The following is a 72,089-nucleotide window of genomic DNA, read 5'->3' on the forward strand; positions in this document are numbered from 1 at the left end:
TTTTAATTTGTGGAAAAGGTTTCAAGCCGTAAAGGTCTACAAGCACAGATAAGGCTACTGATCCCGTTTGGCTAAGCCTAGCGCCCTCGCAAAATTGTTTCGAAATTTATATCTCCAAAGTTGCCAAAACTTATAAATTGCCTTAGCGACGTCACAGTTAGACACTGATTTTAAGTATATTAGACTATTCTTTTGATAATGATAGCAATTATCTCTGTAGTTTATCCAGATTCTCGATGGTTAATTCTGACTCGATTGCCGAATGACAAGGACGACGCCATGTTTGTTTATAGACACTGAAAGTAGTCCCTACTTGACCTTTGATATTTGCATCACTATCCGCATTTGACCCCAACGGATATCGTTTTTATGCGTTGGCGTTATTCTGCCTAGAAACCTACCCATTATATGATATATGTTGAAGGTCATGGAAGTAATGCGGTGCGCTAAAGACACCAAGTGATGGGCAGACGACGCTAGTGTCTGACCTCCTAGCTCTTTGTTCCGGAAAATTAAGACTCGAACACCACTGGCAACTGTTACTACTTATCTGGCGTCACTAGTAGCTGATAGTACTTCGCTGACACCACTGGCAACTGCTTATACTTATCTGGCGTCACTGGTAGCTGATAGTACTTCGCTGACGCCACCGGCAACTGTTACTGCTTGTCTGGCGTCACTAGTAGCTGATAGTACTTCGCTGACACCCCTGGCAACTGCTACTACTTATCTGGCGTCACTAGTAGCTTATGGTACCTTGCTGACACCACTGGCAAATGCTACTACTTATCTGGCGTCACTAGTACATGATGGTACTTCGCTGACACCACTCGCAACTGCTACTACTTGTCTAGCGTCACTAGTAGCTGATAGTACTTCGCTGACACCACTGGCAACTGCTACTACTTGTCTGGCGTCACTAGTAGCTGATAGTACTTCGCTGATACCACTGGCAACTGCTACTACTTATCTGGCGTCACTAGTAGCTGATAGTACTTCGCTGACACCACTGGCAACTGCTACTACTTATCTGGCGTCACTAGTAGCTGATGGTACCTTGCTGACACCACTGGCAACTGCTACTACTTATCTGGCGTCACTAGTAGCTGATGGTACTTCGCTGACACCACTGGCAACTGCTACTACTTGTCTAGCGTCACTAGTAGCTGATAGTACTTCGCTGACACCCCTGGCAACTGCTACTACTTGTCTGGCGTCACTAGTAGCTGATGGTACTTCGCTGACACCACTGGCAACTGCTACTACTTGTCTAGCGTCACTAGTAGCTGATAGTACTTCGCTGACACCACTGGCAACTGCTACTACTTGTCTGGCGTCACTAGTAGCTGATAGTACTTCGCTGACACCACTGGCAACTGCTACTACTTGTCCAGCGTCACTAGTAGCTGATAGTACTTCGCTGACACCACTGGCAACTGCTACTACTTGTCTAGCGGCCTTAGTAGCTGATAGTACCTTGCTGACGCCACTGGCAACTGCTACTACTTGTCTAGCGTCACTAGTAGCTGATGGTACTTCGCTGACACCACTGGCAACTGCTACTACTTATCTGGCGTCACTAGTAGCTGATGGTACCTTGCTGACACCACTGGCAACTGTTACTACTTATCTGGCGTCACTAGTAGCTGATGGTACTTCGCTGACACCACTGGCAACTGCTACTACTTGTCTGGCGTCACTAGTAGCTGATAGTACTTCGCTGACACCACTGGCAACTGCTACTACTTGTCTGGCGTCACTAGTAGCTGATAGTACTTCGCTGACACCACTGGCAACTGCTACTACTTATCTGGCGTCACTAGTAGCTGATAGTTCTTCGCTGACACCACTGGCAACTGCTACTACTTATCTGGTGTCACTAGTAGCTGATAGTACTTCGCTGACACCACTGGCAACTGCTACTACTTATCTGGCGTCACTGGTAGCTGATAGTACTTCGCTGACACCACTGGCAACTGCTACTACTTATCTGGTGTCACTAGTAGCGGTCACCACTGGCAACAGCTTGTACTTCGCTGACACATCTGCCAACTGCTGCTAGACATACTTCGCTCGCGGAACCTCTTCTATTGACAAGTGACAACTTGTACTACACCGCTGGGACAACTGGCAACTGCTACCGCTTCGCGGGTACCACTGGCAACTGCTGCTTCTTCGCGGGTACAACTGGCAACTTCTGCTAGACGTACTTGGCTTCGATGTGATACGATGATTTTACAAACAATTTTAAAGCCTCGTATCAGGGTTTACAATGACCTTTGTAAAAACCTTCAACCTTTAAATAAGAGAAGTCAACATAAATTCCCATGGCTGCATTTTGGAGAAAGGCACAAAATGGCTTCTTCCATTGTTAGTGACGTAATAATTTCTATGGGAACATCACAAACACAACAGGGTGACTTCCTCGAAGTTTCTTTAAAGGGGCGGTTACTCATTTACATTTACAACGTTTATATCCTAAAATAATCAATATTTAGTGTGACCCCGAGAGAAGCTCCAAATGTATACTTGTGTATTGTGTTAATGTTCTTGTGCCAATGGATATGTTTATTCCGATCTGTTGTAACTCAGATGCACCCATTTGTAAGTAAAACCGATAGCTGAATATAGTGAATGGCCCTCCGAAACTGTTTGTATGTGCACTGCAGCAAATATGTCGTGCTATTGGCTACATGTCAGATTTTCTCGGGATTAAAAGCACTTGATTGATATATCAATATTTATACCATATTGAATGTTGGTACCGCGGTTTGATTTCATCAAAAGTCACTGAGATGGATGTGATCCGATCATAAAAGAATATTGGATTTACTTTTTGTAGCGGTAGGTAAATGCATTCATTCCCACGAGCCATAGCTTCATGTCAAGTAAACGTGGATGACCAAACTATTTTCGAGCATACAGGAAAACATATAGGATTGTCCATTAGTGTTTTATGCCATTTAATATATTCGCTCTATAGACATACGAACAGTTTATTCTGTTGTATATGAGATAACTGATTTTATACGTGACTATAGTGAGTGAGTTGGGTTTAACGCCGCTTTTACCAGTATTCCAGTTATTTCACGGAGGGTCAGCTTAATGTGGGAGGAAAGCCCAAAGTGATGCTGGTCTTAGACGTTTACCACTTCGGTGAAACCCACGAGCACGGGTATGGTGCTGACAAACCTAGAAACATAATCGGATTCGAACCCACAATCATAGGTTTCTGGCGTACCCAAGGAACGCAACTCTGCACAGCGAATCGCGGCGCCTTAGACTATACCCATTGTCAGTTGTATTCTAATACCATCGATGTACAATGGGATGTTTATCATGAAATTAATTGATCCACACCACTTATTAACGGGACTACACGGTTAATACCTTTACTCCCCCGACCACGTACTCAATCAAAACAAAACATAAAAGTCTATTATCTTTGCTTTCAAAATGGGTATAAAAGTACAATAAATAGCAGGCATTGCAGGTAGATTAATAACAATGATAGTGTAATAGGAGTTGAACGGGTTTTATCTCTCTTAAAAGAAAACAAATACCACTACGTGGGATAAATGGGTTGATATTCTTGAAAAAATTGAATACTAAATTAGTAAAAATATTTCTGCCGAGTTGGAAGCTAAAAGGGTTTTCGTCTATAGCGGAAGAAAACAATGTTATTTTACATAAGACCCACACACGATATACTATATTGAACACATAGATGATACACTACATCGGAAACATCGATAATAAACTACAGTGGACACATGGGTATGCTACATTGAACTAATAAATGATATAAGATATGTGTCATATATGGATCCTATATAGAAATATAAACTAGGAAAAAAAGATGGTATACTTTATAGGTCACATGTTTTATATATCCCATACCACACTTAATGTTAATACTACACAGGACACATCAACCAGGTCAGCGCGCCTGACCACCCGATCCGGTTTGTGACTGACATACACACTTGACCTTCCCTAAGCTCTTGTCGGGTGTTCTTAATTTCAATAGTTAGTTTGCTTAAAGTCATATAGGTTTGAGACACCAGACAAGTAACAATGTTACAGTTTCATTTACAAGTTAATATTTTCTTAAATGCTCGACGAAAATCGGGACTGCTAAAATTGTAAAGGAAAGGGTTGATGGTTGAGTTGAGATACGTCAGCCAAAATGTTATGGTGTAGATGACCTCTGGAACAGCTTCCGGGTCAAAGGCGCTGATGTCAAATACGATGTGGAAGGGGACCCAACATATCATGTATCCAACTAAAATATAGGTCAATGTCACAAACACTTTCCGCTCTCGCTTGTCTGTTGAACTGTGGTCCGATTTATTAGAATGGGGATTGGGGGGTTTGAGAGAAGTGGAAGGTTGTGCAGGGAGCCCTGTTTCAACTGTTGAGGTTGGGTTGTCGCAGTCATGAACGACGCTAATGGTCGAGACGGAACTTGGGTTGTCATGGGCGTCGTTATTAGCTTGGGAAGCTTGCAGTTTTGCTGGATCGAGCAGAATTGGTGTTCTAGAGTTGGCGTCTTCGTGGACGGATGGTTTTGGTTTGGACGAGGTGATTGGCTTTGAAAGAGGACCAAGTTTCGCACGTTTCTTCATGAACAAAAACACTTTCAAGAAACAGAATATTTGTATCACACAGGCGCCGTGGTGACCCACTGTTGCAATTACGATGACAAACGCCTTGTTTTCGGACGGTTCCCACTTGCAGACTCCGGGTTCGCTGTGGGCGATGCGGTCGGTGATGCAGGGAGGCAGCCATAGGATCAGCATGAACAACCTTAAACGAGACAGACATTGGAAATATATAAGCAGGGCAAAAACATTACATCTGGAGATGTTAAGTGATTGAATATTGTTTTGAGCCACTGTCAGAATTATTCCAACAGGTTTGCTTTAAATGGACTTCCGGTATGGCACGCATGTGAGTGGCGTCCAGTGTCGAGATCCTTCCAAATAGACAGTAATGAAAATGGCCACAAGTACAAGAAATCGAACTAAAAATGATACAGACGGGAAAGCTGCCACCCTTACGGAAGAATTTAGAACGAACAAAAATAGAAATACGTCAGACATAGAAACGATGTGGAGGCACAGACAAGCATGGCGGCCGCCATTGAAATGGAGACGATTTTAGACATGAAAGGCTTCATAACCTCATCATTGCGAGAACACAAAACTTAAATTACTAATAAAACAGACTCTACTAAAGATGAGACAACGAACATATCCAATAAATTGGAAGAAACCTACGCTCAAACATTACATGCGATAACATGACAGACATCGGAAAACTACGAGAGGTATATCTAAGGAAAAATAATTTGCTTATCTACTGCATTCCCGAAAATGAAGACCCCGAAACGGCATGCAAGTAAATCTTCAGTGAATTCGGAATCGACGACGACCAGACCTTAATGAACATTCATCCCCTACCTCGTTTCAAAACCCCGGAACAGAAGCACAGCCTCATGCTATAATCATAAACTTTATCCACATGCAAGACCGACGGGCAGCTTTCAATGCGGCCTGGAAATCAAGCAGTCTCCGTTCACGCAAAATAACCATAAGAACAGACTTACCGACTCCTTTGAAGAAATTCAGAGGCAAACTCGCAGCAAAGGCCTTTGAAATGAGGAGAACACACCAAGTACAAACCAAAAGATTCGAGAAAGGAATAGAAAAAACAGTGAAGCCCCTGAAAGACTATAGAGTTGGACGACCCCATCACAACTCTTAAGTAGAGAGTTCTAAGAAAAAGTATAATAAACCAGGACGGTCAAATAATGTAACTGAAACCCAAGACGCTTGACTTTTCAGTTAAAAGGAAGAATTTCCTATTCAGCTTTTTTCAGATCTACTCATAAATGTGAACATCCATTGGATAAGTAAGAAATAGACTAAGTGATGTTGTAGGAACTACGTGTAATCCGCTCCCCGTTTATATGTGTGAAAAAAAATTCTCGGAGGAAATCATAACGGTTTTCAGACTATCATCGGGTGGGGTGGAGGGGGTATGAATACACCCTGGAACAGCATGTAAGTATGGCAACACGACTTGTCACCTTCCACTATTTTCATTAACTTCGGAGATTGTGCATGTCTTATTATTAATTCTCCGGGCCTGAATGGCGTTTTGAACTATCCTATTATTTTTTTTATTTGCCAACATTATTATATATCGTATGTGGAACGTATATGTTTACAATAATATTTTTTCGTAACCTTCCGGAAACAGTACCTTACGGAAACATGTCAGTAAATAAGTGTCACTTTATATGTTTGACATCAAGGACTTAACAGTAAAATGATTATCCTCGAGGAGGTAAAATAATACCCTTGGAAAGAAATAGTCGAGCAGGTGATCATAACGGTTTTCATACGTATCGTCCGGTTTTTACTGAACTTCCGGAAGCAGTATGGAGATACGACCAGTTGCCTTCCACTAATTTCATTTAACTCGTGAGATGTTGCATATCTTAGTATTTCCTCTCCAGGCCTGCAAATTGTTTACAATGAAGATATCGACAACACAAATAACCTTGAACAAATATATTTACAGAACTTTATCTATTATAATACAGTAAACTACGTTTATAACGAACACGCTTATAACGAACTGGCGGATATACCGAACTGTTCTTTTGGCCCCGGCCATTTGCTGTATATATGCTGTATATATGCTGATAACGAACTACGGTTATAACGAACTAATTTTTTTTATCCCTTTGAGTTCGTTATAACCGTAGTTTACTGTACACAGGAAATTGATCATGTGACGATAATGGGAACATCTGATAAGTCATTATCAGAAATATGGCAAACAGCCAGTATGGAAACAAGTATCAGGAACCAACATGGGACACATACAAAATTCGGTACAACCACCTGGAAAACTTCGTGTTTTTGTTTTCATATCTTATGTTTATCACCCATATTGTGATATATACACACACAAAAATACGACAATGAATACATCTCTTCACTTAATACATTACTCACTGTACGTTGTTACTTTAACAGGAACATATATTTGTACACCTTTAGAAAATGGCTAACAAAATCAAAATAACATCTGCTAACCGTAGGAGCTTGGGGAATAAGAATTAGATAAAAGAAACAATGAATACTTGGCGAAAAATACGGTCCGCTATATATGCAACATCCATATTATAAAAGAGAATACTATGCGCAACGAATGGTGACTACAAAGTATCATTGCACCCTATAAATCAAATGCTAGACGAGTAGCCATTTTAGCCATTTTTCTAATAACGAATCTACAGCAATTTGTGGTTGGTTGGTTTGTTGTTTTACGCCGCACTCAGCAATATTCCAGCTGTATGACGGCGGTCTGTAAATAATTGAGCCTGGACCAGACAATCCAGTGACTGATATCATTAGCATCGATCCACACATTTGGGATCGATGACATGCTTCAACCAAGTCAGCGAACCTGACCACCCGATCCCGTTAGTCGCCTCCTACGACAAGCATAGTCGCCTTTTACTTTGTGGTGCCTGGAATTGGTCAAAATCCTTCAAAAGACCTTTAAAGCTAACGAAGCATACACAATCCACGAGCAAGAAATAAAGTTGTGGAATACATGGTAGATTGTGAAGTCTAGAAAGAAAATAATAAATAATAATGTAAATGACAGCAAGCTAGATAAGACTTAAGTGAGTGAGTGAGTATGGTTTTACGCCGCTTTTAGCAATATTCCAGCAATATCACGGCGGGGACACCAGAAATGGGCTTCACACATTGTACCAATGTCGGGAATCGAACCCGGGTCTTCGGCGTGACGAGCGAACGCTTTAACTACTAGGCTACCCGACCGCCCCGATAAAACTTTATCTCTGGTCTCTTGAGAGATATTTAATCTCACTCAACAATCAGTCTCGCTAGGACATAAATCCGATCACTCAGTGACCACCCTCTAATGCACTAAACAAAAGTTTGATGCCTCTTTATAATTCAAATGAAGAGCTTAGAGCTAAAAGGGGCCAAATGGGCTTTGGCCCTTTTTGCATATTATTGCATAAATAACATCTATGAGTTCTTGTCTACCTGAAGAAAAATTATTGTATGTTTTCAATGATGCGTTTTTTTAAATATAGCTACTTAAAATTCTATAAAGGGCCAAAGTCAAGTTCCGAAAGGGCCAAAGTCACTTTGCTTGATTGTGGCTCTTTTAGCTCTCATTTCCGTGTGTGGTTAAGACTGGTTGCCTGAGAGAGATTTCGAAAGTCTGGACACCTTATTATTGTATTTCAACTATTTCAACAAAGTTGGCATTAGTTTAAATCATTTAAAAGTACTTCAATAGTATGTGTTTGTACTTTCAGTAGTAGTTTATCAATCTCACATGTTAAATCCAATGCAAATGCCTGAGGGTCAAACAGGGCCAAAATACAGACATTAAAAACGTAAGTTTATTTCCCTTTTTGAATGTTTTTATAACAAAATATATATCTCTGCTGTCAGAATGCGTTAATATCTAGGAATTTATCGGTAAGAAAAAAGATCATCAACATGCATGATATTATGTGTTTTCATCACTTTTCTCAAAACAGACTCCACATGACATTGGCCCTTATGGCTCTAACCTCTTCAAATATGATTTTGTACAAGTATAAGAAAATTTTAGGGAAACAAAATTAGAATAATTAAATAATTATACTAAATTCACTTTTACAAACAAAACTGTAGATGACTTAGACTTTGAATTGAAACTCGGATTCGCTTTTCTGAAAACCTTTTTAATGAAAGTGAAAGTGAAATCAATATAATTAGGATCATATCATTAAAAAATGAAAAAGACAACATAAACATCTTTTGGAAACTCCAATTACAGAATTTGAAAATGAGAGAAGATGTATCAATTTTTTAAGGAATCGATACGAGAAGAAATCAGAGAAGAGGAAAATAAAGGTATAAAAATTAGAAAAAGAAAACACTGGTATCACACACCTATCCACCTATAACTGAAGGGAGTGGTCTAAGATGCTGTGATTCGCTGTACAGTTGCGTTCCTTGGGCACTCAAGAACCCTATGATCGCGGGTCCGTATACCGTTTCGCCACGATTAAATCTGAGTGAGAGAGTGAGTTGAGTTTAACGCCGATTTTAATACTAGTCCAGTTATATCGCGGCGTGTCAGCTTAATTTGGGAGGAAAGCCCGAAGTGATGCAGGTCACAGACGTTTACCACTTCGGTGAAACCCAAGAGCACGGGTATGGTGCTGACAAACCTAGAAACATAATCGGGGCGAACCGGGATTCGAACCCAGAATCATAGGTTTCTGGCGTGCCCATCTCTGCACAGCAAATCCCGGCGCCTTAGACGACTGGGCCTACCGTGCCCCCGGATACATGTGTAGTTTATCATGGACATATCTCATAGGTATGTGTTTTATCACATTTTGTGGATACATCTTTACATGCGTGTATCGAATCAAAAGCAGTTGACTTCTCATGATGTGTTAATGCAGTTGTAATTTACTCGTAAAATGGACTCAGTTTTGGGGAGAGATTTCGTATAATTATGGAAAGGACATTTCTTTATTATCTTATCGATTTCTTCTCCCATATCTGAGAAATGACCATGTACTCATTGTGTGAAGAGCTCATGTCGCCACAAGATGGAACTATTTAATCCCTATCTGTTGACAGAGCCTCTGGGTGCGACTGATTAGATTGATAATGTATCAACGCTGAACATATCGATGTACATACAGCGAACGCCTCTTGTTGGGTGATATTTGGACAGTACTGTGTTCTGATCGATGGTATGGACAACTATTTAAGTTGATGTCATTCTTGAAATATGGATGTTTAGGACGTAGCTTTAGAAGCCGTCACGGTGCAAGAATACAATTTTTGAGTGAACTGCCCAATTTTTCATATATTGCGAAATGACTTTGAAAACCTCTATCTCATCATATTGGCGTTTGTCAATAGTTGATCGATAAAGAAAGCATGGGATTGATGTATGGAGCCTGAAAATATTATTTTAGCGTTCGTTAACGATGATTCTGTATTTATTCATGCTAAGAGAGCCCTGGAATTTCCCAAGGAAAGAGTAACTGGTCCGTCAGTGTATACCTAATTTCGAGATTACAATGTCGCGAAAAACGAATGTCCATATAATTCGTTCAGACGATTTTATTGATTGGTTGGTTGGTTTGTTGTTTAACTTCGCACTCAGCAATATTCCAGCCATGACGGCGGTCTGTAAATAATCGAGTCTGGAACCAGACAATCCAGTGACTGATATCATGAGCATCGATCCACACATTTGGGATCGAGGACATGCTTCAACCAAGTCGGCGAACCTGACCACCCCATTTTCCTACGACAAGCTATACTACGCCTTTTACTTTGTGGTGACTTGAATTGGTCTACGATAATTCAATAGACCTTAAAAGCTAACGAAGCATACATAATCTACAAGCAAGAAATAAAGTTGTGGAATATATAATAGATTGTGACTTACGTGAAGTCTAGAAAGAAAATATATTTCATATCGTCCCCAATAGGTATGCGATATTATTTTTATATTATATTATTTAAGCGAGTTTTGAGATGCCATATAAATAAGAAGACTTCGCCCCCCGTGGTTTTTCCGCTTTTTTGAGTGAGTGAGTGAGTTGGGTTTAACGCCGCTTTTAACAGTATTCCAGTTATATTACGGCGTGTCAGCTTAATGTGGGAGGAAAGCCCGAAGTGATGCAGGTCTCAGACGTTTACCCCTTCGGTGAAACCTACGAGCAAGGGAATGGTGCTGACAAACCTAGAAACATAATCGGGGCGAACCGGGATTCGAACCCACAAACATAGGTTTCTGGCGTGCCCAAGGGACGCACCTCTGCACAGCCAATCGCGGCGCCTTAGACGACTAGGCCACCCGTGCCCCCAAAGCTTTTATGAATAATTATACATATAATTCATAAGAAGCAAGAATAACGAAGCGAACTATGTTTATACTACCGACAAAAAGTAAGATGAAATGACAGCGAAGGTGTAAGGACGATAAATGTCTGAAAAAATTAATGTCGGGCGAGTGGATTAATATCTGGTGTGTCCACCATGTTGGGCGATACATGCAGACATATGTTGATTAAGTTGCGAGTTGTGGCCCTTGGTACTTCCTACCTTTCCGCCTGAAGAGTAACCTAGAGTTGGGCTACTTTGGCGGGTGCTGGGTCTCTTTCTGGGTCATGTCAGGGAACTTAGCAGGCCAGTCCAGTGTCCGAATACCTTCTCGTCCGAGATAATCGGTGACGACCTGGGCACGGTGTGGTCTGGCATTGTCATTTTCAGTTCCAAATTTTTACCGATAATTTTAGCGAATGGATCAACGACAGCTCGCCAGATTTTTGCCAACATATCGCTGTCCTTTTACAATATCCAAATCAGTTTGCCTGTCATGTGTGCTACCGCCCGACCCGATGACACAACCGCCCCCATACGGTTTGTTGCCCTGGTATACCGCTGGCCGCTACGTCGCCAACAACGTTTTCTTCCATCTGTCAATTGGAATGAAAACCTTGATTCGTCTGTAATCACGGGGTAACGTCATTGGCGCACAACCCGTCACAGGCGTTGTCTAGCCCACCTATGGAAATCTGTTAGGGTCACACCTTTAGGTCACTGTGAGGGTTACTGGGCGTCTTGCTTTCACGCCGAGGGCCGCATAGTGCCGGTTGTTAACGTTAGATGTTGAATCGCCTTTCTTTCTATTGGAAACAGGACGAGATTTGAATCAGTTGCGTAGTGAAATTAATGCAATGAGACGATCTAGACTAGATCCTTTAGTTAGGTCTGCCATGCCCAGGACTCATTGCAACTCCATTCGTTTGATTGCACTTGTTGGTGACGAGAAATTAAACTTTTTGATTTGTCAATCAGTCGGAAAACTTGGGACGTCCTCCTTCCCACCTCTATCGTAACGACAACACATCATTTTGTCTGTTCATTGAGAAACTGACACAACAAAACTGTCAATGTTGATCGATTTACCTGCATTTAAACATACTTTTAAACCATGCTGAACTGTATGTACACTGAAGAAATACCAATCGTGGCCAAGCAACAGCCGATTTACAACGTTTTGTAATTGCATTGTGCGTTTGAGAGGCAAATATACTGAACCGCAAAAGAAACTTCACCCCAAGTAACATTGCATAAAAAGTTGACATTTAAATATCTGGGTAATGTTTGTCAAAGTTTCTAAAATTTAACATTACCTTGTCCGGAAAAATGAACCTGGATGATAAAAAACCCTAAAGCAGATGGCAATAAAACCGATCGCCCAAACGCATCACGGCAACGGCCATGGTAACCCGATGCACGCGAGTTCCGAGCAAATTGAAATACACATGCGTTCCCCCATTTCTTGCCCTATAAAAATTCACCCAGATCGGATAATATACATTCGTTATTGAATTGCTACCACATGCCAAGATTGACAAGAAATCAGCGACACCAAGCCCTTGGACGGTTGCAAGCTGGACAAACCGCCCGGCAAGTATGTCTCAAAGTATGTTTACAGGTCAAATAAGGTTTCTCATATATCTATCCATGGTGACGTTTCTTTTGTGGTTCAGTATACATTCGATGAGGATCGTTAGCATCATGTTTGCAGACACATTTCATTAATGCCTAAGTATTGTATTGTTAACAATGCTAATGTTTGGACACAAATATGTCAATATTCACGTGCAACCGGTAAATCACCGTTTTGTTTTGTTTTTAGATTTTAACGCTCGAAATCACTTTTCTTCGACCATGCGGAAGAAAGTCAATTTCGCTTCATAAAATGATATTTACTGAGAACTCGAAGTGCAGTATTCTCTATTTTATAACCTTGGAGAGAATGTTTTCATGTCATATTTACTAAAAGATGCTTATTTTATATATTAATAGAATTTAGGACATTTACGCTTAGTCACAAGGAAATGAGGTGAGGTGGAATGGTGTTTAACGCCGCGTCCAAGATTATTGCACTTATATAGCCACGTGCATGCACGTGTGTGTTTGTGTATGTGTGGCTGCTTGTACTAGTCCGGACTGATGTGCCGATTTATAGTGCTAGCCCACTGAGATCCCATGCCGCAGTTTAACATGAATACCCCACCCAGACATAGTATACTGACTTCGAGCCGACCAGTCCTTGTTTTAGCCCCTTAATGCCGAGCGCCAGACAGGGTAACAACAAGTACCATCTTTAAACGTCTTTTGGTATGACGCGGCCGGGGATCGAACCCCGGACCTTCCGCTCTCCGGGCGGACGCTCTACCACTAGACCACGGAGGCGGTCACCAGGAAATGAAAATAGTCACCAAGTTTAATGAAATATTATAAAACATTCAGTGCGCTTACAAAGAAAACACCATCGAAAAAACTCTCTCCATAATCAACAGAACTCGTGGCTAAAAGCAGTGTCCATGGTACAGTTCGGACGATATAATGAGCATGTATGAATCAAATAGTGATGACATCAAAGATAAGAGTATCCACTGTTGGCAACCGTCACAAACACATGCACAGGCAAGTGAAGTGTTACCTGAATAAACACGGGAACATAATTATGGTAAAGTTCAAAATAGGGATTTTTATCCGGCATCGATTTCGTCACAGATGCGCCGAGTTTGGAAATATTTCCCACCATAAAACATTTTGAAAGCTTTACTAAGGCTTATTAAGTCTATTCACATATTGTTTTCTGATTTAGATGCTTCCTGATGTGTATTCCGTTCGATGTTGAGAAGAAATGAACAACGAACAAAGGTATTGTGCGCTTGAAATACCTCTTCTTGTCGGATATTAACACGTGAGATTGTCTCCGGCAAGAAAACAGGTCGATAGTCTGCAGTAATCTGGCGTATCTGTTCAAAGGGACATGATAAACACTGTCGTGTACAAAACTATCACCACCGTCATCACAACACCCAACACTGATGAAAATTGATTGATCACCAGTCGCGAAAATACAGTCAACATACAGCTGTTACTTCTTGAATTCGATCATTTTTATTTTTTTACTACAAAGATACGAAACTGACAGACTGTCTGCGTTAAAGTGTTTCAATGACACAACCATAGCGGTGAGGTGTGTCAATGAAAAACAACATCGGCAGTGAGGTATTTCATTTTATGAAAATTGCTAATCAGCATTATCTCACTCGTTCTGTAGCGTACGCCCTTCAAACTACCATTAGTGAGTGGGTGAGTTGTGTTTAACGTCGCTTGTAAAAGTATTCCAGTCATATCACAGCGTGTCAGCTTAACGTGGGAGAAAAGCCCGAAGTGATGCAGTTCTATATTTTTTATTGAATTATATTTGACGCACATTAATGTTTTGTCCATTGGTATCTTCTAGCCCAAAAGTATCCCAATTGCGTTGATCGATGCTCATCACGTCAATCACTGGATCGTCTGGTCAAGACTCGATTATTTACAGCTTTACAGATTATTTATAGCTGGAATATTGCTCAGTGCGGCGTTAAACAACAAACACAACCAAACCTCTAGCCCAAAAGGTTCGTCCATATGTCTTAGCATGTTAACGAAGTAATCAAATGGCTGACAACTACTAGTATATGTAATTTGATTTCTTGTCAAAACGCGACATCATACTTTCCAAAAAATCGGCACAAAACTGGTATACTCTTCCATCGGCGGCACGGGTGGCCCAGTCATCAATTCATTCACTGACTCTCCTCACTATTTGTCTCCGGACTGACTGACTGACTGATATAGGAGATTTAACGTGCCCTTTCCGACTGTAGCGTATTTCGCACACTGGCCTGGCCGGACCATTTAGTGTATTCCGAAAAGGGTGAAAGTGGTGTGTGCAACCCAAGAGAGGGCTTTTAGGGGTTGCTTATATTGAATTTTTGGAATTTTTAAATTTGGAATAAAAGCCGAGGTGGGTGGAGGAGGGAACGAAGGGAGCCGGGTGAGGTGGGTGTTTGTATGTTTATTGGATTTTGGATTGGTAGATTAATGAGTTTTTAGATGCGCTTAATTAGATCTGTTTTGATTAGGAATACGCCTAGGGCCTTGAACTTTTCTAGTTTATTTTGAGGGTTTAGTATTTCATCTAGAGTAGGAACCTTATTTAGATTGAGGGTGGTTTGTAGTGTGGTTCTGTGTGTTTGGTAGTGGGTGCAGTGGATGAGTGCGTGTTCTGTGGTTTCGGGTTGTTTGCAGTAGGGGCAGTTGCCTGTGGTGTGTCTTTTAAGTTTTTTTAGGTGGTTATTTAGGTTCGTGTGTCCTGTTTGGAGTTTTGTAATTAATCTGTCATTTTTTTAGAGGGACAGTGATTATAACTTATATACATCCTTCCGCTGGTGGTAATCCTTTGATTCGTGAGAAGTCAATTAACCAAATGACACTTAGTTACGTTTGAGACGAGCTTGTTTATTGTACATGTAATCCCAGACGATGACCAAGACGAGCAGCCCCTCCGACCCACTACAGTCACTCACAAGGAAGCTTGTGCTTGTATAGAGACCTTGATTACATATTACGAGAACACAGGCGATCTAGACAATTTGGAATTATTGATTAAAATTCAAACCTCAAAATGTGCTAAAGTTCAAACTTCCATGACAGATTTTTTGAAACGTGTATGTCTTGAATAAAGATTGAGTGGATGTATCTGCTCTGCCATCTGTCATGAGTTGTATTTTTGAAGGGAAGTAACCCTTGCAGTAAGAAGCTGGTTTCAGTTATACGGAAATTCGTTTATACGGACGAATTGTGAAATGACGCAAGTGTCCGTATAAACGAGGCACGACTATACCAATGAATAATGCAATTATGATTTTCTTTACGGGACCACATTGTAATGATTTACTATGAGCAATCTATGGGGAGTCCACAAAGTGTCCTGCTGTTTCCTTAAACATATCCTGTTTTAAGAAACTCAACATGTCAACTGACAATTAGTGGACCATTAGTGTCCTGTTTTTGATAGCATAATGACTGTCAAGCGATGTTCCAGCTTCACCTCGTGTTTGCAGTGCCATTACCAGCAGGAAGCGGCTGTATAGAAATACGAAACAGTCACCACTGTCCAGAACATTAGATGAGGATGCTTCCTGGGTACTTTGTAAACGTGAGTGAGCGATATCATTATTGACTGGTACATGTTATCGTAATGTCAGATGTGTGGGTTAGTAGATGGTTAAATCTTAGTGCTTACTGACAAATGAACGTTGAGTGAGTGAATGTGAATCTACAACCACAAGTCAATGGAGACATTGTTACTTCCGTTATATTAGACATAACCAAGGAGAGTAGCCATGAGGACAGGCTTTTTAAGATTCAGCAACCGTGCTTCCTGTCAGAGAGGAAGGGAGGGGTGGTGGCACGCGAAGCCCATGGCCAGTAGTTCTTGGGTCCCGCTGACTCTTTGGAGCGTTGCGTACTTCTGCGACAGGGGACGGGCTCTTTAAGATACACCAACCGTGCTTCCTGTCAGAGAGGAAGGGAGGGGTGGTGGCACGCGAAGCCCATGGCCAGTAGTTCTTGGGTCCCGCTGACGCTTTGGAGCGTTGCGTACTTTTGCCTTCTGTGATCATACGATGGTGGTTCGAATCTCACATTCACCCTGATTATGATTCCTGGTTTGACAGCAGCATACCCGTTCTTGTAGTTTCATCTGAGTGATAAGCGTCTGGAACCTGCATCACTTCTGGCCAAGCTGACATAACGCGTGGTAAAAATAACTTAATAATATTCAGAACTCTCTATCAGTCATGGAATCTGTCTCTGTGTGGTTGGGAGTCGGGGTCAAGAAACCAAAACAAAACTGGGATTTTTGTTTTAGGCGGAATAGTTTTTAAAGTTACCACCCTTAAACAAGTCCAGTGAGCGATTTCTATTATTTTTATTATATTTAGAGGATCATGTCAGTACAGCCCATATCATCTTCATCATGATCCTGATACAAAAGGTCAAAGCGTCAATAGGCTAGGGACTTCAAGAAACTTTGAACGAGTTCCACGGTTCACTGATAATATAGTATGTAGTCAATCTGAAGAAGTTGGGACTTTTGAAATAGTTCGTTATGACCGCCAGTACTTTATTTTCTTGTTTGGGCAGATGGGTAGCCCGGTGGTTGAATGTTCGTTCGTCACGCCAAAGGTACGGGTTTGATTCCCTATATGGGTACAATGTACAAAGCCTATCTCTGAAGACGCCAGCTGTGATACGGCTGAATTTGCTTTGTAAGAAGCGGCATAAAACCATACTCACTTACATGTATCCGTGTTCGTTATAACCATGTTCTACTTTAGTGGGTTTTTTAAATGTAAAAAAAGTATGCCATGGTTATGAAATGGATCAGTTAAAGTATGTGTGGGTGCATGGGTAGAGGTGACGTTGACACAGCAAAAAAAGTTCCGGATACCTTCCCATTTTGGATACCTTCCGGAAACCTTCCCCCAAAAATGTCAACATTTGGGGGGGGGGGGGGGGGGGGGGGGTGTGCATTTTGTTCACTTAAGTGTGAAACACATACAAAAATTATCTTGAAATTACCAAGAAATTTGAAGGTGGCTGAAGGTATCTGGAAGGTTTCTGGAAGGTATCCGGGCCGGATCCAAAATGGGAAGGTATCCGGAACTTGACACTTTTTTTGCTGTGTGAGGGTTCGTTCCCCTGCACTTTTTTATTGTTTTATGTTAATGTCCCAACGGATTAGTTAATGTCCCAACGGATTAGTTAATGGGAGTCATCTCACACCTACCTCTCAAACAGTTCATGCAATTAAAAGGATTACTGTAACCAATTATTTATGGCGAGCTATGCTCATATCTATTGCAATAAAATGAACAGTTTACGCAATTAAATGAATAATTCTCACCAATTACTAAACATTATTGGTGACCAATATAGTCACCAATTATTCATGATGAAGTTTTCTCATTCCAATTTGCTATTTTTAATCTTTCCATCATTCAAAAATGTCAAATGCGCAGATAGACATAAGATCTCTTCCTACGAGTCGAGGGGGGGACATTTGGTCACGGTAGTTTACATGTGTAGGCAATATAGGAAAGAACGTAACGGCGTTGTCATCTGGCAGTGCACAGCCCAAGACTGTAGAACCGGCAACAACCATCAACATCCACAAGTCCACAATGACATAAGAGGTATTTTTCATTTATACAAAGATTGTTTTGAAATAAGAAAAATGTTTAAAAATGCTTAATACATTTATAAATTATTATAATTTATTTTCAAAGCTGCATTTCCCAAATACATTTTAATTGTATGTTTCACTACTTTAGGACTATTGTTAATATTTTGTAGATTGGAGAGACAATTTTCTCTTTGAAGAAGATGCCCATAAAGATGCGGGATAGAATAGGTCTTCAGCAACCCATGCTTGCCGTAAAAGACGACTATGCTTGTCGTAAAAGGCGACTTACGGGATCGAGTGGTTAGGCTAACTGTCTTGGTTCATGCATGTCATCGTATCCCAATTGCGTGGAAGGATTCTCATGGTATAACTCACTGGATTGTCTGGTCCAGACTCGATTATTTACAGACCGCCGTCATATAGATGGAATATTGCTGAGTGCGGCGCAAAACAACAAACTAACAAATCTTTGTATGGGAAGGCTAAGACTTCTCGACAGTACCATGAGGAAGTCAACCTACTCCGTGTAGGAGAGAGGATAGCAGATAGAGGGTCTGTATGTTAATCAAATAAGAAAACAACAGCATCACATGCCTATGTTCATTATTATCGTTGTCGTTCACTTCGTCGACAAACTAATTGCAATTTTTGAAAATAGCATAAAAAGATGCTATGCCCCCTGTCACCAAACCTCCTTGTGAGTTTGAACAAGTCAGCTCTACACAGAGGATGATAAAGGGTGACATAGGGAGGAACCGAAACGATAGCAATGGCATTAATTCTCATCCCAACTTTCAAAGATTAGCGTGATTTTCTCTCTACGTGGATCATTTAGCTAGCGAAGGGTGGGTAATCAATGCAATTATATATCTCTCTCTCTGTTTTGATGTGCATTAGCGATATGTAAACTGAAAATACGCTTATTCAATAACACAGTTATGTTCAGCACACATGTCGGAGGCTTAACCTTTAACGATAATTACTAAACATTGTTCTTAGGGTCTGGGGACGGTGTCTGGGGATAGGAGGGACAGGACATATTTTTCACTGCTTCCATGCACGCAATATTATTTCCGTGAAACCGTGAGCCGGAGAATTTCATTAATTTCAAAACACTTTTTTTCCATAATACCCTGCGAACAATTTACTTCATTTTGGTAAAACCTGAACAAAAATAATTGTTTCCCAGATTTGTCTTCAATAAGGAGATAAACATACTGTGTTTTCAATGTAGAGCTAGGTTTCCTGTAGATTTAACCGCGCTAAATTGAATTACGAACCGAACCGGAACGGGCAGCGATGCCACACATCCTTTGAATATTGTAGTAACCGAATCTGCGCTTATTGTAACCTGTAATCGTAGCTATAATCATTTAAATATGCCTACCAACAATGACTGAAAATAGTACTATTCTATGAATATTAAATTCCGCTTGATGCGGTCGTCAAACCAGCTGTTTCAATCAAAGGGGTTTTATTGTGATTTAATAGCCTCTGATTGACCAATCAGAATCGAGTTTATTCCAAATTCATTGTAGAATGTTTTTTGCTTGTGGTCCAGATTCAATTAACAACATCCTTAACAGGCCGCCGTCATATGGCAGTGTTATTACATAGAGTGACACAAAACAAACATACAAACAACTAACATAGAAAATGATAAACTAAATATTATATGAACTAAAACTATAAGTATTGACCACATTGATATGTAGACTTAGTATGGTTGTCAAGTATTATTTTTTAGTGAATAGCCAGTGAGCTATTTGATATATTACCGATATAATCTTACCTCTGACTAATATTAACTTTGCATCATACCAAATGTTGGTGATTTAAATTTCTGTCAATAGAAAACGATTCTTCCATAAAATAATTTTATACAGGAACACTGTGTTTTTGCAATATAGATGTAGCGCTGTCGAGTTCATTTTGTACAGGGGCGGTCGGATAGCCTTGTGGTTAAAGCGTTCGCTCGTCACGCCGAAGACCCGGGTTCGATTCCCGACATGGGTAAAAGGTGTGTCCCCCGCCGTGATATTGCTGGAATATGGCTAAAAGCGGCGTAAAACCAAACTCACTCTTTATGTACAGTTATAGTTTTTATACGTACCTAAATATCCCACTTCCAATGATGTGGGTTTCAAAACTTCAATCAATTTGCTTTTTTCCAGATGTACTGGGTATAGATATCGCGAAAACTATTGCCATATATAGCGGTTCAACTATTGCACAAATAGTGATTCAACCATTCCAATATGTAGTGGTTCAACAATTCCAATAGATAGTGATTCAACTTTCGAATATATAGTGGTTCAACCATTCCAATATGTAGTTGTTCAACCGTTCCAATATGTAGTGGTTCAACCATTCCAATATGTAGTGGTTCAACCGTTCCAATATGTAGTGGTTCAACCATTCAATATGTAGTGGTTCAACCATTCCAATATGTAGTGGTTCAACCATTCCAATATGTAGTGGTTCAACCGTTCAATATGTAGTGGTTCAACCGTTCCAATTAGTAGTGGTTCAACCGTTCCAATATGTAGTGGTTCAACCATTACAATATGTAGTGGTTCAACCGTTCAAATATATAGCGGTTCAACCCTTCCAATATATAGTGGTTCAACCTTCCAGTATATAGCGATTCAACCCTTCCAATATATAGCGGTTCAACCCTTCCAATATATAGCGGTTCAACCATTCCAATATATAGTGGTTCAACCCTTCCAATATATAGCGGTTCAACCATTCCAATATATAGCGGTTCAACCATTCCAATATATAGCGGTTCAACCATTCCAATATATAGCGGTTCAACCCATCCAATATATAGCGGTTCAACCATTCCAATATATAGCGGTTAAACCATTCCAATATATAGCGGTTCAACCCTTCCAATATATAGCGGTTCAACCCTTCCAATATATAGCGGTTCAACAGTTGCAATATTTAGTGGTTCAACAGTACAATATTTAGTGGTTCATCTGTCGCAATATTTAGTGGTTCAACAGTTGCTATATATAGTGGTGCAATATATAGTCTAAACACCACAATATTAATTATCAAATTTTTTACAATCTGAGTGTACAAAACAAACCAGTATGAAGATCTTTAAAGGTCATCCTCGGCTCGCTGTAAAGACTGTGGTCAACGGTTCGCATTCCATCTGTACCCTGATTATTATGTTTGGTTTGAAAGCATCGTGGGTATTACAAACGTCATGTATCGTTTTGGCCTTTCCCAAAACATTAAGCTGACACGCCGTGATATAACTAAAATGCCGTTCCTGAGTTCACTCACTACTGTAATAGAAAACTTTCGATTAAGGGTACGACCGATTAAATCCAACAACAATCAGAAAATAAAAAAAATAAAAACAGGCCAAGTTTGAATTTATTTAATTTCTCCGATAGCTCAATTTTTTATTTTTTTTAAATATTTTTTTTCGCCGTGATATTGCTGTAATAGTGCTGAAAGCGGCGTAAAACCATACCCACTCACTCAATTTTTGATGAAGTGGAAAAATAAAGATATTAAATGGAAGTATAAAAATCAAACAAAGTAGCTGTTAAGGGTTTGAATAGTATTTGTTCAAATGTATTGCATAGTATTCATAAACGTCAATGCCAGATAGTAATCAGTCTCGATTATTTGGCGAAACAGATTCAATTGGTGCAAAAGGCAACATAGTGGTTAAGATTACATAAATGGATCACTGAAAGTCAGCGATGACGCCAAGGGTTTGCGAAAATGGTAAGCAAGTCCTGCTCGACCGGTAACACCCGTCTATGTGAGACAGGAGGCAACACACAAACATGTTACTCTGCAGATGGTCGCAAGTATCCTGCACTTTATTTTTCGGCCTAAACCGACAGCCTAAAAAAGGTTAAGGCCAACTTTTATTTTGATATTGACCGAGATAGATTTAGTTTTATTTTATTTCGATCTACCCACGTTAATTGGTTTGTAAAACATCCATCAACTATAAATAGAGATTTTAACACAAGTAATTGTATAACTCGAAAAATACATACCAAATGATACCTATGACAACGAGCGTCTTCCTCTTGTTGTGGTGATTCCGGTAATGGATGCTCCATTGAACTGACCAGAAACGGTCAAGTGATATGACCACTAGAGTGAAAACAGACGCAAACGTCATACCGTAGTCGAAGAAGATCCACAGTCCGCACATGAAGATGCCGAGAGGCCAGTGTCCGAGGATATTGTCCGTTGTATACAGGGACATTGCCGTCAGAGCTACAAGGACATCGGTGATGGCCAAGTTTACGATGTAGTAGTTGAATACCGTCTGCAGGCGTTTGTCTTTGTAAACGGCCAAGAGCACAAGTAGGTTCCCACATACTGTGATAAGTACAAGGATGTACAGAATCACCCCGAGGATGATCCTAATGAGAGGAATAGGTTCCGATGGCAAGTCAACGTCGTTGGACAAGTTCATTGAAGTGTTGCTCTCCATCGTGGCCGAAGAAGAAATGTTTCAGATTATTAAATATGAGCTTCAAATAGCTCCACCAGTGTGGCCACTTGACTACAATTAATTCTCACCAGTACCTGAACTCATCAACAAATACCCGTCACCACGGCACGTTATTGCAATTATACGGTATAGAGTAAACCATCTTTTGAAATACCATACATTAAAGAGCATTATAAGTAGACACTGTCATTCCATGTGTTCTCCTTTAGCCAAGATGTGTAATCAGTAATCGAGGCTCTTCTTAGCTTCAAGCTACAGAGAACGCCACTCTTCCCTAGCTATCACACGTCTAACCTTTCAGTCAACTGATCAGTGTCAACGCCTGTCTGAGAAAGATCAGTTTGCAATGACTGAGATAGCACATGCCTTCATCGACTCTTTCTGTGACGATCGTTGTAAATCTTTAAGACATGCGTCAGCGCTAGCTATTGGATATACACCTGATATCACATCCTTCGTTAAAGCCTCGAATAGACCATTCGCTGGAAATAAAGTAAGGATTATGTGTTGGGTGTTTTTAATTAACCTGGATCGGCTTATTGCTCTTCATCTCTATCTTCTATATTTTGAACCATCTTATTTCACCTGACAAAACGGTCTTGTTTACATGTTGCCTGTCTCCATAGTTATTTGCCGCAGTGCGTTTATGTATTTGAATCTTGCATGTGTTGAATAAATCCTTAAACTCACTGTCGTGTCTCCAGGCGATGATGTATTTTTCTCCCGATCCTGCATTAATTAGGAGATAAACATACTGTGTTTTCAATGTAGAGCTAGGTTACCTGTAGATTTAACCCCGCTAAATTGAATTTGGAACCGAACGCGCAGCGTGAGGTCTCAAATGTTAAATTTAGCGCGGTTAAATCTACAGGTAACCTAGCTCTACATTGAAAACACAGTATGTTTATCTCCATTCTGCCATGACTAAATAAAACGCGAACTCTTTGGTGTTAGCAAATATACTGAGTGAAGCGGCATGGGTTGAGTTCAGTGTTTTGAGTGGATTATCGATCTGAATTACGGAATCACCGAACAAAATATGGTGCTGTATATACTCAAGCAGTTTGTTTACACCGTTATACTTCACTCGAACATATGACAGGCATTGAAAGCATATAAGCACGGCAACTTGGTAAGCTAACATGAGGTGGGCATCCCTAAAGAAAACAAAGCAAGCTTTGCAAGGCTTTCGCTCTACATCGCGCATCACCATTATGACGTCATATCGCTCATTGTGACGCAAAAAATATGACGTCACAGTCGTATATAGAAAAGCGCCAAAATTCCAAGCTCTCTGTTGTCTCCAAAACGTAAATACATTCCCTTTGTTAATTTCTGTCGTGTTTTTCTGCACGTAATGTATTGCCACACATCCTTTGAATATTGTAGTAACCGCATCTGTGCATTTCGTAACCTGTAATTGTAGATATAATTATTTAAATATGCCTGCCGACAATGACTGAAAATAGTACTATTCTGTGAATATTAGCTTCCGCGGTGATGCGGCCGTCAAACCAGCTGTTTCAATCAGAGGGGGTTTATTGTGATTTAATAGCCTCTGATTGACCAATCAGAATCGAGTGAATTCCAAATTCATGGTAGAATGACATAATAATGTTGGTCTTTGCTTTCTGTACATCATTTTGTTTACAGAATTTTCCAAATGTTTTGGTTAATAAAAAATATGTGTTTTTAATGAATATTGTATGACTGTGTGACAACCAAAATATTGTTTTTCAATCAAATGGTCTTAACTTTATTTGGATATGAGATCACCTGCAATTGTATGCATCATACATTATTCAGGTACTGTAATGAAAAGTTTGATGAGTTGTGTTCAAGCATCCTTGAGAACTGCTATCTTGCTGTATCTGGGTAGAACAGGTAAGAAGGGTTATTTTTGACTCACTTGAAAGACAGGTAAAATAACATCGAATATATTGTAATGACATGTATGGAAGTGAGTGAATGACAATTTTATGTCACATCGGCAGTATTTAGATAAGATAGTTTGGGTGAAATGGGGTTTAACGTCGCGTCCACGATTATTGCACTTATATAGCGACGTGCGTGTGTGTGTGTATGGCTGCATGTACTGGTCCGGACCGATGCCGATTTATAGTGCTAGCTCACTGAGATACCATGCCGCAGTTTAACATGAGTTCCCCACTCAGACACAGTATACTGACTACGAGCCGACCTGTCCTTGTTTTAGCCCCTTAATGCCGAGCGCCAGACAGGGTAACAACAAGTACCATCTTTCAACGCCTTTTGGTATGACGTGGCCGGGATCGAACCCCGGACCTTCCGCTCTCCGGGCAGACGCTCTACCACTAGACCACGGAGGCGGTCTAGATAAGATAGACAGGATATATAGATAATGCTTTATTACCCGTATGGGATATCTTTTTATAAAACAAATAGTATAGTTTAAGCCATATATTGAGGAGAACTTTTATAAAGAAATCCGACCATACAAGGCATCTCATACATCAATATTACACTATATACTATATTAAAGTACAAGCTATAGACGGCCAGCAAACAAAGCTAAATCTCGTGACTGGGGATTAAAGTGCATCGGACAGGTTGGTGTGACGGGTATTAGCTCACCTGGTTTGCTTGTTCCGCACCTGAGTATTATAGACATCTACCCTCTCCCATTTCCCACCCCACAAACCCCACGATACTGCTGCGATATTGCTTACGACGGCGTAAAACAAAACTCACTCACGGAATCAGCGTCCAGGATTTATATTGACACCACATTACAAATACGACCTGAGTGAAATACAGTGTAAACTGTTGTGTGTCGAACTCTTACATCTCGAATTCTCGGTTATGTCGTATCGTCCAGGCAAATTCGTTCAATGTGTCGAATTGTTGGTTGTCTTGAGGTTATTGTGTAGCCACATGTCTCGAAATCTTTGTAACTGTTATCGAAAATGAACTTCACGAAAGATATGATTCTGTGATGTTTTAAATGAAGGCGGATGAAGGTCTTTTTTCTGACTTTTTCTCAGGTCCTACGAGTATTCAACCGTAGCTTGAACATTGATGATTGTAGGGTTAGCCAATCTCACTCATCCACCCACCCAAACTCGCGCATCCACCCACAACTAACTCATTCAGTCAGTCACTCACTCAGACACACAGCCACTAACTAACTCACTCAAACATCAACTCATTCACGCGAGCAGTAATCCATCACGGACATTTATAACTCGACCAGCGATTTGCTCATACAGATGTCTACAAATCAGTTTGATTTATATTGGTATTGATTAGATAACGAGCCCTTTTGTCCAACTCCACTCGTTTTATGATGACAAGGACCATAAATACGCTACAACGTGCATGGTGACATCGACAGCCTATATGTAACAGATTTACCCTGCTTTTACAAAGCCTATATCTGTATTAAACTTCGTAATAAATTTAAATTTTGCCTGACATGATGTACTACAAGTATCAATTAAAACTGGTTTTAAAACATCATATACAGTATGTTATTAATTGATAAGATAAATCATGAAGGTTTAAGGGACATTTATCAATTTGTCAAGGGTTCAAGATAAATCATTCTACACGATGAATACACAATGCCGTTTAGAAAGTGGTCAAATGTAACAAATGTTATATTTGGGATAACACTTTCTTAGTAAAGTACGGAATAGACATTCATGACATTAAGCAAGCTGCCCGGTCTAAAAATATTTGCATTACTGAGGTTTTTATAAAAAAGAAATTGTCCTTAAAGTTGCTTGAAAAAATTATTATGTTTGAGACTGCTGGATAAAATTGTCTGCTACAAAAAGTACATTTTTGGAATGTGTATTTTTTTTCAAATAAATATTTTGGCTAGACCATCTAGTTCCTTTTGTGATGTATTCCAACGAGCGGTTTCTTATTCCATCCATGAGGATAGTTAATTACACAGTAATTATTGGGGTTGTTTTAACCCCATTTGACATGCATGGGACACATTTGTCGCATTCGTGTACAATGTGATACATCAAGTTTCACATCACACCAACACAATGGTCAGTCTTTAATTGGACATTACCACCACCACGGCAAAGATAGATAGGATCATATGTCACACAGCTCAGGACGCACACTACACGACACACGGTGCCCTTGGCTTACATTCTTGGCAAAGACAAATACAGTTAAGTACGGTTATAACGAACTCAAAGGGACTACTAATTTTAGTTCGTTATAACCGTAGTTCGTTATAAGCATATATACAGCATAACTACAGCAAATAGTCGGGACCAAAAATGTAAGTTCGTTATATCCGTCAGTTCGTTATAAGCGTGTTCGATATAACCGTAGTTTACTGTAGTGGTAAAATATAAGAAGAATATTGACTTTTAATGTGTATGAGTATGAACCTTCATAGAGTGAGGGCCAAACTGTATGAATGTTGTTTGTTTGTTTGTTGTTTAACGCCGCACTCAGCAATATTCCAGCTATATGACGGCGGTCTGTAAATAATCGAGTCTGGACCAGACAATCCAGTGATTGACATCAGTGATGAGCATTGATCCACGCATTTGGGATCGATGACATGCATCAACAAAGACAGCGAGCCTGACCACCCGATCCCGTTAGTCGCCTTTTACTGCAAGCATAGGTTGCTGAAGTCCTATGTCGTGTCCAGATTCGATTATTTATAGGCCGTTGTCATATAGTTATGACAAAACAAACAATCTCTTCCTTTTAACACTTTATGCCATGCATTTAAGTAAGTCAGTCCTGAATTTTTGCTATTTTCCATATCGATATTAATATTATGACTGAGTGAGTAAGTAAATGAGTTGGGTTCAACGCCGCTCTGAACAGTATTCCATTTATATCACGGCGCGGCAGCCCTCAAGCGTGAAACCAACGAGCAAAGACCTATTCTACCCCGGATCTTCACGGGCCCTGTATGAATGTGGGGGATTTGTTTGAACAAATAGATTGAAATACTAGATCATTTATTGAGAAATGTTTAAGAAGACCGGTTAAGAAGACCGTTTTTAAGAACAACCTCTTAGCCACCGTGACGGTGAGTCGTGTTCTTAGATGCTTCGCTAAAAGATCAAAGGCGTCAACTGGACTTTATCCTGCCATTAAGTACATTTTTTAGTTACGTAATAATGGGCTGACGTCACGACGCTGTTCTAATTACCTCCTCCGTGAACTTCCGTATCCTTGGTAACATCGTCCTGCCTTTACTGTCGAGCAAGATGACACATCCACATTAATGAATAATCTGGGAATCAACTTCTTTAAATTTGTCGAATCATAGCAGGAACAAATAGATTCCAACACTTACGGTCATTAGAAGAGAAGCGTCTGTTCAGACCTCTCAGGCAGCCGCAGTGACAGGCCGTGTTAGCCATCATTGATCAAGTGGCCAATCATTCAGGGTGATTATAAAGATGCGTCGAACAAGTACTGAAGTAAATTCTCAGATTGGTGTTGAGGGTTGTGACGACCTCTGTCGAGTCCATGGTTAGGGTGTGCGTTTTTTCATTCAGTTGTTAGAAAGTAGAAGCCAACATGTGTTCACGTACATGATGTATATTGTACTATGTATATTGTCAGCTTAAAATTGATCATCATATTTATAAAGTCTCCTATACAGGTGAGGTGAAATGGGGTTTAACGTCCAAGATTATTTCTCCATGAATGTGGAAGTAGATCGTCACGTTTTACGTCATTTCAAGAATAATTTTCTCGTGAAAAACGTATGAACGTCAAAATGTGTACGCCATGTGTCCGGCCTCTTGTCCAACAGAAAAACCGTATATCGCGTACACATTAAAACATTATTACAAGACAATAGCGACGCAGGGCATCGATTTCTTGCCCCAAAATAGGCACTTGTATAATTATGTTGTTAAAACTGGTCGGCGCAAAGTTATAAAAAATCGAACCAGGCCCTGTTATGGATTGCACTGTACATTGGGTTCATGGCTGTCTATTAGACGTCTAAATCGGTAGAAAGGGGTGGTGGTGTGAAAAAGAAGAAGATGGGTACATAGGGACGAGTTCAATTTTCCGGTCTCGGCATGTGATGCGATTTTCAGATTTATATCGGAAGGGGAAAGAATTGCCTGAGTCTCTCTCGTTCATGTTTTCCGATGCTTAACTCTCTCAAAAATGTAGTTTCAATTGAAATGTTTTGGTGTATTTAAAGGTAAATGAGGGTATGACATTCTTCGATTGCTGTTTTACTTGTGAAAGTCGGTGCAAAAAAAGCATCGGACTGTATGAGCGTTACCGTAGTGATGAAGACGATGAAGTGGCTGTTAGAAAGTAGAGCCAACATGTGTTCACGTACATGATGTATATTGTACTATGTATATTGTCAGCTTAAAATTGATCATCATATTTATAATGTCTCCTTTAGAGGTGAGGTGAGGTGAGGTGAAATGGGGTTTAACGTCGCCTCAAAGATTATTGCACTTATATAGCGACGTGCATACACGTGTGTGTGTGTGTGTGTGTGTGTGTGTGTGTGTGTGTGTGTGGCTGCTTGTAGTAGACCGGACTGATTTATAGTGCTAGCTCACTGAGAGACCATGCCGCAGTTTAACATGAATACCCCACTCAGACACAGTATACTGACTCCGGGCCGACCAGTCCTTGTTTGAGCCCCTTAATGCCGAGCGCCAGACAGGGTAACAACAAGTACCATCATATTTTCACGTCTTTTGGTATGACGCGGCCGGGGATCGAACGAGTAAGGGTTCTATCATAGCAACGTTAAACGCGAACTCTTTATGCTCCGTGAAGCTAAGTAAAACTGCATGAAAGGAATCCAATGTTTGGATTAGGTTGTCGAAATGAAATATGGAACACCGATAATTGCCCTTAAACACATTATTTCCCCACGGTTAGCAGAGGTACCATTGTACACGACCATCCCACACAATAACACAAACCTTAGTGAATATACTGGGTTTAATGTTTTCAGTTAATTATAGAAGGTTGAAAATCCAATATAGATATACGCACCTTGAAAACACAATAAACGTGATATAAAAGAATTGGCAATTATTGATACAGATCGAATTATACAAAGCAAGATCATTATTATACAATAACGTACTTATAACGTACTTATAATTATGATTGAGTAACACATAAACCATACATCCGGCAAACTCTATCTGAATACATTACCGCGTAGGCATTCACGCAAGATACTGTATGTGTTAGTCATACTACAAATGTTAAAGCCCCACCCTGACTATAAATAGCCCGTGGGTGGGTGTTTACATGACGTCACCCGTTTACGCATTAACCAATGAAATGCATGTGTTTTACATACATGTAGTCTATTTACAACAGTGTTACAAAGAGACTATCTGCAATAAACACAAAGGTTTGTTTGTTTCTTGCTTACCCTCATGGTGCCTTGACGTCAGTAGGTCGGCATACCGCCCAGTGCCGCACTGTGATGAAGTCGCGGTTTCAAAAACGTATACATTGTATCAAAAGTGTTACATACAAGGTCTTTATTTCTTCACACAGTGTAACCAAATTGTATAACATGCGACTCGAGTTGATAGTCTTTCCATCAATATCTAAAGTCACCAAATCCAAAAGATATCTGCACTGCCTAGGCATCGATAAAAGTGCTGGTATTATAAGTTTCCTACTTTTCTACATTAATCGTAATATGGAAGTCAAGTAAGCGCCCTTGTTTGAAATCTAAATATCCAATAATTCATATCATCGGCAAGTACATATCCTAACAGTGATAGACACATTCGCTGAGAATTTTCCGTGAGTTATATTTGACGTCAAAACAAAATTGACGGAAGTGGTCGTGATTAATTCATACGCAGACTGTTTCAAAGATTATGTCACACCACAAATGACAGTTTGGAATGTATATCTTGAAGAAATCCCGGTTACGTCCATGTATGTTTCATTGACCGGGCTCTTTTATTAGTGATTAAAGCAACTTCGAGGTAATTGACATCAGACATTTTCAAAGTACAAAATGTGAAAGATCGCTAAACAGCCCTAATATTACTCAAATTGACATCGCTCAATATCGGGCATCATTATTATTTCTTAGGGATTAACCAGATTATTCTAACCTAATACCACCAAGAGTAAGTACATGTAGATTCAATCAAAATTGTTGAAACGTTTTCATGGGCAGCAAATCTATTCAACAAACCTGTTTTCGATCACTCGTAACTCGGGCGCCATATATGTCATTGTTTCACTATGACCACCAGAAAACATACATCCTCGTCTCAGCTAGTATTTCGCACTTGGCGGCCTTACTTAGACCTTTGCACAAAATATACTTGTATGGCCAGTCCATGCAAAACGTACCACTTTTTTTTCTTTAGAAGTGTATTAACACCTAGCTAGGTATGTACATGTACATTTAAGGACATACGTGATAGTTTATTTCCAGTAGTTTCCCATTCAATCCCATTCTACTAAAAGAAATGTTTGAAATAGATAATGATCGTAGGTCAATGAAAGTACGTAATGGAATTATTTGTCATGAAAGGAAAAATATATTCTTGGTATTGAACTTCGAAAATTTAACCAGCAAAATCTTTTATATAAAGGGTTTTCAGTTATTATGTCCTCTTTTTCTTAATTTTGGCCTAGCTAAACTACAGCTTGGAGGGAAGATATACAAATTAAAATGGTGAAAAAGAACCACAAGAATGCTTTGATTTTGCTCTTAGACAAATATTTATTTGAAAAAAAAGGCTAAGGCTACAAAACCAAGTAATTACTACTTCTCACTGATCGAAGTATTTGGTAATTTAGATAATGCAGAGTGAAAAAAGACATAAATAAAACTATATAAAACATCAAAACGAAATCTCATTTACACTGAAAACATTGAAATCGATTATCTATATATTGTGAGTAGATCTAATTACTTTTACTGTTGATGTAATAAATAGAACCATTCGAGATTCTAATAGATGAAGCTTAAATATTAAAAATCTAGGTTGTTTAATATTGGATCCATTTTGACAGCTTTCTCACTGTAAAAAATACATTCCCCCAGCTAGCACACCTACATCGGGCCGACGTTGGCTTTGCATCGGCAACCGCCGGCAATATCGGCATCGGCAAACTGCAGCGGTCCGCTGTCGGACCAATGCTGGTGATTGGCACTGACACTATTGAACCTGATATATGATTTGATTTTGTTATGATAACATAAAAAACCCAACACATTTGTCGATTACAATGTGACAAATATTAGATCAAATATATTTACGAATAATACAATAATTCTATTCGAACTCAAAATATTTACTTTATTTTTAATTTTTAAATTAAATAGATCAAGCACATTCACTGACCATTTTGGCTGCACATATACAACAGACAGAGAAAATACAGACGGGATTCGTCACATCTTACAATTCATTCGGCAAATTACAAGATCTTGGCAAAAGTTTGGAATATCGCGATCGGTTATGTTACGTTGGTCCAACGTTTTCACAACATGCTTCAAGGGAAGCTACTCGTGTAATAGAGGGCGCTGTTGCTCACGCGCGTCTTTTCAAGCAGACGCGAAAGGATGATGCGTGGAGGGCTGAGGGAAAACCTATTTTGCGGTAAGTGTTTACTTCATTACTGTATTTACGAGGTGTTCATTTCCTTTTCAAAACTTACAATTCAAACCAGAAACAGTGTTCATTCAAAAGTGTCAATGTGAGTAGAGAAATCTAGGCCTATGTGTTTTGGAAGTTAGAGAAACACACTCCTACCAATGTGTCCTGCCTATTTTACGTCAGTGACAAAATCCTTGGAATATGTCGTGACACTGCATCCTCACTATTCATATATATACATATTTCTAGCAAAACGCAAATGCAAAACATGACAAGATATGTTTCATTATCATGTAGATTCTGCGATGTTCAACCCACGAGTCGCAATCTCGGGGTGAGAGTATTACAGCGGCAAGCAAATGAATAGCCAAACAATTACTTACATTAGTATTTTTGAATGAACATTGCTTCATTTGTCTTTGTCGCAGTCGTATTTGTTAAGTGTGGGTTTGTTAAGATGGATTAGGTTAGGAAATTAATTACAAACTCGAATTTACAAGTCAAGTATGTGATTGCTGTCAGCACAAAAAGCAGTGAACATGAAATTCATAACGAGGCTTTCGGAAACTTTCAGCATTGCGTGTGCATGTCATGCGGTCTAGCTCATATTCCTACTGATCGATGAACGGAGCTACACTGCCGAGTTCGGTTTTCGATCACCAAACAGTTGAAATGAAAAATTGTTTTAAAAATGATGTGTTTTTAATGTCATAGTTACTAGCAAATTTTGAACATTTTCTGGATAAAGGGCGAAATGAAAGGACAGCTCTTTCGTAAACGATCACTGTGTATCACAGGTGTGGGCAATTTTATCAAGATCTACCTGGATACATTACATGGACCTTGGCCTTTATATCGATCAGAAATCTTATACTGATGTATGGTATATGTAATGATCGATTTAGGTGTAATCACGCAGTTTCATTTTTTGAGATATGTCTATTTCAGAATCGATTACTAGTTTATGTTTAGCAGATATTAACTATAAGAGAGTAAAGGTAAAACTTAGTAATTATATTCTTAATTTTAAGGTTTATACGGGAAAGGCTTCTACCGTACAGTTTTGTCCCCGACTTGGGGGGGGGGGGGGGGGGGGGGGGGGGGGTACGGTAGTCATACAGTTATATACATTTGTGATGAAATACTGAATAAAATATATTTATAAAATATACGATTTCAAAGGTAATTGATGCTAAATATATATTACAGGACAATTTAACGGGTGCAGGCTAAAACGGCACCTCAGCAAAACGTCACCGATTTCTCTGGCTAAACGGCACCGCATTTGGCGAAAACGGCTACTATGTGTCGAGCAAAAACGGCACCTCTATTTTTAATAAGGATAAGAACGATTTTTGTAGTAATATATATGGTTTATTTACATGGTATTTGATGTATTTACATGTTATTGGATGTATATGATATCTGATGTCTTTACACGGACATGTAAGAAGTCTGCAGGTAAGAAGGTATGAGTAAGTGAGTGAATATGGTTTTACGCCGCTTTTAGCAATATTCCAGCAATATCACGGCGGGGGACACCAGAAATGGGCTTCACACATTGTACACATGTCGGGAATCGAACCTGGGTCTTCGGCGTGACGAGCGAACGCTTTAACCACTAGGATACCCGACCGCCCCTAAGAAGGTATGAATAAAAGTTAAAATACAATATTCGTTATGTTACAACAATGCGGTTATTCTGAGAATTTATACAATAGCATTATGTAGTTTATTTTATTATTATTTGTACCTCCAAGTCCAATGTCCTCGGCTCTTTGGGGCGCAACAGTTCCCGGGTTCAGTTCGCCATGCGAATGAGGGTACAACAATGCGGTTATTCTGAGAATTTATACAATAGCATTATGTAGTTTATTTTATTATTATTTGTACCTCCAAGTCCAATGTCCTCGGCTCTTTGGGGCGCAACAGTTCCCGGGTTCAGTTCGCCATGCGAATGAGGGTTGAATGGTTTGGGCGTCCACCAGCCTGGTCAGGGTCGACGAGTCTTTGTTGAGCATCTTCAACGATACTGGCGCCCGATTTGTAGATGTTTTCAACAGCTTGTTCCTTTACCTAAAACATAATGGTTCAATTACTCTACTGTAACAATAAACTATTCAACATGTAATTGACAGCTTATTGTAAATTACCGAGAACAATTACACCAATCAGTTATAACAACAATATTAATACCTCAACTCGGAATTGAATTGCTGTCAACACTGTCCTGGTCCTGGTTTTTACGGGCCACAGAAAGTCCGGTTCCACATACACGATGGGTCCACTGGTCACAGGATACAGCATGTTGATTTTTTCTGACATTCTTCTCGCATGCAACACATCGAAAGGCCATTGTGAATAATTTTGATCTGACAGCACCATGTTTGGCCTCTAAATACAGTTTCAGCTTAAATTGAGTAAAAGTACTGAAAACTTCAACGCGTATAGTGTTTTCACAATAAGTTAACTGCGCCTACCAATCAGAGTCGGCGAGTAAATTGGAGAAGGGTGCTAATTTCTTACTTGTTTTATGTGAGTTTATTATCATTTATTTGACCAAGGTGTAAAAAAATAAGGTGCCGTTTTCGCCAGGCAATGGCAGCCGTTTTCGCTTGAGTCGAGGTGCCGTTTTCGCCCGGTGTCGTTTTGCTGAGGTGCCTTTTTCGCTATAACCCCAATTTAACATGTCATTTATTTGATCAAAATTCAAATTAATGGTAAAACTTTGATGAGGAAGAATAGATACTGCAGTACAGATTTTTCAGGACATTATCCATTGTAGAAAAAAACACCCAGAGCCTTGTTTCAAATTTGATTTATTCTAACTCAATTTACTATATTATTTCAGTTTATTATTATCCCTTTTCCTATGTTTACAAACAATGTAATTGTGCATAAAATTGTGCCCGATACTATCCTGCGATTTTTTGCATACAAGTGTTTGTAATATGTACATACCTTTGTTTCTGATCTTTTAATGATAAACGTTTATTTGCACTTTTGATTTACCATGATATAATCTACATATATATGGTATCATATAATAAATACTTCAGTTCACAGAATCTGTTCAATATTATGTCAATATTCGGATTTTCTCACTGCTTTTCAATGGATGGCTATGGCTATTAAAGTGAAACTACTTTCCCTTGGAAATTATTTCAGCTACATGGCTCCAGATGCGAGATAAGATGTATGAATTAAGGAAAGTACCTGATATCTGTGTATGGCCAAAGCTTTATTTAAATGTTACTTTTATGTTTTGAGCAATATTCCCCTCAACCTCTTGACATCATCATCATCATGGCTAAGTGCTCACTGCTGCTACACAAACTTAATACATAATATTCTTATATTTCTATTTAAGAAAACCAGACGTTCAGCCATTGCCTGTTGGCAAACATGGATGAGCTGAATGAACTCTTAGCAGCTTTCCAAAATCGAGCAACTGAGAGAGCACTGGTGAGTGGATTAAATTTCTTTAGATTATTAAGTATGGGAAATTTACTCCAAGTTTGATACATGTTGAAGATCCGGGGTAGAATAGGTCTTCAGCAACCTATGCTTGCCGTAAAAGGCGACTATGCTTGTCGTATGAGGCGACTAACAGGATCGGGTGGTCAGGCTCGCTGACTTGATTGATGCATGTCATCGATCCCAATTGCGTGGATCGATGCTCATGATATTTATCACTGGATTGTTTGGTCGAGACTCAGCAATATTCCAGCTATATGACGACGGTCTGTAAATAATCGAGTCTGGACAAGACAATCCAGTGATTGATATCATGAGCATCGACCATAGCAATTGGGATCGATGACATGTATCAACCAAGTCAGTGAGCCTGACCACCCGCTGAGTGCGGCGTTAAAAAACAAACCAAACTGAGACGTTTCTGATTGAAATATTTATAAGCATATATCTAATATCATGTTTGCCCTATAAAGGGCCCCTGACACTTACTATGGTAATCTTCCAAATGAAATTTCATGCTAACTTATTTTTGATGGACATACAAGAGAAAATTGTACACCTAAAACTGTTCTCCAGCATGATTGGGGGAGGGGGGTTATCATGTGGTTATTGGGGATGTTTATTGGGCTAAATGAATCGGGTGATATGTCAGTTATAAATCTTTTTTAATTGACATAAGAAACCGATTAGGGACCTACCATGCAATATTGGGAGGGGTTATGTTATTTGCATATATAATTACACATAATTCAATTCACTTATTTACACATATTATAAACTCATCAATTTACTTATTAGGATTCCGATAATTCTAGGGTGGGGCCTTCTGCTTTTAGCCCCTAAATTTGGAAAAAGGCCCACATTTTCAAATACAATGGGGCACTTTAACATTGTGCTGTATGGGCAAGTGTGGGTGTACCTAGGCAATATATGAAATTGTCACATAAAGGGTCCATGTCAGAAAATTCCTTGAGTGAACCCTGTATTTATTAACAGGTGTGAAGACTTGAAATAATATATACACACATATGTAAGGTGGTGCATGTGAACAGGGTATTACTTATTCTATTATTCCATTATGTTATCAATAACTTGTTTTGACACACTTGTGAAGTCCATTACTTGTAATTGTCAGAGTATATGAAATTACTTATAATATGCACACTTACATTTTTTGCTATCATTTGTAAACAGAAGCTGAGGAGGAAGCCTGCGGTGTCCTCCCATTAGTTAGACGTCCCAATAGTTAGACAGCTTATAACAACACTTTAAACGGTTGAGTGCACACTAACCCTTATGCTTGTTACCTCAGACTTTAAAATGGAATAGTCGAGATAAGATCTGACAAACAAAGCAAAGCAGCTTTAAATAGATACTTTAATATTATACTTAACATTAAATGACACTTTACATTTGATAAATTATATACAGTTTGGTGAAATGATGGCATCGCTGGGATGCTGGCTTCATCTACTTGAGTGACTTGCTCCTCTAGAACAGAACAGAACTTTATTACGCTCAGGCCGAGATCCTCGGCATAGGAGGTACAAAATGACAGCAAAATACACATTATAATTGCGGATTGTGGTTAGCCGGAAGGTTTTACAATTTGCATTACATATTTACAGAATTTACTAAGGTTTTTTAATACAGATATCTCTTTACAAGTGAAAAGTCTTTGACATTTAATCATATTAGGTCTTTTAGAATATGTAGGTGGGATATACAAAATTCTTTCTTTAGTAAAATATGGACATTTAAAAATATAGTGAAATTCATCTCCAATATCATCAATAAAACACAGTTTACATTTTCTTTCACAAATAGGTATCCCATTCCATCTTCCTTTTTCAATTGGTAAGTGGTGGCATGAAGTACGAAATAAAAGTAGAGGGATAGCTTTATTTAGGGGTAGGGACGTCAGATAATTTTCTAATTCAAATTGTGGTTTCAAGAGAGAATAGACTACACTTTCCTCGTACAATGCCTGCATCTGTGTGGTTTCTTCTCGCGCTCTTTTACGAAGATTGCTGACAAAGTTCACTTTGGTTTCATCTTCAGGCGGATGGTTATGTTCCGACTGATTGCAAAGAAAGTCACCGACAGTCGTACATTTCCCATTGCACGTCTTGACGACACATCTCGAATGTGAGCAGGTTTGCCTCTCGCGGTTTCTGTTGTAAATATATCCATCTAATATCAACTGCTCACTTCCACGCCGAGAGATGATGTACTCTACTTTCCTTAAACCATCCATATCGATACTGATAATGATACGTACCCCAAGATCATTTTTATTTGTTTGATGAGTACGTAATCTAAACTCAACTCCTTCAACTGATCATACAGTAAGACAGTTAAGCTACTCCATAGTTTACACAGTTAATCTCATGCCTATTGAACCTGTGCTGAGAGTAAGGTAATTTAGGTTAATTAAACGAAATTATAACATTTATACTCCCTAAACTGTGAGTCCCCTATCCCTACTCAGTACTTTAATCTAATTAGGACTGATCCATTACACCTGTAGGTATATTCCCTCTTTGCCTAAATAGAAATGTCTAACAATTGGGACGTCTAACTAATGGGACGTCTAACTAATGGGATATAACCAAGCCTGCAGCTGGGCTCTTACAAGCCACTGACAAGTACATGGTAATCCGTGTAAAAGAATGGCTTCGAGTTCCAGGAGCAAGGCTTAGAAATGGCACAAGGAAAACGCGTACTGAAAAACAGAGGTGCAGATAGAGAATCTGCAAACAAAAGTGCTGAATTGAAACGGAACAAAGAAATCCCAAAAGTTGGTGTTGACAACTTATTTTTCACAGGGTTATGATCCTTGTTTTTGAACTTGGTACATATACTGCAAGGTTCTCCTGGACACTACTGAAGTTAATAAATTAAACTTTCCCTGCTTATCTAAGGTACAAAATCCAAAAGATGGTTTTAAGAATTTATTTTGTATGGAGTTATGGCCTTTGCTTCTTGCTTTTTTAACTTGATGGAATGGGGGGAAGTTTGTCTCGCAAACGAATTTGAAGCCACATAAATGAAATTTTCCAGGCCAATATGAGGGGTATATGTTCAGACTGAGTTTTAAAACTGGTTTTGAGAATATATGTTTCACATCCGCCTTGTTGCAGGTAGTAACACTATTTTCTTGTAAATAATGATAAATTAATAATACAGTTTATAAATTCTATTTTACTCTTTGTGTTTAATTATAAGTATTAACTACACATGTATTAGGGTACATAAAAAATAGTACTGTAACTAGTGTAAGCATTTCGATTGTTTTGTACAGAAATGGTGCGTTTTGGCGATTCGTTTTTTATGTTGCGTTTTTACTCGGGGCTTCCAAAATGCAACCAAAAATATTGATAACACCATTAGGCTTCACTACATGCTAAAACTCGTATCAAATTATTGTTCCGTGTTTATTACCTATTTGCTTAAAACCACTTGCATTTCTTTTGCGTGTGAGTATATTTACGGCCCGACGATGTTTGCCGACGCTTGGCCGGTGCAGTGCCGATGCAGGGCCGATGACGTTTGCCGACGTTGGGCCGATGTCGATCCGATGAGCAAAACTTCATCGGCCCAACGATGTTTGCCGACGCTGGGCCGGTGCAGTGCCGATGCAGTGCCGATGACGTTTGCCGACGTTGGGCCGATGTCGATCCGATGAACAAAACTTCATCGCCCGATGCAGTTTGCCGACGTTTGGCCGATGGTGTAGCCGACGTTGGACCGATGCAGTGCCGATGATGGCATGCTACCTGGGCGATGTCGTCACGGTAGCGCACGCAATTCAAATTGCCATTACAATGATGAGTGTTGTTTTTCTATACGTTGTGATGCCACCCCATACCATTACATTTTCACCCCCAAACTGTTCACGTTGAGTAAGGAAAGCGTCGCTAACACGTTCTCCCGAACGCCTGTAAACACTTGCACAAGCACATCAGAGCTGTCCAGGTGAAATCTGGACTCATCGGTGACCAGTATACTGTCCCAGTCTTGTCTTCTGAACCTCAGATGCTTTCTAAACCAAACCAGGCGTGCCTGGCAGTAACGTGGAAGCAAAATTGGGCGTATCGCTAGTCGTCAGGGTCGGATGTTGTGCTCCTTTAATCGGTTGCGTGCGGTTCTGCCACTAAGGAATTGTCCGAGCTCTTAATGTGGTAGTTTGGTATCGTTTCCGTAGATGTATCAACCGAATATGAGATTTATGAGCACCAGATAGCTGAACAAGCTCTGTGTGCTGTTTACGTTAAAATTCATAGACATCATGCTCCGAACAAACACGCAAACATCCAAATTGTGCGATGTGCATTAAGATGCACGTAAAAGTTGTGAATCGACGAGGAGACACCTTCATCTATATGTATTTAAATATGGCTTATTTATTTTAAGAATAAGCTTTACAAGAAGAACAGTTACTTTTGCTCGCATATGTATAGCTACGCGAGAAATCGCATAGACCAATCAAGAACAAAGCGTTGTTTATTTAAGAAACAAACGACTAGTGGGAGTTGTTTATCGTACAATAAAACACTGCAGGGAGAATAACCAGAAATGACGTCATGATAGAACATTGTTTATCTTGAAATGAACCACTATCTGTCTGTCTGTATAGACACGGTGTCCAAGCGCGGATTTTATCGGAAACAATACTCCCATAAACTGCTTGAAAATTAATCTTCAGACTATTGAAGAAAATATATATTTAGAAATGTCTGCTTTTGCATACAACCCCCTCCCCCCCCCCCCCCCCCCACGTTAGTAAGGCTCAAGTGTTCAATAAATATTACTCTGGGGTGGTATTCATAAAACAGCTTAGTTTTTTTCCAACACTTAAGTTTTTTTTAGGCTTAAGTTCTTTTATGAATACCGCCCTGGACTCAAATTATTGGAAAACATGTATTTATCGTTATATAATTTACAAATGACTGTTTATAAAGCATGTTTGAAATAAGTTACCCCATTAATTGCTTCTTCTGTGAAAATACCGAATCGATTAACCGTATAATGTAGAATTCACAGATGGCAGAAAACGTAGCAGCCAGCGGTATGCCAGGGCAGCAATTCTTGACCATGATCGGCATAGGGGCGGTATTGTCTTGGTGTGGGGCGGTATCACACATGACAGGCGAACGGATTTGGTTACTGTGAATGGACATTTGACTGGCCTGCGATATGTTGACAACATTTTGCGTCTTGTCGTTGATCCATTCGCTAGAATTATGGGCAGAAATTGTAAACTGCAAGACGACAATGCCAGACCACATCGAGCCCAGGTCGTCTCCGACAAGAGGGCATACGGCCCCGTAAGTCCGCTGACATTTCCCCAACAGAGCATCTGTGGGATTTTCACGGGGTGAAAGTGTACGCAAGAGACCCAGCACCCGCTAAAGTGGCCCAGCTTGTTGGTTGGTTTGTTGTTTAACGCCGCACTCAGCAATATTCCAGCTATATGACGGCGGTCTGTAAATAATCGAGCCTGGACCAGACAATCCAGCGATTAATATCATGAGCGTCGATCCACGCAATTGGGATCGATGACATGCATCAACCAAGTCAGCGAGCCTGACCACCCGATCCCGTTCGTCGCCTTTTACGACAAGCATAGTCACTTTTTACGGCAAGCATGGGTTGCTGAAGACCTATTCTACCCCGGAATCTTCACGGGTCGGCCAAGCTTGTGGTAGGTCATCAGATGGAATGGCGGGCAATACCACGGGTAACTATACGCAAGTTAATCAACAGTATTCCGTCAAAGTGTTGTGAATGTATCGCCCAACATGAAAGACACACTAGATATTGATACACACGCCCGAAATTAATTTTACAGACATCTATCGTCATGACACCTCGCCTATCAACTCATCTGTTCCCTTATTTATTGTCGGTTGTATAATATTCACGTGGAAATGTTGAAAATCACCAAAGTACCTGTCAGACCTGTTGAATTCAAAACTCGTAATAGCAGACGGCTTTCCAAGCTTGTAAAAAGGATTCGTCGATGGTCATTAGACGAAACTGCAAATATTTTCAATAAAGCAGGAACCGAACTTTCTCTAAACGAACTGTTGAGCGAAAATACATTCTTGTGGGTTTCACAAGCCATCTTTAAGAATTCGTAAGGTGAACCGAGAAAATCAAGTTGAGTGAGTGAGTGAGTTGGGTTCAACTTTAACAGTAGTCCAGTTATATCACGGCGTGTCAGCTTAATGTGGGAGGAAAGCCCGAAGTGATGCAGGTATCAGACGTTAACCACTTCGGTGAAACCCACGAGCACGGGTACGGTGCTGACAAACCTAGAAACATAATCGGGGCAAACCGGGATTCGAACCCACAATTATAGGTTTCTTGCGTGCCAAGAATCAATGCTGTGAATAATATTGATATCCTTCATGACAACATTTGAGTCGTTATCTGTCCAGTGTGATACAAATGTTTAATGTGCTTCCCTAAGAGTTCAGTCCCTTAGGCGTGACAGGATCCAAAGATCAAGAGTTCCAATGATAGATTCAACCGGATTGTGATCCTCGACTTGTAAGCACTATATCCGTGCACGTGGGTTTAACCAATCTGTTAAACGTCAAAGACCAGGGTCCACTTGAAGAAAAATATCTTAGCACGTCTATGTGTGGGAGTTAAGTTCGTCGTAGCACTTAAATCACTTTGTGCAAGTGGACCCAGCATCTCTTCGGACTTAACAACCACATCCATCTGACCCACCGTGAGACAACTGAAGTGCTTTTCAAAGCGACGTTAACCCCAATTTGCTCACTCATTCTTCGTTACCAATGTTAAAATAATGTGTTCAATTGTAACAATGTAAAGACATGTGAGAACAAAGCAAAGTCTTTATTAAGAATCGCGGCGCTTTAGACGACTGGGCCACCCGTGCCCCTAAATCTAGGTGAATTATGTTGGGGAGCAGAATGGCTTGGAGATTGCGCATATGTCCGCCTGCACGGACACATGTTGGCCTGGGCATGATGGGGGGTGTCACGTATCATGCTGTTGGTACCAACAGCAGGTGTAGAGGGCAGAATCAATGCTGTGAATGATAATGATATCCTTAATGACAACATTTGGCTCGTTATCTTTCTTCATCACCACTTAAATGACTTTGCATTCCAGGACGATAACGTACCTAAGCCCCGGGTTCGTGTGGTACAGGAATTTCAATGTGACAATGATCTTACCAGTCTTACCAGTGATTAATATCATGAGCAACGAAATTGGGATACGATGACATGCATCAACCAAGTCAGAGCCTGACCACCCGATCCCGTTAGTCGCCTCTTACGACAAGCATAGTCACCTTTTATCGCAAGCATGGATTGCTGAACACCTTTTCTAACCCGGATCTTCACGGGTCCTCAAAGATAGTATATTCAGATATATGGGACAGGTAATTGTGTAGTGAAGGCTGTAGTATCAGTGAAAACAGGATTTAAAGACTATTTCATTATGTTTTTCTCCTTTTAAGGAGCCAAAACATCCCTTCTTAGTGAACTTCATTTCAAAATATGGATGCATGATTGTACATTTAGTTGGGCATGTAGGGAAATATAAAGAGTATATGTGGCCATTCTCATCGAGTGACCTGACAACATGATCATATTGTTTTTGTTTATCATGTATTTTCTCAATGATCTTAAAAGTACATGTCTAAAAACATATTGTCAATCAGGAAGACATAGTATCGAAATAGATATCTCAGAAGTATAGTATTTCTCATCTCTTAATAAATAATACATGGGAGTACACCGCTGTCTACGTTTGTATAATTTGCAGGATTTTGTTTTTGTGTTGGTTGTTATTCCAGCTATATTGTGGCGGTCTGTTAATAATCGAGTCTGAATCAGGTGACTGACATCACGAGCATCATTCTCCCAATTGGGATACGATGACATACACCAGCCACAGCAGACTGACCACCCAGAAGTGTTTTACCTGCCTTGACATACGGGTGTGTTTTACATTCAGAGAGGAAACTAATTTGAAAGCAATCAACTTTGTGGTGTAGATATACATCAAGAAGAACATCCAGCACTATGGGACTATCTGTAGAAGCATGGAGAGCTCGGATCGCCACGTTTGTGCACCCTAGAGTTCACAGGCAAGTAGAAAAGATTTTCCCCTAGACCCCTGTGTCAGACTGGACTGGGGGGGGGGCACAACAGTTGCGTACAGAATTTTGTTGTGTACAACTGCTCTTGTCACAGTATGGACTATGGGATCGATCACTGTATCATCTATGAAACATGCGATGTCTACATTGGATTTTGTGTTTCAAAGGTGAGATATGTATGAATGTACAGTACAACCTTGTTTACAGACCCAAAACTGGAGAGTATCCACGAAGTTAGGAGACACCCGTTTGTTTTACTGCTATTGGTTGCCGATGACATAGAATCGAACCTACTGGTGGGGACATCGCAGGATTGGCCATTGGATTGGCAGGATTGGATCAGCCATTATAAATCAGATTAAAGAATCTGAAGACAGACTATCAAGAGACATACGGTCCATGAGAGAAGAAGTTCATTCGATCAAGGCAGAGGTATGTGAACTGAGAACAGAAGTTAGTGTGAATAGAGAAGAACAGGCTATTCTCAGACTAGATGTTGACAAAGTATCCAACAAAGTAGATGAACTGTATTACTGGTCTGACAGTATTAGTGACCTAGAGTCTAGAGTAGAACATCAGGAAAGACAGAGCAGACGAAAGGATTTCATTGTATATGGGGTACCAGAGGGAATAGAAGAATCTTACAAAGTGTGCAAAGAAAAGATATCGGGCATTTTTAATAGAGCCAGAAATAAGAATCCTACATGTGAGGAACTTGCTGATATAGACATAGAACGTGCACACAGGATATCCAGCAAAACAACAAATAAACCCCGCCCTCTTATAGTGCAAATGGCACACTGGGATGATAAAATCCAAACACTTGGATTCAGGGATACCCTGAGAGAAATGGGTTATGGTGTGGCTAATGACCTAACATACTTCCAGCGACAAGAGCTGGGCAGGTTACGTCGTGAAAATCCAGATAAGAGTATTTTTTTAATAAAGGAGGGAAACTGGTGAGGATGTGAAGAAGGATAGTGAGATAGCCAAGAGACACCAGAGAGAACTACAGCACACATACGGGAGAGAAGGGATAGCCAGAACATCACCCTCACAAAACTCCCTGCTTGGCCCGTCATCGTCTATTGCATATTCCCCAGCAAACTTAACAGACAAGCCATTTTCAGGGTTGAAAGATGGCCTGTTGAAAGCTCTGATGCCACCTGACATTACATTACGTCTTGTTCCGTCGTTCTTTATTGATCACTGACGCGAGTCTGGTCAAAATCTCGTGAAGATTTTCTGAATGTCTATAAAACAAGAAAACAATTCTGAACTCAGACCAAATTATTTTAACAGTTTGTAACAGAACTTTAATGTTACTTTTTCCGTTTTGTTATGGATATGAACGAATCCACTCGATAAGACCTATTGGAAATACAATTGACCTTATACTTTACATCTTAGATTTATGTTTGCATAAACATATGACCAATAATTGCAAAAATACTTTCAAGATACAAATTGACGATATCTACTTGAATTTTTAATAAGCTGCAACTCAAATGGGAAAATGACAAACGTTTTATGCATGGCTGATTTAGGTTATTTCAATTTACTGATGAAACTGTGTTTTCCGATATGTTTGAATCACATAAATAATTCTCTCACCGCACGGCCTCAAGTCTAAGGGGTGGAGGCTGAAGGGAGAGTGGCTGGTCACTCCGAGTATACACAAGGTTCCTGTTGGACTTCCTTGGTATGTCAAATACTGACAAGTCACTTCCTTCACTTGAATCCACGTCATTGTATGTGACCGTGCTGTCTACAGTTTCACCATTTTGGTCTTCAACACCAAGTTCGGCTTCCCCGCCTTCTGATGAAACAGTGTCTAGATCTGGTAGTGAATCATCAGTTGAAATTGACTGCATTGCCTGCAAGGAGACGAAACAATGAAGTATAAAATATAAAGAACCACAACCGAGTGCCTTCCGATATAAAATATATCCACACAAGTTGATAAAAGTAATAAATATCCAATTGACATTGACCTTGATTTTTCCCAACCAAAAATCAAACACAATGTTCAGAAGAGGCATATCATCGATTGCGTGACGTTTGACGTCATGTCTTGTGACGTTTACAAGAGACATTGTGAAAATAGTAATAGTGGATACTAGATGTTTGAAATGACATAGCAATTGTCTCCTATCGAGTGGAGATATTTTCCCAAGTAGCATAGCGATGAGTGAAATATCTATTTTTTTCACTTAACAAGATATTTGATATTTCACTGACTGTATCATATAATATGTTATTTCTTGTATGCTTTATTTGACAATATACTGTGAAATCTAGTTTATCTCTACCGAATGACCGTACAAGGATGACGTCATTATTCATCATATTGCTTTGTTTTCTATTGTAAACCCAAGACATGTATAACCCATTTGTTGGATCACATTACTTGTTTTCGTCAGGAGTTGATTTAAAACAAAGCACTACGGTGTCAAGAAGTCTAGGCATTCATTTCAATTGTAATAATGAGTGAGTGAGTGTGTGAGTGAGTTTATTTTTACGCATCAGTCAGCAATATTCCAACTATAAGGCGGCGGTCTGTAAATAATCGATTCTGGACCAGACAATCCAGTGATCAACAGCATGAGCATCGGTCTACGCAAGTGGGATACGATGACATGTGTCAACCAAGTCAGCGAGCCTGACCACCCGCTCCCGTTAGTCGCCTCTTACGACAAGCATGGGTTACTGAAGACCAATTCTATCCCGGGTCTGTAATTATGATACTCCACGTGTTTAATGCTTTTTCGTAAATGTTATACGTACACTGCCCGAGTTGAAACAGTCGGCATCAGTGATGCCTTCATCATGGAGCTGTAGAATCAACCTTCTTTTCCCATCTGCACTCATTTCTGACATATATCAGGAAAAGTCGTCTGCTCCATAATCAAGGGAGATAACTCCAATTTGCAAATTCTAAAATTGAAGAAGAGTTGCATCCCTTTGACCATACCTCAACTTTAAACACGTGTCAATATTGATATTTTATGTATGCTTTCTTGAATATGACATTAAAATTCACAATAATTTTGAACCAGACTATTCGTAGGTGTAATTTTCTCATATAATGGGTATGTTTCTCGGTCATTTACAGATAAATATGCAAATAAAAAGGGATGTTAGGTTCTTCTTATAGTTTTTCCAAGCAAACATGGTGTCGCCCTTTTATTACTTGTTGTATTGTTTTATCCTTCATCACTGTTGTCGGCGGATTTGAACTGCTTCTGCTAGTTTTCGTTTGGTTAAGTCATGGAGATTGATTGATAGGATTTGTACATGAAATCCGCCGACACATCCTTACTTCACTCTTGTTGGACAACTATATAAGTATCTATACCGAAACCAACATCTATACCAAATCCTCGCTCGCCAACAACCGCCATGATTTCACAAAAAGAAAACTAACAGAAGCAGTCCACATTCGCCGCCACAAGCCATCAATCAACAGAGATCAAGGCTATTTCATCCCATCCGCCTACTATGAGCTCATCAAGCAATAATCACTTATCCTGTTTACTGGCCTCATGTCCCTATTGGCTTCCACCTATGTGTTCTCTGTCCATCGTGTTGTGACAGCATTATCCCTTTGTTGTCAACACCTACCAATGTTATCCCACTCATGTATGCAATTGTTGTTACTGTTAACCCTCCACCTATATATATTCTGCACTATGTCCCTCGTATACCCGCCCACGTAGGAATATACGGTAATGAAAACGCCGATAAAGCAGCTAAACTATCCCTCAAAATCCCAGAAATAAGCTTAAACTTACCCATCTCAAAATCAGAAATTAAAAGTGTAAACAAGCAAAAAATCACAAAAAAAATGGCATAACCTATATCTAAACTCAAATAGCCAAATCAAAAGAAGTGCTCAGCAAACCAATAACCAAACCAAAAATTCTCCATCCATCAAAAAAAATCGACAGAGTAATCACTAAACTCCAAACAGGACACACCAACCTAAATAACCACCTAAAAAAATAAAAAAACACACTACAGGCAACTGCCCACACTGCAAACAACCAGAAACCCCAGAACACGCACTCATCCACTGCACACACTACCTAACACATCGAACCGCATTACAAACCACCCTCAATCTCAACAAGGCTCTCACTCTAGAAGCAATACTAAACCCACAAAATAAACTAGAAAACTTCAAGGCCTTAGGCGTATTCTTAATAAAAACGGAACTAATAAAACGCATCTAAAAACACAATAACCTACCAAATCAAAATCACATAAACAAACAAACATCCACCATACCCAGCTCCCTTAGTTCTCCTCCCCAACCTCATCGGCATCTATTCCAAATCTCAAAATTCCCAAATTCTATATAAGCAACCCCTAAACCCCCCTCTTGGGTTGCACAGACCACTTTCGCCCCTTTCGGAAACACATTAAATGGCCTGGCCGGGCCGTGTGCGAAATACGCATCAGTCGGAAAGCGCACGTTAAATCTCCAAAGTAAGTAAGTAAGTACCCTCGTTCAGTCCTGCTTGACAACGGTATAAGGATCTATACGAAGAAGTTGTTATCCATAAAATTGTGTCTACCTTATCATCCGTCAACTTCTAAGTAATGCCTATCAAACAATCTGTACCGAAACGTCGCATCATAATAGAATAAAGCTGCCATGTATTAAATGCCCTCTATTTAAGTGTAGGCAAGTTTAGAAACAATCTAGCGGGACCCGTTCCCAGTTACTATATCTGTGTGTTTAGATCTCTGCGGCCTAGGGACCTTTCCCAAATTGACAACAGTAGGATTTGGCCGAAATATTTTAACTTGATTCATTTTTTCGCTGTGTCGGACACGCGACTCACTTTCACTCTTTTTCACTGTGCCACAGTTAGGTGATGTATAGCGCAGCCATGAACATAGCTGGACAGCGCTGGGTGCCTAGGCAACGTCACGCACTTGTTCCAGGTGGTATCAACCGCATCAGTACCACTGGTGGCACCCGTCACAAAAACATGCAAAGCCAAGTCAATTGTTCACCTAAAACACTCAAAGGAACATATGATAGATACCAGACATTAGAACTTCGTCGAAGCCAACAAGTGGTGAGTCCCAATTCCTGCATCACCCATATAGATAGACGGTAGATTGTTTATAGACGTCGTTGTGAGCGTTACCACCTACCATCAGCTAAGCGACGTGAGACCCGTGAAGATCCGGGGTAGAATAGGTCTTCAGCTACCCATGCTTGCTGTAAAAGGCGACTATGCTTGTCGTAAGAGGCAAAAAACAGGATCGGGTGGTCAGGCTCGCTGACTTGGTTGATGCATGACATCGTATCCCAATTGCGTGGATCGATGATCATGATGTCAATCACTGGATTGTCCTGTCCAGACTGAATTAGTTAGAGACCGCTGTCATATACCTGGACTATTGCTAAGTGCGGCGTTAAACAACAAACAAACTATGCGGCGCGAGACTGTTCCGATGGGGGTTTGAGCGATCACACCTTCTTACATAATTCAGATGGACGATGATGCTGAATATAAGGTTGTACGTTACCACAATAAAAGCCTGCATCCAGTTGCATCACCATCGTTATATGCACGGTCCTTTGCAATCCTGGAAGTGCTACCGTTGTAGGGGTTGCTGTAGATGCACCGTAACCTGCAAATGACGTAGCGGTGTGAGCCCACCCTGTAAGGCGTTGTTACAAGGGGCAGGTCAATTGGCCTTTGTTAGTATCGATACCAAAGTCTAAAACTGGTTCTGTGGGAGACATTGAATATCCTGACTTCAGCCGATTGTGGTTCTTCTGCTACCAATCGTCCGGCGATTTTGTTCTGTTGTGCTTCAGTACTAGTTCTGTATTGTTACGTTTGGGTTCTGAATTTGGTGGAAGCTACGTTTTGATGACTCTAACTGTGATTAATGTGGTAATCATGTTAATGCTGCAAATGTATTTTAAGTGCTCATTTTTATGTCTATTTTTTGACGATTGTGAGTAGCGGAATGGAGTGCTCGTAAATTAGAGTGACCCGCCGCAGTTGTTTACAGTCCAAGGATGCGTCACCTTGACACCTTCGTTATCATCCTGGTATAGAGAGTTCCTCTGTGATGAGCTTGTTTACCGAGGTTGATTCCCTCCCGGGACCTACTACCTCATTCGTGAAGATTGTAGAGGTAAGAGTTTCTAGAAGACTGTATATATAAACAAGGAAGACGAGGGTGATTTGAGGCATTCTACGACTTCACTTGCGACCTATCTGCCAAGTGCAGACAGGATACCTATCGCAAATAGACCGACTCTGCCTGCTTCCAATACTATTTTCTGGAGTCTAGAACGGAGCGCGTTCCTCTTTTAAGACATTCAATTGTGACACTCGTGGGTGTACTGACTACTTATGTTTTTGAGTAAGTTTGAGTAAGTTTGACCTTTTTTGAAAGGGTATGATCAGATTCCACTTACTAAGAGGGTACATAAAGGTTCTGCTTTTGCGACACCCGATTGATTTTATTAGGAAAAGTTTTACCATTTGGGTTTACAGTCTCAATTTACTTACTTGAAATCTACTTAATGTTCTAGTTGCACTGATGTATCTACAGTAAACTACGGTTATAACGAACTCAAAGGGACTACTAATTTTAGTTCGTTGTAACCGTAGTTCGTTATATGTACATATACAGCATGACTACAGCAAGTAGTCGGGACCAAAAGGTAAGATCGTTATATCCGTCAGTTCGTTATAAGCGTGTTTGTTATAACCGTAGTTTACTGTAGTTGTATTCAGAATGATAGATTCCTGAGACACTAAGAGCTCATTCATCATTAGTTAACATGGCTGTATGTAAAGCAGTCTTCAAGATCTTCAGAGAGTCACTACAGATGTATAGTATTGCAGCTTTTGTACAAATTCTTATCAACGCGAAATGTGACCTGGGCCCTTTCGTTTTGTCACAAAACAAAGCAAATAACATCAGCTTTGATGGTATAACAGAATTTATGTGCGCATCCTAGACTCTGACTATCTTTGAGACGATATGAACTTTCGCAAACGATGTAAACACTCACTGTGTATAATAGAACTCCCTGTGTGATATTCTATGTAAGCACTCTGGATGCTTAAAGTGTTTTTACCCAAGGGATAGAGAGACCCACCACTCAATGTTCTGTACCTTTTGGTAGAGACAGATTATGCCAGATTGTGCCAGATTATGCCTTCTACTTCAAGAAATACATTTCTTTTCTTTGTAAGGAGGAGCCGAGCAAGTTTTGTTGCACAACGCGTTCGACAAGATCTCCAGCTTTGCCTGCAGCACAATTATTTCCCCAGTATTTGCAGGAGCAAATTATCTACTATTTTGAAAGTCCCAGACTCAGAATAGCTAATGGTCGGTTCCTAATCTTTACCGAGCATAAGGAAAGTGCTTGTCTTACAAATGACTGCTTTTGGCAGAGATTTCTATTGAATATGAAAAGGGCTTTATCGCTTGTATTATACTTTTAATTATTTCTTGACCCTGCTGTCATAGTATATTAACTATTTTAATGCCTCAAGTTAGTTAATTTGAACCTTATTGACAAAGTGAGTGAGTGAGTTTGGTTTAACGCCGCTTTCAACATTATTCCAGTTAAATCACGGCCTTTCAGCTTAATGTGGGAGGAAAACCCGAAGTCGATTTTGACAAAGACATATAGAGTCACTTTATATATGTTCTTCGTTGTTATACCCCAAGTCAGCAATACTGATTAAAGTATGTTATAATAATCGACAGAAAATTATACGAAATATTACATTCTAGGCCAGGAAACGTTGTGGGTGATGATTAACGCCCCAATGTTCAACAAAAGGATCTTAAACGAAAATGTATGTTTTATTCAATATCAAACAACATGAACTAAAAGTGATACACGTTCCATGTTGAAAAGTTAACTCAAGTCACAATGTATGCAGTTGGCAATGGTACTTAAAACAGTTCAAATGTGAAGAGCGATTGACACATGATCAATGAATATAACATTACAATTTTGTGAAAAAAAGTGTGTATCAAATATATATATATAAGTGTGTCAAACAGATGAAACGTTTTTTATCTGGACGGTTGTGTTTTCAAACCGCAACGAACATCGGTTCCAGCACCGAGGAGACGATGTCTCAATATTTCTCAAGATTACAGTTGTCACGCCGAGAAGTTCCAAGAGTGATGAACACACTATTATGAAGCTATTTACTGTAAACAGAAAAAAAACACCAGAGACCACTACAATGCATTACCATATATAAACAGAACAAAGCACATACACGTTTAAGGCATATTGGTTCATTGTTGACTGGAGATTATAACAAGTATAGACATCACTCCTTTCTTTTGTGGAAAATAATGTTTCTCATATGCTAAAACTGGTTATTGTTTAGGGAAGACCTTAACATGTATCACTGCTTTGAAACGTGTTGTTCGGTGATTAATTCATGTTTTCATTTGTGGTTTCCCCCGCCGTGATATTGCTGGAATATTGCTAAAAGCGGCGTAAATCTAAGCTCATTCACTCACTCACTCACTCATGTTTTAGTCTTTGAATGGCATTTAGAAGTGATACACGTAAGAGAGAGGATTATATGGATATCAACTTCTTTATTATGAAGAACACAACGTTTCAGGATATATGCTAACTCCTTTTTCAGGTGAATCAATTATAGGATTCAGAGAGGATATATACGTATATAAAAAAGCCAGCATAGACGTCATCTCTTCCAACAGCTAGCAATACCATCAAGACCCACCTTTGAGCAAATTGCTTCAGTGGGAATAAAGGTGTATTTCATATCCGAATGTCTTCAGCAGCATAAGAGCCAGGAATGGGCTCTGCTGGGGGCGTGCAAATAGGTCTTAAAATGGGAAACATATATATTCTTTACACGTGATAAATACATGAGATTATGCCATTATAAAAAAAAAATGAAGACATTATCACATAATGATTTGTCTCGTCGATCAAAACTTGGTAATTAAATAAAGATCAGACAATCAAATACAACTCAAAAGTTTAATCTAAACACTCGTAATGAAATTAATGAAATTAAATATTGTTGAAATATATAATTCTTCTTGATGTGTTCATATTGCTTGAGGAATATGTTTGTGACAAATAGCAATAGATAAATGTATATTTTCTTTGTTTACCTTGGACCTGTCGACACATATGCTGGGTTTGGAACGCCGGATGACTGCAAAGACGAGAAAGTGATACATTTACATTTGGACAGCCGTTTGTCATTATAACCAACTCATTTTGAAAGATTTGTTGGCTGGTTGGTTTGTTGTTTTACGCTGCACTCAGCAATAGTCCAGCTGTATGACGGCGGTCTGTAAATAATCGAGTCTGGACCAGACAATCCTGTGATTAATATCATGAGCATCGATCCACGCAATTTGGATCGATGACATGCATCAACCAAGTCAGCCAGCCTGACCATCCGATCCCGTTTGTCGCCTCTTACGACAAGCATAGTCGCCTTCTATGGCTAGCATGGGCTGCTGAAGACCTATTCTACCCCGTATCTTCACGGGTCTATTTTGAAAGAATACCAGCTGAATACTATATACAGAAATATCACTATTCATAACCCCTTGGGGCGGTCTGTTAGTCCTGTACGCACGTGGTTAAAGGTTCGCTCGTTACACCGAAGGCCCGGGTTTGGTTCCCGACATGGGTACAATGTGTAAAGGCCATTATTGGTGTCCCCCGCCGTGATATTGCTGGAATATTGCTAAAAGCAGCGTAAAACCATGCTCACTCACTCACTCATTCCCTCACTCATAATCACTTATGAATCAAATATGTTTTCAACTCAGTCATGATTGTATTTAAGATATTCAATAAATCTAAATCAAAACTCTTCACAACACGACTGTGATATAATGAAATGTGAAGTAATAATTCTTCATTGTCATGCAAACCGCCTCCGTGGTCTAGCGGTAGAGCGTCCGCCCGTAGAGCGGAAGGTCCGCGGTTTGATCCCCGGCCGCGTCATACCAATAGACGTTAAAAGATGGCACTTGTTGTTACCCTGTCTGGCGCTCGGCATTAAGGGGCTAGAACAAGGACTGGTCGGTTCGGAGTCAGTATACTGTGTCTGAGTGTTAAACTGCGGCATGGTATCTCAGTGTGCTAGCACTATAAATCGGAATCAGTCCGGACTAGCACACACACGCACGTCGCTATATAAGTGCGATAATCTTGGACGCGACGTTTAACCCAATTTCACGTCAACTCCCCTCATTGTCATGCACCCTCGTGTAGTTCGACAGGAACACATTTTGTTGAAAGGATTTGTGGAAAGTATAATCTTATGAAATCTTATGATCTATATTTTTAACGTCTAGACATGAAACAGACGGACTCTCAGTCATTTTGATTAAGTGTTATTTTAAAACTCAGTGTCAGTGGACTTTGGTAAGAGAGTCGTACATGCAGTCCAGCATTCTGTGAACGCCATGTGCTGAAAACTAACGTGGTAACTATACATACCAGCATCCCTCCATACAGTCCCACATGATCAAAACTGCCTGACAGCTTACAAAATGGTGTGTCAAGAATGTTATGCTTCAGACTTACGAAATCTCTGTCTTTGAGTTTGTTGTACGCTGTTTCTTCATCTTTGCTGCCTGCAGCTAGTGAGTCATATCCAGCTTGTTCTGGAGCTTTTCCTGTTTTACCATGAGCCATGTTGATATTTTCCTGATACTGTGTTCTACGTTTTACTGTCCTCCACCTGAAAGAAAAAGAAATTGGAAACTTTGTGCTTTTCCCTTTTTGAACATAATCAAAATGCACGGCAGTTTTTGTTAATGATGTTAACGAGTCTCATCCTCTTTAATTGAAAGCACGTCGCTATATAAGTGCAATTATCTTGGACGCGACGTTAAACCCAATTTCACCTCACCTTTAATTGAAAGACTTGAGTCATTTGTGTACTTACTTGTATATAGCAAACACTGCACTAATGCTGACAACTGCAAGTAGGATTGCCATAGTAATGAATAACCCAAGGAACACCTTTCTCTGATCTGAGTCCTGTTCTAGACGTGAATATTCGTGCTTAGCTACACATTCTGTTTCTGTATATCCATGAAGGGTTATCATAACTGTACACGATCTGAAACAAATATCACACATCATTTGATCGCTGCTTCAAGAAATGCATTTGTTCACTGAAATAAGGAGCCAAATTTTGAGCTCGACAACTTCGGACAAGTTAATGTAACAGACATACTAGGAATGTTTCGAGACATTTGTTCTACTGTTCTTTTCATGTACGGTATGTGTAACCAATAAATCATGCCATCGATGTCAAACATACGTTATGTCAGTATCATCCTAAATTGAAAATAATGGCTATGCCGATAAGCACAAATGTACATTTGCTTGATAACGGTGTTAGAATCTACACCGAAACGTCGCCCAATTGTAATAAAGAAGTTGCTCATCATAACAATTTTGTCTTAGTTACCATTCCAACTTCTAAATGCCACTCAAAGAAGATGTACAAACTTACCCAGTCTTCGGGTGAAGACTTCTGTCGGTGGCGATTACAACTAATTCTAAGACTCGGGGCACTGTGTCGTCAAGTTTAATGTGAACAGATATTTTCCCGGTTTGACTGTCGATCTCGAGGTTATTCTGTAACATAATGTATAACTCAAGTATGCATCATAGTCATACCACGGTCAGTTAAGAAGATAATAAGAAAACTTGGAACATAGATGAATCCTTTGTCCATTGCTAATCACCTTTCAGCGCCAGTTAACTGTTGGCTTCCCTTGTTAAGTTTCCACCTTTGTTATCTTATTACTTTTGTTGTCTGAGTAAGTATATCCCCAGAAACGCCATGTTCTTCATAACAAAGAAGTTGAAATAAATTTTCTTCCTGAGGATGAATATTAACTGGAATGTGGGAGAAATGAAGGTTTTCAGTTTAAACTGCAAACGTTTTAAGCTGTGGATAATTGGGAAAACACTTTACATTCACACAAACGTAGGAGGCCATGAGATCCGGGGTGATGGAATAATGTGACATGACTTCAAGACAAGTGAATAGTTTTAATTGCGCACCCTATCATTTCTTGTTTGTATGGCGTATGTTACATTGTGGCCGTCGGCGTCCGTTGCCCTGAAGTTGGTAATCTTAACTTCTGTACCAGTTTCAGATGAAAACTCCAATGACGCTTCATAAGCATCTGAAACATTTGAAATCGTATTAGTTACTGTATACAACATTGATTTATGATATAAATATCCTCAACAAAGCAACTTTACCAGATAAATAATATGTATAAGAATGAATAATATGTATAAGCAGGTAAACATGCATCAATCTGCATATTTCTAATGATTTGAGGTCGTATTACTTAAAGCAGGACCGCCTCCGTGGTCTAGTGGTAGAGCGTCCGCCTGGAGAGCGGAAGGTCCGGGGTTCGATCCCCGGCCGTGTCATACAAAAAGACGTTAAAAGATGATATTTGTTATTACCCTGTCTGGCGCTCGGCAGTAAAGGGCTAAAACAAGGACTGGTCTGCTCGGAGTCAGTATACTTTGTCTGAGTGGGGTATTCATGTTAAACTGCGACATGGTATCTCAGTGGGCTAGCACTATAAATCGGCATCAGTCCGGACTAGAACAAGCAGCCACACACACATACACACGTGCATGCACGTCGCTATATAAGTGCAATAATCTTGGACTCGACGTTAAACCGAATTTAACCTCGCGACGTTAAACCCAATTTTACCTCACTTATAACAGGTTCAACATATAAAATACATTCCGGACAATACCGACAAGTTTCAAGTAGGAAATGGTAGCATTATGGTCGAAATTATCTTACACATAAGATTGTCGGGATAGTAGTGTCTTCCAGGCACTTAACTCAAACTAGTTTACCGTTTCCAAATACGGGAGTATGTTCGTTATGATCGTCTGGTCGCACTTCTATGTGGACATTTGCTGTAGTTGTTGGAAATTTGCTGATTGATCCTCTGAAGTTCTCCTCTGTGACACTGACAACCATCTGGTAAGAAGACAAAGATAATTGACTTCATGGTAATTCACTGAAAACAAGTAAACTGTAGGCGATACACTTGATGCATTTACTACTTGCCGTTTATGGTAATAAGGTCATATCAAACGCCACGACTAATTATGTCTCTTTAGAATGTTCTCATGTTCGTTTGGGAAGGCTACATAAACTATCCTATTTCTCGTCACCTCTCGAAAACAAATCGGATAGGTTGGTCGAATTAGAATTTCGATTTTCAACTACAACGACTTAAATTCACCATTGTTCTTAATTAAAGCGCCGTTGCAAAGAAGTTAAATCACGAACTGCTCGTTAGTCAAAATGGACTTCAACACAAAATGCAACTTTGTTAGATTAGGGTCTGACCGATTACTGTGGTCAGTCGGTGATGAGAATTGTTTTTGTATCCTATTTTATGTGGCCTAATGAATTTTTTATTACAGACCAGTTAATTATGTATAGGTACTCAAATATACAATACAACTTTTGTATGTCTCCAAAAGAAAATATTCATCAGTATCACCAAAAGGCGCACGGCGAATTGATTAATTGCATATATACTCGCCCAAGAAAGAAACGCAAAGCCCGAATCGGTGACAATATGTAGAGACATTTAATTTAATAAAGAAAAATGCGACAAGGATGAAAGTTTACAAGATTGATCATACAGTGGTTAAGGTCAAAACACAAGGATGGGAATGTCACATGTTAAAGGTCAAGGTCATGGAGGTGTCAATATCGTCTATGGCCACCTTTGGCAACCAGAACAGCTTGGCATCTCCTTCCCATGGACGCCACAAGGGTCTGAATCACACGTTGGGGAATCGTAGCCCATTCTGCCTGAAGTGCTTGTGCTAACTGTTGCAGAATCTGTGGCAGTGGCTGACGTTGACGCACACGTCTGTCCAACTCGTCCCACAAGTGTTCTATCGGATTCAAATCCGGCGATCTTGAGGGCCAAGGCAGAACCTGGATGTTGTTAGCCCGCAGGAAAGCTGTGGTGAGACGTGCAGTATGGGGCCGGGCGTTGTCATGCTGAAACATGACGTTGGCGGTATGCGTGATGGGCACGACGTGAGGCCTCAGGATCTCGTTGATGTACAGCTTAGCTGTTAAGTTGCCTTGGACATGGACAAGGTCAGTTCTGCCAGTGTGCGAGATGGCTGCCCACATCATTACGCCGAATCTGTCGACCTGTTGAATACAGCATGGTGCAAAACGCTGTCCCTGACGTCGGCACACACGAGTTTGTCCATCTGAACGGTACATCCGGAAACGGGACTCGTCGCTGAACCACACCCTCCTCCAACGAAGTTGCTGCCATACCCTGTGTGCTTGACACCACTGACGTCGATTTTGACGGTGCTGTGCCGTTAAAACGACCCCACGAAGGGGACGTCTTGCCCTAAGTCCTGCTTCTCATAATCGGTTCCTAACTGTTTGGGCTGATATCCTGCGCATACCGGAGTATTGGATGCCGTAGAGGATGCGGTTGTGGTTCTGTCCCAGAGATGACATAACCGGATGTATCGGTCCTGCCCCCTGGTGGTCACTCGTGGTCTACCTGATCTTGGACGGTCACGTGTTGTTCCTTGATTTTGATATCGGTCCCACAGTCATGTTATGGTGCTTGGCGACACGTGAACATCCTGGCTACTGCAGATCGTGAATTACCAGCTTCCAATTGCGTTGTTTCTCTCTGTTTCGCTGAGTCTTGGCATTGTTCTGCATTAAAGTGCGCGTCAACAACAATTGCCACTCGAGTGAAAACCCTGCGCTTTTAATGCCTATGGAAGCATGTTACACGTGCATTGAATGGGTGTGTTTTGGTGAAATGGTTAGCACTTGGATGCGTTTTGGTCAATTTTGCATGTTTTTCTCCCTGAAAACATCTGAATCAAATTTCCATCTCATTCTTCATGGCATTTTGTACCCATAACACTACATCTCCCAAATCTTTCCTGAAAACACCAACATCATCTATAATACTATTTCAGTAACCATTTTTATCCCTTTTGCGTTTCTTTTTTGGGGAGTATATTTCAATCAGGGGTAAAATATTGGTGGCACGGGTAGCCCAGTTGTCGAAGGCGCCGCGATTCGCTGTGCAGAGTTGGGTCCCTTGGATTCGCCAGAAACCTATGATTGTGGGTTCGGATACAGGTTCGCCCCGATTATGTTTCTAGGTTTGTCCCGTTCTCGTTGATTTCACCGAAGTGGTGAACGTCTTGGGCCTGCATCACTTCGGACTTTGCTCCCACATTAAGCTGAGACGTCGTGATATAACAGGAATACTGTTAAAAGCGGCGTTAAACTCAACTCAACTCACTCACTACCCACTTACGTCCACCTCGGTTGAGTTCGAGAGAGAAGCCCTCACTACCAGAGTTCCATCACCCAGCAGTTCGATTCCCTCAACATCAGTAAAGGTTGTGTATATGGGGTGACTGAGTTCATCAGCGTCTACCGATATCACTCTCCCGATCACATAGCCAACCGAAACATTCTGAAATGAGAATATGCTCCATTTAGTCTGATAATCGTAAAGCATAAGCTATGAAGTAGGTAGCGTTTAATGAATTCGAGGCAGGAAATAAAGTGAATCAGGCCAGTTAGCGAACCAAAGTCTGAGACTGTCTGAGTTAAAATATGATGCACATGCAAGAAATACATACCTGATTTACTATGAAGTTCTGCTGGGTGTTGTTGAAGTAGGGTAGGTTGTCGTTAACATCTTCAACGTTCACTTCAACATCTGTTGTCCTATAAAGAAGGCTGCGTCGGTCTGTCGCCTTCACTCTCACATAAAAGCGACTGCCTGTTTTTTCGCGGTCTATTGGGTCCTTTTGTCTTAAGTCTCCAGTCATACTGCTGGTGCACTCTGAAATGTGAATGTGCTTATTTAAACACAGTTTGATATTCCTCCAAAGTTAAGGCATGAATTATGTATTTACCATAGTGAAAAAATACACATCAAACACATAACAAAGTGAAAGAAAAGGGCACATAAAATCTTAAATTAATTCTTCAAGGGAGGTAACTAGCAGGGTATTTCTCATCCAATAGAAAGGTTCCAATGAAACTGTTTCTATTTTTCTGATGAGGATATGTAGTGAATTGTTCCAGCATAGGCTGTTGCAATACTTTATTTGTATGTTACTTCCCATATAAACGTTGTTTCAGAATCACGAATTTGAACCAGTATTAGATTATTCATGCTTGGGGGTTGACACTGTTAACTATCTAAGGGTGGTAATTAGCTCCAGAAGGACACAACAATATACAAATAAGCTTACCTGCGGCCCTTGCTTTCCTTCATCCGTACTACTACTACTACTACTACTACTACTGCTACACGTAATACTACCACTGATAGTGTAAGGAAACCCTAAACTCTTTCGTGACTTTGGAAGCATAGATAATATCATAGACAATCGAGACTGGTTATTCTCCGGCGTTTTTATACTTTTCTTTTTTTGTACGTATGTGCAGTTTTAACATGTTCACCAAGTCATGTATTGTGTGCCAGTAGCTTCTACAGGGGATTAATTAGTATTGTAGGAGTTAAAAGATGGTGTGCGTGCAGTAAATACCTACCTGACGTACGGCGAAGTTCTTCTGTGTTTTTGAGCAGTAGGGGAAGTTATCGTTAACATCCGCCACAATTATTGCAACTTGTTTTGCCCTTTAAAGACCACTGCCATGGTCAGTCGCCCTCACTGTCACATTGAAGTGGCTGCCTGTTTCTACGCGGTCCATTGGATCCTTTTGTCTTAAGTCGCCAGTCATACTGTCTACAAACCTATTCATTGGGATCGCTATTAAGTAGGACATTTCTTTCTGTAGGCATTAAAACCTATTGTGAGGTTTTACTTTCCAGTCGGATTAAATCTCATAAACAGGGACGTTGTAATGTCTCTGGGATTTTATATAATATCCCACGGATTTTATAGGATATTCAAGTCATTTTTGCTATAATATCCCAGGATTTTTATTAATGTAACTTCCGTTCAGATTGTAACATGTAATGAAATGTTAAATCAAATGACAAATGTTTTCTTTATATTCCCGAGGATCGAATTCGCAACCTTCATATCTGTAGCCCAGTGGGTGTACCACGAGGCTACAGAGGTTTTGATAAGCCGCACTGGTTTTTAGAATGTCATTTTCAAGATCCGTACGCCAGCAACAGATATTTTACGCGCGTTTCCTAAGGTTCATGGAAAGTATGTTCGAAACATAAAAATGTTGATAAATGTTATTTTAAGTTTCCTCTTTACCGTTTATAAATATGGAAAAACACTTTACCTCGGTTTTGGTAGACAGGGCATGCCCTGGGGGTCGGGAAAAACCGCGGCGACTTCGCCTTCTTGGTTTTTCCCTCTCCCCAGGGCATGCTCTGTCTACCAAAACCTCGTAAGTGTGTTTTCTCCAATACATAAAAACTCTCCGAATAATCTGTAACTGAATACGGTAAAGCATATCGTTATAATAACTGGTTTCTTTGAAATAAAAACAGCAAAACACTTTACCAAGAAAGTGTTATCGGAAATATAACATTTGTGGAAGCATCGGTGGCTGAGTGGATTCGATTGCTAACTTTGTGTGCTGGTGATTAAGTGCCTCAATCTGAGAGTGTGGGTTTGATCCGAAAAAGTACTACAATTTTTACTTTACTAAGAACGTGTTATCCCAAATATAACAGTTGTTACCTTTCCATAGGTAAGATTGTACGATCGTGAGCATGTGTATATGATTCACTACGAAATAGTGATGATACCAGGGTGTCCGCGAAAAGGTAAGCGTATCCTGCCCCACCGGTGGCATTAAAGGAAATATAGGGAATACTAATTATGGCAGCAATTGGTTGAGTACAAAAGTTTTGCATTGGAAAATATCGATAAAGTAATGTGTATGATGCAGTTGGAATCGTTAAATGGACTCCTTGTGATCATGGAAAGGTTTTTTTTTACGTATATTTAATGAGTGCAGCAGCATGAAAACGTTGAAACCAAACTCTTAGTTTAACAAGAACAAACCTATACCTAGTATTTCATAGGTGCAGTTACACGCCATTTCGTCACTCTCCTTTCGCACAGGATGGGCACACGTTTATCCTCATCAGGCTTCTCGTTCTCCGTCAGCTTGAAAGTGTATTCCTTTTTGAAGAATGGTCTTGGTTTGTCAGTCATGATGGAAATGGTAACGTGTAGGTAGTAAACCCGTTATAATCCATAAACAATAGAACGAAGGAGCTGGAGCGAGTATTATTATCCAATCACACATAATTATAAATACAGAAGAGAAATGTCCTCCTTCTAACCTCTGATGAATGCACCTAAAACCAAACCACATATCACAATGCATTACCCATAAACCTACTTTTAAGGTTCACATTTTCCCTCTTAGGACCTTCAGATACGATGAACTAAGGAAAATGATGGAACACTGATTGTGTCACCATCAAAATAATGAAGAATGTAAAACAGCTACACTACGTTTGTGATTGCTTCCATAGCAGGGTCTGCTTGAGGTAAGTCTGTTGCCTTGATCCTCAGAGTGACCTCATCCTCATCCACTGAATCTAGGGTTGTAGCCACGGATATGTTCCCCGAGTCACGGTCAATTTTGAAGTAGTCTATGTCTGGAATATATATTAAGAAATATTTACACTTATATGTCAACGACATTTGACATTCGGACAGCTCAACTCAGCGTCTCTAGTTACTGGGTTTACATACACCATCCTGGCAGGTTGTGTGGGGGTCAACACAGGAACACAGCAATATATACATCATTTATCTGCCCCCGGGATTCCGGAGTTTAGGTCCCAAGCAACATATGCTGGTAATAAGAGACGACCAAATAGACCCCTGAAGATCCGGGGTAGAATAGGTCTTCAGCAACCCATGCTTGCCGCAAAAGGCCACTATGCTTGTCGTAAGAGGCGACTAACGGGATAGGGTGGTCAGGCTCGCTGACATGGTTGATGCATGTCATCGTATCCCAATCGCGTGGATGAGTGATGTCAATCACTGCATTGTCTCCATTATAACAGACCGCCGTCATATAGATGGAATATTGCTGAGTGCGGCGTTAAACAACAAACAAACAAACAAGATCTCTTTGTTTATCATACCCGGTATCATCCTCCTGACCACAGACAGACAAAATGTGAAAATATGTGAACTGTGGGTTAACCTATCACCATATGTCACAGTAGATGCATGTGTGTGAACTGTAGGTTAACCTATCACCATGTGTCACAGGAGAGTGATGGGTAGGAACTGTAGGTTAACCAAACAACATATGTCTGGTAGAGGCATGTATGTGAACTGTTGGTTAACCAAACAACATATGTCACAGTAGATGCATGTATGTGAACTGTGGATTAACCTATCACCATATGTCACAGTAGAGGCATGTATGTGAACTGTTGGTTAACCAAACAACATATGTCACAGTAGATGCATGTAAATGAACTGTGGATTAACCTATCACCATATGTCACAGTAGATGCATGTATGTGAACTGTGGGTTAACCTATCACAATATGTCTTGTAGATGCATGTATGTGAACTGTGGGTTAACCTATCACCATATGTCACATTAGATGCATGTATGTGAACTGTGGGTTAACCTATCACCATATGTCTTGTAGATGCATGTATGTGAACTGTGGGTTAACCTATCACCATATGTCACAGTAGATGCATGTATGTGAACTGTGGGTAAACCTATCACCATATGTCTTGTAGATGCATGTATGTGAACTGTGGGTTAACCTATCACCATATGTCTTGTAGATGCATGTAAGTGAACTGTGGGTTAACCTATCACCATATGTCACAGTAGATGCATGTATGTGAACTGTGGGTTAACCTATCACCATATGTCACAGTAGATGCATGTATGTGAACTGTGGGTTAACCTATCACCATATGTCACATTAGATGCTTGTATGTGAACTGTAGGTTAACCTATCAACATATGTCACAGGAGAGTGATGGGTAGGAACTGTAGGTTAACCAAACAACATATGTCTGGTAGAGGCATGTATGTGAACTGTGGGTTAACCTATCACCATATGTCACAGTAGATGCATGTATGTGAACTGTGGGTTAACCTATCACCATATGTCTTGTAGATGCATGTATGTGAACTGTGGGTTAACCTATCACCATATGTCACAGTAGATGCATGTATGTGAACTGTGGGTTAACCTATCACCATATGTCACAGTAGATGCATGTATGTGAACTGTGGGTTAACCTATCACCATATGTCTTGTAGATGCATGTATGTGAACTGTGGGTTAACCTATCACCATATGTCTTGTAGATGCATGTATGTGAACTGTGGGTTAACCTATCACCATATGTCACATTAGATGCATGTAAGTGAACTGTGGGTTAACCTATCACCATATGTCACAGTAGATGCATGTATGTGAACTGTAGGTTAACCTATCACAATATGTCTTGTAGATGCATGTATGTGAACTGTGGGTTAACCTATCACCATATGTCTTGTAGATGCATTTGTGTGAATTGTAGGTTAACCTATCACCATATCTCACAGCAGATGCATATGTGTGAACTGTGGGTTAACCTATCACCATATGTCACATGAGATGCATGTATGTGAACTGTAGGTTAACCTATCACCATATGTCACATTAGATGCATGTGTGTGAACTGTAGGTTAACCTATCACCATATATCTTGTAGATGCATGTATGTGAACTGTGGGTTAACCTATCACCACATGTCACAGGAGATGCATGTATGTGAACTGTAGGTTAACCTATCACCATATGTCACATTAGATGCATGTATGTGAACTGTAGGTTAACCTATAACCATATGTCACAGTAGATGCATGTATATGAACTGTGGTTTGATATATCACCATATGTCACAGTAGATGCATATATGTGATCTGTCGGTTAACCTATCACCATACGTCATAGTAATGTTTAATGTGTTACATATATGGCCGTGGATTTCACTGAAAAGAGTTCAGTACAGTTCAGCGTATCAGGATCCGAAGATCAAGAGTTCGAATCATAGATTCAACTGGATTGTGACCCCTGCTTTGCAAGCATCATATCCGTTCACGTGAAACGTGAATGTAGTATATGTCTTAGGTCAGGGCACAAAACGATCTTAGCGCTCCGACTATTGTACGTCTATGTAAGAGTATGGGAGTTAAGATCGTCATCGCGCTAAGTTCACTTTGTGCATGTGAACCTAGCAACACTTCGGACTTAACTCTAACATCAAGCTGGCCCACCGTGATACATCTGAAGTGCTTTTCAAAGCGGCTTTAACCCCAACTTACTCACTCACGGGCACCTTGTTGGTCACTGTTTAAATATTGAGACTAGTGGTGAGAACAAAGCAATACAATACGGATGTCTTAACTTATGTTTTTATTAAAACAAACGGCAACAGCCCTTTGTACAGATACAGTCATGATAATCACAGTACAGTTTCAAATCATGTATCCAAAGCTCATGTTCTCTTTTCAAAGATAGTATCTTCAGGTAAATTGAACAGGTAATGTTGTTGAGAAAGCTATAGTATAAGTGAAAACAGGATTTAAAGAAAACAAATGGCGTTGAAATGCATAAATGTAAGTCAATACTATTTAGTTATGTTTACTTCCTCTTAAGGAGCTAAGAATTCCCCTCTTCGTGAGCTGGATGCATGTTTGTACATTTGGCTTGGTTTATAGGATAATATACTGCCGGAAACGAACACGGAACACTTAGTTTTAGACGCTTTGGAAACATTGTACACAAACATATCTCAACCTTTGATTCTGACATGTGTTTAATTTGTATGCGCACTATTTCAAATTTTCGAACTGTAAAATTATTTCCCTATATTTTTAATTGTTCCCTTATTCGTTTCCATCAGTATAGTAAGAGGATATGAGGCTATTCTTGTCGAATGATGTAACAAAATTGATATTTCTTTACAAGAGCCACATGTTCTATATATTATGTATTTTGTCATTGATCTTACAAGTACATGTCTGAAAACCATTGTGCCAATCAGGAAGACATCGAAATAGACACCAGATTTGTATAGTATTTCATCTCTTAATAAATAATACACCGGAGTACATCGGAGTACACACACCGCCGTCTACGTTTGTATAATATATAGAGCAGGATTTTGTTTCTTGGGTATTGTTTATCGTCGCATTCAGCAATATTCCAGGTATATGGCGGTCTGTTAATAATCGAGTCTGGATTCTATGTTTGACATCATGAGCATCGATCCCGCAATTGGGCTACGATGACATACATCTGATTCCACCATATCAGTCACATATTACGATAGCCATGGGTTGCTGAAGACCAATTCTAACCCGGACCTTCATAGGATGGCCGACAGGAAATAACTGTTCATCCTATATAGGGAGTGTCCACACTGGAATCAACGAATTTTGTGAATAACAAAGAAATTACAGAAAAGCGTATGGTAGGCCAACTCAGGTTCAAGAAGCGAGTAACACGTGCATACTCGACGAAATGAATCATTTTTTACTTTTTCATTTCAACTTTAATATTAGAACTTTAGATTGTTGTTTTACTATGGTCATATGAGGGAGCGCTCATTTCGAAATTATGAGAAGGCGGGGGCTGTAATCTCTTTGAAACTGGAAACTTTGTTCTCAGGTTTTACCCCAAAGAATATATTGTTAGCTGGACATTTTGAAAAAATGTGTTATGATAGAAAGTTAAATTGTTTAGCTTCTCATTTTACAGAGAAATTGCGTATTAAAAGTAGTGACTGTAAAAATGTCCTACCTCTAACGAAAATTCTCAGCCCAAACCCAAGACTGTGATTGAGTACGGTAAGGACGCCACGGCGCCATATCCGCCCTAATATAACAAAGACACTACTTCTTCACAACTAATTCTAGCTAAATCTGGATAATATAGCAATTATTACATTCGTGTCAGAATTAATACACTCGTTTCGTTAAGTTTGTACGACAGATACACTTAAAATGTATGTAATAATCTCTCCTATAGTAATATATTTGACATGAGGATTATCATGAAAATATGAACAGAGGGTTATTGCAACAAATACACATGTATTGTTAAAATCAACAAACGAGGCAAGGGAAACAAAGACACTATTCGCCTAGATTCGTATGTCTAGATCTACGAACCATCGCTACAACAGTCATCTGATGTCGCTATGAATGTTTGCATTGTTCTTATTACTATGATCTGTCTTAAAGATACACACAAATGTGCTACTTGTATCCACCGCTGCACATCTTAAGAAATCAAACGGTGCAATAAATAACCTTATATAAATCTTGCGTGTTTGATACATTGCAGTTAAAGGAAATTCCAGTTGTTGCACAAGTTCACAAACGAAAATATAGAAGGCCTCTTTTGTGAAAATGTTAACTTAATTGATTGATTTTTAAAGTCTCTGGTCGAAAAAAACGTAAAACATTATGTCTTAAATACTGCCCTAAAGGAATTAACGTCTTAAAAGAGGTCATGCTGAAATGTTTCTTCAAAATGACAAACCATAGGACATTTAGTTTACGACTGCAAAGAAATAAAACATTGTTCTTGTAGCATTTTCACAATTATTAAATATTGTATCGGTGGATCAATAAACTAAGTGAAAAAAAACAACACTATAATTTCACGACTAACACACGCTGATTGTGTCATTGTATAAAAAATATACCCCTTAATCCAGACACTTCTTTCACAGTAATGACATCCGAACAAAAAAATAAAAAAGCGACAAAAACATTTTCAGTCCATTGTACGATTCCGACTATATATATCATAACCATGTGTTTATGAATCACTAGAAAATAGTGATGATACCTGGTGTCAGCAAGAAAGTGGCCCGTCGCAACAACTGCAATGTCAGTAAGTGTAAGTTCCAGACGGCAGTTTTCGACTGGGACGAGGGGCCACCGGCTTGTATGTGTAGTTAAAATACATACTCGCTATTACAAGACAAGCAAATTACAATAAATGTATCAAAATAATTATTGTATACAATATATGAGTGACAAATGCAGTGATGTGTTTAAGATACAAAAACAGTCAATACTAGGACAAATTACTGTACGTGTTTGCACTAAACATCTGTAAACTTTTTATAAGGTGTTCTCCTCATCACGAAAGAATAATTAAACAGAGACAGCAATATAACAGCTATATCTAGACGGTCTGTAAATAATCGTGTCTCTGACACACAAACCAGTGATTGATATTATTAACCATGACTACACCGGGTTCAATACACCAAGTAACCGAGCCAGACCACCCGATGCATGTCAGTCACTTCTTACAACATTCAAAGATATCTAAGGACAAAATTATCACGTTATACCACGTAAGGAACTTGAACTGAATCAAGCAAATCTTATAATTCCATGCGTTTGATATTAGCATTATGCAGAAAAATTGTTTCCTTGACATTTCTTACTTCCTTGTTTGTGTCATGACTGATTTTTGGTGATTCATTCAGCCTTTTACGCCTAATGGAATCTGTTTCATTAGCATCCCCATTAACTAAAACGTCAAGTCAGAAAACATGCATTTTGTCATTGTTTAGATGTTTTCAGGCAATCCCATCTGATATTTATAAATGCTAAAATGACTACAAAGACTCTTTCACCCATTTGGAAACAACTGCTGCAGCAGATTCTACTACTTCAGCAGCGGACCCAACTATCTGAGCAGGATTTCTATTGCCTAGCAAATCTTTAAAGTTCAAAGCTGTGTTTTTAAATTTTTCAACATGATCAACAGCTGACTGTTCGCCACCCTCTTTCTTTGATGCTTCTGATCCACCGCAAGCACCTTGCTCATCAGGACAAACTCCACCACAAACATCCTGTTCATCAGGACAAAGTAGTTGCAAGACTTCTTCATCCATCCCTGCATAAATACCTAATTCATATGCTGTCACTCCAGCATTGTTTAGTAATCCTTTGTCACACCCATTCGAGATCATTAGCAAAATATTTTCCTGTGAAAACTCTCCATTCTTCTGAGAAATCATATGTAGAACGGAATTACCATAATTGTTTAGACAGTTCACGTCAGCCCCTTCACTTATGATTCCACCAATCACATCTTTGTCAAAGGAATCAGAATCTTCACAGTACTTGAGCAAGATTAGATTCATAAATGCGTTTCTAATCTCATCGTTTGCTATGTTGTAGGGAGTGTGTCCTTTGTGGTTCAGGTATTGCCAGTCAGCCCCTTGTCCTAGAAGCCACTGGATACGATCCAGGATGTGTGCTCCAGAAGAACCACAAACCATGTGTAGAGGGGTGTTACCATTTCCATCTGGTATGTTTACATCAATACCATACTGCTGCAGCTTACCGAGCACATTCTCGGTATGGCTGTCCTGTAATGTACAAGCTTTGTGGAAAGCTGTTTGTCCTTGGTCATCTCTTTCATTTACTTTCCCTCCCGAACGAATAAGAGTTTCGAGAACTGTTTCCGTGAAGGGACCAATAGCCATACACGCTGCATGAATAGCTGTTAGGCCATCTTTTGCTTTTGCAGCTATGTCAGCTCCCTGCGCAAGAAGCATACTTATAATAGTAGGACTGTGTTGTCCATTGACACTGCATATTCTGTGAAGAACTGGTCTCTGGTCTTTATCAAGTAGTGACAACTGAGTTTCCTTTGACAGCGCTTCTTCTACCTCTTCCATTGTGTACCTACCGTTTCCAAGACAAGCCTGATTCAACATGCTGTCAACCATAATCATCAAGATTTCATGTTCACTTTCATTTTTCCGGTCCTCAATGATGTCAGTGGGTGAAATCTGTTGGTCATTGATAATGTTGACTTTTGCACCTTGGTTAATCAACAATTCAATAATGTGAAGTCGGCTATCTCCTCCTGATAGACAAGCCAAATGAAGTGGTGTGTTCCCTTCATTATCTTGGCAGTCTAGTTCAGCATTTCTTGCACACAACGCTTGTGCCATAGAACAGCCTGGTTCATCTGACCTTTCACAAGCAAGATGTAGAGCAGTCTTGGCAGATTCGTTCTTCTCTGAAATATTGACATCTGAATCGAGCAGTTTTTTAACAACACTAAAGGCAGCATTTCCTTTTGACATCGATGCCAAATGCAAAGGGGTATTATTTTCCTTTGCTAAAAGTAGACTGGATTTGTTCATGATAATATCCATGTCCTCAAGACTGTGATCAAGGGAGTCCTTGCACACAAGATGCAGAGGAGCATCACCATTTTTGTTAGTCAGTGTTGAATCTGCTCCCATAGTCATCAATAATTCAACCACTATTTTGTTGAATTGAACGTGAACCGCTGTGTGTAAAGGGGTGTTACCATCAGTGTCAACTATATTCACCGACAGACCACGTTGAAGCAGGTATTTCACCACATCCCCATTGTTCATTACAGAAACTGCATGATGAAGACAAGACTGACCAAGTCTGTCTCTAGCCTGCAAATCCCCGCCATTCTGTAGTAGCATCTCCACAGCTCTACAGTTAGAACTTCTGCATGCAGCGTGAACTGCAGTTTCTTCAAAATTATCTTTCATATTCACCTTAGCGCCATTGTCTAAAAGGAGTTCTACCTCCTCCAAGCAGAATCCTCTATCCAATAAGAGATAGAAAGGTGTGTGTCCATGCACGTCCAAAGAATTGACGGGGGCCTCACAATTCAAGAGAAAACTGATCACAACGGATCGTGAATTGTGTTGTGTTTCACATAAGACATGTAAAGGTGTTTTGTTCTCCTTGTTTAAAGATGAAATGTTGGCACCATTATCAAGGAGTAATTTGACAATGTCTTTGTTGGGTTCATCACTACCACATGCAAGATGCAACATTGTATTTCGATCAGCATCAATGGCTGATACATCTGCCTTTTTTTCCAAGAGTACTCTAATTCCTCCGACAATTCCTCTGCTACAGGCTGTGTGTAGTGGAGTTCTAGATGAACCCCCGCATCCATTGATTGGGAAACCTTCAACGAGCAACCATTTCAGTAAATCCAGGTCTTCATTACTGGCTAAAACTGCAATATGTAAAGCCCTCAATGAAGAACTGCCCTCTTCATAAATTCGGCTTTTAGATGTGACACTAGATTCATCCCATATCAGCTTCGCAAGTTCCACTTTGTTGCAGCGGCATGCCATGAGGAATGCAGATTCATCACAATCTACATTCAAAATATTGGGATCTTTCCCTATCAAGTCACAAACTATGAGGAGATTTCCTCCACTGATTGCATGGGACAAAAGATCACTGCAGTTAAGAGTCCTGTCTATTAGGTTGTCGCTAAGGACATTATACAATTCCCAGTTTCCAGTTTCGCATGCCGGTGCCATCATGACTAGCCCTCTGCCTTCAACATTCCAATTTGTTGCATTTTGTAACATTGCACTGATATCTGTAGGAGAGGTAGTGGTTCTGAGAGCATTTAGTAAAGATACCACATCATTGGACCAAGAGATAGGTCCCATGCTCAAACAACGTTTGACAACATTTAACATCTGCCCACTACAAGCGTTATGAAAACAAACCTCACATGGTTTAGCATCAGAGTCCAGAAGGATGTCAGCCACTGTTGCCTGTCGAAATGAACATGCTTTTTCTAAAGCTTCATGCTTAATATGTTCAATATCCAGTCCACCAAACCCTTCCATAATGGGCAGTATTTGACGAAGGAAATAGGCATGTCCATGCCTTGCAATTGAGGACACTATCTCAGCGATATTTTGTGCATCATCCAATATTGGATTGTCTTGAAAGAACAGATACACAAAGGCCCCACCTTTGAAAACGTCATGCTCTACAAAATCGGCTGTGAAGTCCTGGACTATTCTGTCTTTCAAGTTTTGAAACAAATTACTGTCTATCTTCACTGAATGAGCACCTTCAGTTTCAGTGTTTTCTGTTACAGTGTGGTGGATCAGATAGTCTAATGGACACCATTGTATGAAGTATACAGGTGCGACCTTTGAGAAGGTGAAACACACTGCCTCACGAACTGCATCGTGCGAAAAGCTATAATGTTGGTCACTATACACGACCAGGTC

The 72,089-nt window shown here is 39.9% G+C and overlaps 4 protein-coding genes and 1 long non-coding RNA gene across 5 annotated transcripts in view; 1 reads left to right on the top strand and 4 right to left on the bottom strand.

Moving 5' to 3' along the window:
- Window positions 1–3,882: 3,882 nt before the first annotated feature.
- Window positions 3,883–22,672, bottom strand: LOC124118056 (muscarinic acetylcholine receptor M3-like). The gene is made up of 2 exons (XM_048396675.1): window positions 22,227–22,672; window positions 3,883–4,809 (listed from the first exon to the last, which is right to left on the bottom strand). The coding sequence occupies exons 1-2, from the start codon at window positions 22,670–22,672 to the stop codon at window positions 4,089–4,091; spliced, it is 1,167 nt and encodes a 388-aa protein (XP_048252632.1). The 3' UTR covers window positions 3,883–4,088.
- Window positions 22,673–32,260: 9,588 nt separating this feature from the next.
- On the top strand, window positions 32,261–36,992 carry LOC124122643. Its single transcript, XR_007221539.1, has 3 exons — window positions 32,261–32,304; window positions 35,672–35,766; window positions 36,973–36,992. It is a non-coding gene; the product is annotated as an uncharacterized LOC124122643 (long non-coding RNA).
- Window positions 36,993–45,013: 8,021 nt separating this feature from the next.
- LOC125380933 lies at window positions 45,014–45,809 on the bottom strand. Its single transcript, XM_048396696.1, has 2 exons — window positions 45,542–45,809; window positions 45,014–45,180 (listed from the first exon to the last, which is right to left on the bottom strand). The coding sequence occupies exons 1-2, from the start codon at window positions 45,799–45,801 to the stop codon at window positions 45,105–45,107; spliced, it is 336 nt and encodes a 111-aa protein (XP_048252653.1). The 5' UTR covers window positions 45,802–45,809; the 3' UTR covers window positions 45,014–45,104.
- Window positions 45,810–51,768: 5,959 nt separating this feature from the next.
- Window positions 51,769–62,183, bottom strand: LOC124122639 (cadherin-related tumor suppressor-like). The gene is made up of 11 exons (XM_048396676.1): window positions 62,102–62,183; window positions 59,667–59,872; window positions 59,336–59,497; window positions 56,856–56,982; window positions 56,028–56,152; window positions 55,471–55,595; window positions 54,895–55,071; window positions 54,531–54,687; window positions 53,096–53,139; window positions 52,696–52,800; window positions 51,769–52,144 (listed from the first exon to the last, which is right to left on the bottom strand). The coding sequence occupies exons 1-10, from the start codon at window positions 62,181–62,183 to the stop codon at window positions 52,734–52,736; spliced, it is 1,272 nt and encodes a 423-aa protein (XP_048252633.1). The 3' UTR covers window positions 51,769–52,144; window positions 52,696–52,733.
- A 3,227-nt stretch (window positions 62,184–65,410) lies between these two features.
- Window positions 65,411–72,089, bottom strand: part of LOC124122637 — an 11,979-nt gene continuing 5,300 nt past the window's right edge. The window contains exon 8 of the mRNA XM_046485733.2: window positions 65,411–72,089. This exon is cut by the window's right edge and continues 866 nt beyond it. Within this exon, the coding sequence (XP_046341689.2) occupies window positions 68,655–72,089 (3,435 nt within the window). The 3' untranslated portion in view covers window positions 65,411–68,654.

This window comes from Haliotis rufescens, unplaced genomic scaffold, assembly GCF_023055435.1.
Source record: "Haliotis rufescens isolate VD_foot unplaced genomic scaffold, xgHalRufe1.0.p SCAF_16, whole genome shotgun sequence".
Lineage (NCBI taxonomy): Eukaryota > Metazoa > Mollusca > Gastropoda > Lepetellida > Haliotidae > Haliotis > Haliotis rufescens.

Bases quoted from the DNA above. Each gene is read 5' to 3' on its own strand.
- LOC124118056 (XM_048396675.1), bottom strand. From the start codon at position 22,672: ATGGAGAGCAACACTTCAATGAACTTGTCCAACGACGTTGACTTGCCA. The intron at 4,810-22,226 runs GTATGTATTTTT...GTCTCGTTTAAG, and splicing joins GTTGTCATAGGTATCATTTG to GTTGTTCATGCTGATCCTAT.
- LOC124122639 (XM_048396676.1), bottom strand. From the start codon at position 62,183: ATGACTGACAAACCAAGACCATTCTTCAAAAAGGAATACACTTTCAAG. The intron at 56,153-56,855 runs GTAAACTAGTTT...CAAATGTTTCAG, and splicing joins TACTCCCGTATTTGGAAACG to ATGCTTATGAAGCGTCATTG. The intron at 53,140-54,530 runs GTAAGTCTGAAG...TCGTCTTTGCAG, and splicing joins AACTCAAAGACAGAGATTTC to TCATCCGGCGTTCCAAACCC.
- LOC125380933 (XM_048396696.1), bottom strand. From the start codon at position 45,801: ATGCAGTCAATTTCAACTGATGATTCACTACCAGATCTAGACACTGTT. The intron at 45,181-45,541 runs GTGAGAGAATTA...CTTGTTTTATAG, and splicing joins CTTAGACTTGAGGCCGTGCG to ACATTCAGAAAATCTTCACG.